Raw genomic sequence first — 72089 nt, 5'->3', positions numbered from 1 at the left:
TCCCCAACCCGTCCTGCCCCCCTCTAGTGAGGAGCTGTCCAGTAAGTCAACAGCCACGCTGATGTGTCTGGCCAACAAGGGCTTCCCCTCAGACTGGACCATGAGCTGGAAAGTGGACGGGACCAGCAAGAAGCAGGAGGTCAGTCCCGGGGTCCTGGAGAAGGACGGCCTGTGCAGCTGGAGCAGCACACTGACTCTCACTGCCCAGGAGTGGACCAAGGCAGGAGAGGTGACCTGTGAAGCCCAGCAGAAATCCCAGACTCCAGTCACCAAGACCCTGAGGAGGGCTGACTGTTCTGGGTAGGACCCCTCAGTCACACACCCCTGTGGAGAGAGGATGCTGGTTCCTCTGCTTTGACTAGCTTTGTTCTAAAATCAGTAATTCTCTGATTTAGAGATCACTCTGGTGTGGACTAACAGGGGGCTTGGCTTGAGTTCATGTGTCAATCCATTCTGTAGATTGAGATTTTGTTCGTTTTAGATTTGATGTGATCTGCTTTTATTCACTATCATGTTTGCTTTGATGCTTCGATTGTGTGATAATGGATTAAAATAAATATTTCTTTTTGAAATGCATATTTTTGTTGTTTCTATTAATAAACAGTATCATAGATACTGTATATTTGTAATATTCTGGAAAAATATGTATTCAGTAAGGCTGATTAATGGTGTCTTTAAAAACTGTCAAGCCTAAAACTCACTCTAACATCATAATGGACCAGTATTTAATACTATCACAATATATTATGATATAATAGAAGAGGTTCTGCCATGGTAGTAGTTCACTGTCTTCATTCATCAGGATACTGAGTCTGTGTCAGACCTGTTTGACTTGACAGACTTTACAGTAATAAAATAATAACTATCAAACAGTCAACCGATATCTTGGACTCTCACGTGTGTTATAGGCTGTGATTCGACGCTAAATATATATATTTTTAAATTACAAATATTACAAGTGGTACTACTTCAAGATGTAGCAGTGTTTCCCAAACTCGGTCCTCGGGACCCCAAGGGGTGCACATTTAGTTTTTTACCCTAACACTACACAGCTGATTCAAATTATCAAAGCTCGAATGATTAGCTTATAATTTTTATCAGCTGTGTAAACCTAGGGCAAAACCAAAACGTGCACCCCCTTGGGGTCCAGAGGACCGAGTTTTGGAAACGCTGCTATATAGTGTAGTGACAGTCTTCTCTACCTCCAACCCCCTGGGAACAGAGTGAACATCTGGTGACAGTGCTGCTCTATTCTGGGACAAGCAGAACCACCCAGCCCTGTCTATGCAAATCTCAGTTTCACTCCCACAGATACCAGTCTAGTAGTTGAACAGTTTCACTGCCTGTAATATCCTGGACTGGGCCAGATGTGAGGGAGTGGACTGGTCTTAACCTCTATGGTGGATTCAGGGAGGGACTCATAACAGATATGCCACCATGTAATTAATTACAGATAAAATGGATATTATACTTTACATAGATAGTGTATGTAGTGTACATGTGTCTCATGTTTGAATCCAGCATCATGTCTCATTCACAGATCTAACAGTCAGTAACCTGCTCATGAAAACAGTTAATATAACGGTAGAAGATCACAATTTAAATCAGACATTTGGTTGAGGTCCATTTTGGGACTTGTTTTGGGGGGCTGAAGTGATTGTAACTTTGAAGTAATGTTGAGGTCAGAATACCTTTTGTTTTACATCTGTAGATCTTGCTTTACATATTGACAGGTAATGTGTTTCAATACTTCAAATAAATGTTATACACACTTAAAGGCCATGACAAATATAACAAGTTAAAACCATGATGATGATGTTAATGATGATGATGATGGTCATGTGAACTGAACGATTGCTTTCTAACCATATTGTCACATGTCACAGTTGACCTCATCTAGTGTTCCATGTCACTGTCTCTTCCCCCTCAGCACCTGCAGTAGGTCCCAGCTGTAGCAGTACAGTCACTGTGGAGTCTGACTGAGGGAGGTTTTTGTACGACTCTGTATCACTGTGTGAACACCCAGACACTATTGGGATAGTGTAAACTCTGACAGTAGTAATCTCCTGCATCTTCAGCCTGGACTCCACTGATGGTCAGAGTGAAGTCACTCCCAGATCCACTGCCACTGAATCTAGATGGAGTCCCAGACTGAATGGTTTTAGCCAAGTATATTAGGAGTTTAGGAGCTCCTCCAGGTTTCTGTTGGTACCAGGCCAACGACTGTCCATTGCTGTCACTGAATACAGCACTGCTGGTCTTACAGCTCAGACTGACTGAGTGACCCACTGAAACAGTTTTCACTGCAGGAGTCTGAGTCACAGTGACCTGGCCTCTGGATTCTGAAACAGAGATTGCATGTAGAATTAGCATTCAATTGTTTATTAATTTGTCCATATAGCATATTCACTAAAACTGTAATGAGGTTATATATTTATTGCTATGATCCGGGTCATTTTCTGTCAAATATTTTACCTTGAATCCAGAGGGCAAATATCCAGATAAAGATGGTGATAAAAGTCATGGTTGTTGTGGGTTCTGTTTTCATGAAGGACAGCTCTCAGTCATGAAGTGTAAACTCACAGGGATATAAACACTCCCAGACCTCTGAAGCATGTGCTGTCTATGCAAAGTGTCCTCTCTATGCAAATGGGCCTCCTGGAGCAAGGCAGATAACGTATGCCTCATTTGGTAATGTATGGGATATACACTGAGTGTCCAAGATATTAGGAACGCATTCCAAATATTTAGTTCCACCCACTTTTGCCCTCAGAGCAGTCTCAATTTGTCGGGTCATGGACTCTATAAGGTGTCGAAAGTGTTCCTTCCACAGGGATGCTGGCCCATGTTGACTCCAATGCTTCCCACAGTTGTGTCAAGTTGGCTGGTGGTGGATCTCTACTCTGAATTGCTCGTTCCATCTCATCCCACAGATGCTCATTTTATTGAGATCTGGTGACTGGGCAGGCCACTGCGGTAAGCTGAATTCAATGTCATGTTCGTGGAACTATTCCTGGACAATCCTAGCCTTGTGGCATGGGGCATTATACTGATGAAAAAATCAATTTGCAGATAGATACACTTCTGCCATGAAGGGATGCACCTGATTGGCAATTTAAACGTTGCTCCACTTTTATCAAGGGGACCAATGTGTGCTATGAAAAACACACCCCACACCATCACACCACCAACGTTGACACACAGCTTTTTGGATGCATGTACTCATGTGGTTTTCTCCATACCCTAGACCTCCCATCAGCGTGAAACAGCAGGAACAGGGATTCATTAGATCAAGCAATATTTTTCAAATTCTCCAGTGTCCAGTATTTCCATTCCATAGCCCACTGCAAACTCAGTTTCTTGTTTTTTGCTGAAAGAAGTGTAACTTTGTAAGGATGTCGGCTGCCATACCCCATTCGTGTCAAGGTACGATGAGTTGTGCATTCTTTTATGGGTCTTTGGTCACAAATGTTGTACTAGTCTGTCAGTTGACTAACTGTAGCCCGTCTGTTGCTCTGCACAATTCATGTCAGCCTCCTTTGTCCTCTTTCATCAATACCCGTTTTCGACCACTGGCCTGCCGTTGGCTGAATGTCCTTTGGGTGGTGGACCATTCTTGATACACATGGGAAACTGTTGACTGTGAAAAACCCAGCAGCGTTGCAGTTCTTGACACACAAACCGGTGCGCCTGGCACCTACTACCATACCCCGTTAAAAGGCACTTCAATATTTTGTTTTGCCCATTCACTCTCTGAATGGCACACATACACAATCCATGTCTTAATTGTCTCAAGGCTTAAAAATCATTCTATAACCTGTCTCCTCCCCTTCATCTACACTGATTGAAGTGGATTTATCAAGTGACATCAATAAGCGATCACAGCTTTCACCTGGATTCACCTTGTCAGTATGTCATGGAATGTTCCTAATGTTTTGTGCACTCAGTGTATATCATCCATTGTGTGACTGTTTTCATTTTGAGGTGTTGGTCGGTCAAATAATAGAGGGAACCTATGATACTCTAGACTGTAGTCCTCAACACCAACACTGGTCTAGTCCTCAACACTATCACTGGTCTAGTCCTCAACACTATCACTGTTCTAGTCCCTAACACTATCACTGGTCTAGTCCTGAACACTATCACTGGTCTAGTCCTGAACACTATCACTGTTCTAGTCCCTAACACTATCACTGGTCTACTCCTGAACACTATCACTGTTCTTGTCCTGAACACTATCACTGTTCTAGTCCTTAACACTATCACTGGTCTAGTCCTGAACACTATCACTGGTCTAGTCCTGAACACTATCACTGTTCTAGTCCTGAACACTATCACTGGTCTAGTCCTCAACACTATCACTGGTCTAGTCCTCAGTACTATCACTGGTCTAATCCTGAACACTATCACTGGTCTAGTCCTCAACACTATCACTGGTCTAGTCCTCAACACTATCACTGGTCTAGTCCTCAGTACTATCACTGATCTAGTCCTCAACACTATCACTGGTCTAGTCCCTAACACTATCACTGGTCTAGTCCTCAGTACTATCACTGGTCTAGTCCTCAGTACTATCACTGATCTAGTCCTCAGTACTATCACTGGTCTAGTCCTCAACACTATCACTGGTCTAGTCCTCAACACTATCACTGGTCTAGTCCTCAACACTATCACTGATCTAGTCCTGAACACTATCACTGGTCTAGTCCTCAGTACTATCACTGGTCTAGTCCTCAACACTATCACTGGTCTAGTCCCTAACACTATCGCTGGTCTACTCCTCAACACTATCACTGGTCTATTCCTGAACACTATCACTGGTCTAGTCCCTAACACTATCACTTGTCTAGTCCTGAACACTATCACTGTACTAGTCCCTAACACTATCACTGGTCTACTCCTGAACACTATCACTGTTCTAGTCCTGAACACTATCACTGGTCTAGTCCCGAACACTATCACTGTTCTAGTCCTGAACACTATCACTGGTCTAGTCCTGAACAGTATCACTGGTCTAGTCCTCAACACTATCACTGGTCTAGTCCTCAGTACTATCACAGGTCTAGTCCTGAACACTATCACTGGTCTAGTCCTCAACACTATCACTGGTCTAGTCCTCAGTACTATCACTGATCTAGTCCTGAACACTATCACTGGTCTATCTAGTCCTCAGTACTATCACTGGTCTAGTCCTCAGTACTATCACTGGTCTAGTCCTCAGTACTATCACTGGTCTAGTCCTCAGTACTATCACTGGTCTAGTCCTCAACACTTTCACTGGTCTAGTCCTCAACACTATCACTGGTCTAGTCCTCAGTACTATCACTGGTCTAGTCCTCAGTACTATCACTGGTCTAGTCCTCAACACTATCACCGGTCTAGTCCTCCCCCTCAGCACCTGCATCTAAGACTGTCTGAGAGTGGTCTGAGTGGGGAGGGGAAAACGAAAAACTAGCTGTTATTGGCAGAGAGATTTGGAACTCTCTTTGTTATTGGTCTATTAACTAATTTCTATTAACATTTTAATGTCACCATGGAAAGCCGATCCTCCCTCAAATGCAAACCTGCTAATTAGAAGGTCCTATGTGCAGTACATCATATTTTCAACTAGGAACAATCATGAAATAACACTGATGTCATAGTTGAGTGTAGAAGTGGTGTGGAATCAAGCGCAGGACACACAGAGGCTTGGTACTGACGTCTTTAGTGAAGACAAAAAAAGAACAAGCCAAACACGGCTACATTCAACCTGGCAGGCAAGCGAACTTTACGCACACCGGTAAAGTACATACAAAGGCACAAAAGTGCAGAGCTCTCTACTAAACCGAACAGAGAGAAAAAAACGAACTAGCATCCCACAGTGACAACGAACAATTACACACAACACATGACAAAACTCAGGAGAACTTATAGGACGCATAATTAACACTAACAAGGAACAGGTGTAACAAAACAGACAAAACCAATCAAACATCGAAACATAGAACGGTGGCAGCTAGTACTCCGGAGACGACGACCGCCGAAGCCTGCCCGAACAAGGAGAAGGAGCAGCCTCGGCCGAAACCGTGACAGTACCCCCCCCCCCTTGACGCGCGGCTCCAGCCGTGCGCCGACCCCGGCCTCGAGGACGACCAGGAAGACGCGGAGCAGGGCGCGTGGGATGACCACGATGGAAATCGGTCAGAAGAGACGGGTCTAGGATGTCCCTCCTCGGCACCCAGCACCGCTCCTCCGGGCCGTACCCCTCCCACTCCACGAGATATTGGAGACCCCCCATCCGGCGTCTCGAATCTAGGATGGACCGAACAGTGTACGCTGGAGCCCCCTCGATGTCCAGCGGGGGCGGAGGAGTCTCTTCTATCTCATAGTCCTGGAGTGGACCAGCTACCACCGGCCTGAGGAGAGACACATGGAACGAGGGGTTAATATTCTTGTAATCAATTGGCAGTTGTAACCTGTAACACACCTCGTTCAATCTCCTCAGGACTTTAAAAGGCCCCACAAACCGCCAACCCAGCTTCCGGCAGGGCAGGCGGAGGGGCAGGTTTCTGGTCGAGAGCCAGACTCGATCTCCAGGTGCGTACACTGGCCCCTCACTGCGGTGGAGATCGGCGCTCGTCTTATGTCGACGGATGGCTCGCTGCAGATGGATATGTGCAGTGTTCCACGTCTCCTCCGAGCGCCGCACCCACTCATCCACCGCAGGGGCCTCGATCTGGCGCTGATGCCAAGGTGCCAGAGCCGGCTGGTACCCTAACACACACTGGAAAGGAGTTAGTTTAGTGGAGGAGTGGCGGAGAGAGTTCTGTGCCATCTCGGCCCAGGGAACATACCTCGCCCACTCCTCCGGCCGGCCCTGGCAATACGACCTCAGAAACCTACCCACATCCTGGTTGACACGTTCGACCTGCCCATTACTCTCCGGGTGGTAACCTGAGGTAAGGCTCGCCGAAACCCCCAAACGCTCCATAAACACTCTCCAGACTCTGGAGGTAAACTGGGGGCCTCGATCAGACACTATATCCTCGGGTACCCCGTAATGCCGGAAGACGTGGGTGAATAGAGCCTCAGCGGTCTGTAGGGCAGTAGGAAGACCCGGCATGGGAAGGAGACGACAGGCCTTCGAGAACCGATTCACAACGACCAGGATGGTGGTATTCCCCTGTGAGGGGGGAAGGTCTGTAACAAAATCCACCGAGAGGTGAGACCAGGGTCGTTGTGGAACGGGCAGGGGTTGTAACTTACCCCTGGGCAAGTGTCTGGGCGCCTTACACTGGGCACACACCGAGCAGGAGGAGACATAAATCCTCACATCCCTGGCTAACGTTGGCCACCAGTACTTTGTGCTAAGGCAGTGCACTGTCCGGCCAATACCTGGATGTCCAGAGGAGGGTGACGTGTGAGCCCAATAAATGAGTCGATCCCGGACCTCGAACGGGACGTACGTCCGACCCACCGGACACTGTGGAGGGCTAGGGTCAGTGCGTAACGCCCGCTCGATCTCCGTATCGACCTCCCACACCACCGGTGCCACCAGACAAGACTTAGGTAGTATGGGAGTGGGCTCAACGGACCTCTCCTCTGTGTCATACCGCCGAGACAGGGTGTCTGCCTTCCCGTTCTGGGACCCAGGGATGTAAGTGATCTTATACACGAACCGGGCTAGAAACATAGTCCACCGAGCCTGGCGAGGATTTAGTCTCCTAGCTGCCCAAATGTATTCCAGGTTACGGTGGTCAGTCAAAATGAGAAAAGGGTGTTGAGCCCCCTCAAGCCAATGCCTCCACACCTTTAGGGGCTGTACCACGGCTAACAGCTCCCTGTCCCCTACGTCATAATTTTGCTCCGCCGGACTGAGCTTTTTCGAGTAAAAAGCACAGGGGCGGAGTTTAGGTGGTGTGCCGGATCGTTGCGAGAGAACGGCCCCGATACCGGCTTCTGACGCGTCCACCTCCACTTGGAATGGTAAAGCGGGATCCAGATGCGCCAGCACCGGAGCCGAAAGTAAACAGGTACTTCAGTCTCCCAAAAGCCCTGTTCGCCTCAGCTGACCACCGCAAGCGCACCGGACCCCCCTTCAGAAGGGACGTTATGGGAGCTGCCACCTGTCCAAAACCCCGGATAAACCTCCGGTAGTAATTCGCAAAGCCCAAGAACTGCTGCACCTCTTTCACTGTGGTTGGGGTTTGCCAATTACGCACGGCTGACACACGGTCAACCTCCATCTTCACCCCTGACGCGGACAACTGATAACCCAAAAAGGAGACCGACTCCTGGAAGGACAGACATTTCTCTGCCTTGACATACAGGTCATGCTCCAACAGCCTCCTCAACACTCGGCGCACCAGGGCTACATGCTCGGCTCGGGTAGAACTGTACACTAGAATATCGTCTATGTACACGACCACTCCCTGCCCCTGCATGTCCCGGAAGATCTCATCCACAAAGGATTGTAAGACTGATGGAGCATTCATTAACCCGTATGGCATGACGAGATACTCGTAATGACCCGAGGTAGTACTAAATGCTGTCTTCCATTCATCGCCCTCTCTAATGCGCACCAAGTTGTATGCGCTCCTGAGGTCCAATTTTGTGAAGAACCGTGCCCTGTGTAATGACTCCGTCATAGTCGCAATCAGAGGGAGTGGATAACTATATTTCACAGTAATCTGATTGAGACCGCGGTAATCGATACACGGGCGCAAACCTCCATCTTTTTCTTCACAAAAAGAAGCTTGAGGACGCAGGGGAAGTGGAGGGCCGTATGTATCCCTGTCTCAGAGACTCGGCAATGTATGTCTCCATTGCCCTCTTCTCCTCTTGTGACAAAGGATACACATGGCTCCGTGGGAGCGCAGCTCCTGCCTGGAGGTCTATCGCACAATCCCCCCGTCTATGAGGTGGCAATCGCGCCGCCCTCGCCTTCCTAAACACGAGTGCTAAATCCTCATACTCGGGGGGAACATGCATTGCGGGCATTTGGTTTGGACTCTCCACCGAGGTCGCCCCTACGGAAGCACCCAGACATAGCCCCACACACTGGGCAGACCACCCCTTAAGAGCCTTCTCTCGCCACGAAATGGTAGGATCGTGAGTAATCAACCAGGGAAGCCCCAGCACCACCGGATACGCAGGAGATTCAATCAGGAATAGCTGGATCGTCTCCTCATGAACCCCCTGCGTCTCCATCCTAAGTGGCACTGTGACCTCCCTGATCAACCCGGATCCTAACGGACGGCTATCTAGGGCATGTACAGGGAAGGGATTATTAACCGGTAGGAGAGGGATCCCTAACTCTATACAAAATGTACGATCTACAAAATTCCCAGCTGCGCCTGAATCTACTAGCGCCTTATGCTGGGAACGAGGTGCAACCTGTGGAAAACAAACAGGTATGGTTATGTGCACGACAGAAAGCTCTGGGTAAGTGGGGCGCCTACTCACCTGGGAGGACTCCCCAATGTGTGGCCTGCTGTCTCGTCCTCCAGGAGACCCTCCCTAGCACCTAGCCGCGGTGTGCCCTCCACGGCCACAGTTGGTGCAGGGGAGGGCCCCCCTCGGGCTCCTTCTCCTCCGTTCTCTAGCGCCAGCACCCTCGAGCTCCATAGGACTCGGCTCGGAGGTGCTGGAGGGTGGAATGGGCGACCCCCACCCAGGACGTCCGCGGGTGGTGAGCAGGGTGTCTAGCCGAATGGCCATGTCAACCAATTGGTCAAACGAAAGAGTGGTGTCCCTGCACGCCAACTCTCTACGGATGTCCTCCCTGAGGCTGCAGCGGAAGTGATCTATGAGGGCCCGCTCATTCCACCCTGCATCTGCCGCTACCGTCCGGAACTCCAGTGCAAACTCTTGAGCGCTCCTCATCCCCTGCCGGAGGTAGAATAGACGCTCCCCCGCCGCCTTCCCCTCAGGTGGATGGTCGAACACTGCCCGGAAGCGGCGGGAGAACTCCGCATAGGTGATCGTTGCGGCGTCTATCCTCCTCCATTCGGCATTGGCCCACTCCAACGCCTTGCCGGTGAGACAGGAGATGAGGGCGGAAACGCTCTCGTGTCCCGAGGGCACCGGGTGTACGGTGGCGAGGTAGAGTTCGATTTGCCACAGGAAACCCTTACACCCGGCCGCGGTGCCGTCGTACGCCCTCGGGAGCGAGAGCCGAATCCCACTGGATTCCGGAAGTTGGACAGGTGGACTGACCGATGGTGATGGTGTGGTAGGTGGGGGCGTGGGTACCCCGCTGGCCTCCCATCGATGATGGAGGGTGTTCATCACCCTATCCAGAGCGTGCCCGATCTGGTTGATCCTGTCCTCCTGTCCACGAAGGCGCTCCTCAATAATCTCGGTAGGTGCGGCTGCTCCTGCTGATTCCATCATATTGGTGTGTAATTCTGTCACAGTTGAGTGTAGAAGTGGTGTGGAATCAAGCGCAGGACACACAGAGGCTTGGTACTGACGTCTTTAGTGAAGACAAAAAAGAACAAGCAAAACACGGCTAGATACAACCTGGCAGGCAAGCGAACTTTACGCACACCGGTAAAGTACATACAAAGGCACAAAAGTGCAGAGCTCTCTACTAAACCAAACAGAGAGAAAAAAACGAACTAGCATCCCACAGTGACAACGAACAATTACACACAACACATGACAAAACTCAGGAGAACTTATAGGACGCATAATAAACACTAACAAGGAACAGGTGTAACAAAACAGACAAAACCAATCAAACATCGAAACATAGAACGGTGGCAGCTAGTACTCCGGAGACGACGACCGCCGAAGCCTTCCCGAACAAGGAGAAGGAGCAGCCTCGGCCGAAACCGTGACAACTGATCCATTTTTTTCACACTTTTACAGTGTTAGTTTCATCAGCTGTTGTACAATATTATATAAAACACAAGAAATACTGAATTTTGACTGCACAGAGCCTTTAATGGATCACTGCTGGTTTTACAGCAGTGGAGAGTAACTGCAGTATGTGAAATGAAAGGACAGCTTTCACTGCAGGATCTGAGTCACAGTGATCTGCCCTCGGGATACTGAGAAATGAATAACACATTGTCAAGATCAGATTCCATTTAAGATCAGTTTTCTAGAACATAATATGCTTTAGAATTCAACAGCAACTTTAACTTGAAAGCAAATGACAAGCATCAAGATGAAGGGGTCTATTCAATCCGTATTGCTGAAGTTCAGCGTTACAGCGTGATTGGAATTTAAAGGCAATGTTCCTGTGTTAGCGGAGACTGCATTCACAGTAAACGCTGCATATGGGGTGGCAGGTAGCCTAGCGGTTAAGAGGTCGCTAGTTCGAATCCCTGAGCCGACTAGGTCAAAAATCTGTCGATGTGCCCTTTAGTAAGGCCCTTATTGCTCCTGTAAGTCCCTCTGGATAAGAGCATCTGCTAAGTGAAGTAAATGTAATATGTCAGCTCAATCAAAAATTATCTTGACATTTCTATCCGGCAATCTGTAACACTTCAACGATACACCTTTTATTTCAGATGAAGGGCTCTATTCAATCCGTATTGCTGAAGTTCAGCGCTAAAGCCCAATTGAAATTTAAAGGCTTCAGCGATACAGATTGAATACAGCCCTAACTGTCACTTCACTCATGCTTGGACTCTTATGAAAGCTTCTCAAATCAGTTACTGAACATTTCTCTAAAATGTTTGGGTTTGTTTTTTACCTTTCTATTTTATAATAAAACTATAATGTTTTTCATTTAATCAAAAAACTATTTCAAATGAAGAATATAACATTATATTTGGCCAGTATTCATATGTGCTCATGATTTATACCACAGTCTAAAACATTTTATTATTCAGCTTGCCCAATGGTCAGGAGGTTTTTGTACCAGCAGTTATAGGGGTTGTATCACTGTGGTACACTTTTGGTAGCGGCACCAGACTAGATGTTGGAAGTAAGTTTCTTGATGTTTGTCTGATTCCATTTTATTCTTAAACTCTTTAATATCTATTAAAACATTTAGATTTGAGATACTTTACTTTCCAAAAATATTGTTATATATTGATTTTGAAAGAGCCTTCTTTAACAGTTTATTTAATCAAAATGTTAAATTGCGGGCATTTTTTTGTACGTTTTATTTGTGTGATTGCAGACTATATAACTCTTATTCTGGTATGATAACTATAATATTTGTTATTGTAGTCATCAGTGCATTGTGTTCATGATAGCCAGAAAGGGTCTCTGTTATTTGTATCCAACCTCTTGGATTCTGCAAAATACTACAAATATGAGTATTCTGATGAGAAACGATCCTAATTTTTTTTTAAGTATGACAAAGTAATGCTAAAGTTACACACGTCATACTTGTATGCTTTCTGCTTGTATACTTTATACTTGTAATCTGCTTTCCTATCATACTAATGTTTGTGTTTTCTTCACGTCTTTTAGCAATCTAATCTAAGTTTTAGAAGTCATTTCCAAAGTACTTTGTTTTGATGTAGTTGATGTGTTGTGTTTCTTCCAGGTAACAGTTCCCAAACCCGTCCAGCCAGCCTCTAGTGAGGAGCTGTCCAGTAAGTCAATAGCCACGCTGATGTGTCTAGCCAACAAGGGCTTCCCCTCAGACTGGACCATGAGCTGGAAAGTGGACGGGACCAGCAAGAAGCAGGAGGCCAGTCCCGGGTTCCTGGAGAAGGACGGCCTGTACAGCTGGAGCAGCACCCTGACTCTCACTGCCCAGGAGTGGACGAAGGCAGGAGAGGTGACCTGTGAATTCCAGCAGAAATCCCAGACTCCAGTCACAAAGACCCTGAGGAGGGCTGACTGTTCTGGGTAGGACCCCTCAGTCACACACCCCTGTGGAGAGAGGATGCTGGTTCCTCTGCTTTGACTAGCTTTGTTCTAAAATCAGTAATTCTCTGATTTAGAGATCACCCTGGTGTAGACTAACAGGGGGCTTGGCTTGAATTCATGTGTCAATCCATTCTGTAGATTGAGATTGTGTTAGTTTTAGATTTGATGTGATCTGCTTTTATTCACTATCATGTTTGTTTTGATGCTTCGATTGTGTGATAATGGATTAAAATAAATATTTCTTTTTGAAATGCAGATTTTTGTTGTTTCTATTAATAAACAGTATCTTAGATACTGTATATTTGTAATATTCTGGAAAAATATGTATTCAGTAAGGCTGATTAATGCTGTCTTTAAAAACTGTCAAGTCTAAAACTCACTCTAACATCATAATGGACCAGTATTTAATACTATCACAATATATTATGATATAATAGAAGAGGTTCTGCCATGGTAGTAGTTGACTGTCTTCATTCATCAGGATACTGAGTCTGTGTCAGATGTGTTTGACTTGACAGACTTTATAGTAATAAAATAAGAACTATCAAACAGTCAACCGATATCTTGGACTCTCACGTGTGTTATAGGCTTTGATTTGAAGCTAAAAAAAAAAATTATTTTTACAAATATTACAAGTGGCACTACTTCAAGATATAGCAGCGTTTCCCATACTCAGTCCTCAAGGGGTGCACATTTAGTTTTTTGTCCTAACACTACACAGCTGATTCAAATTATCATAACTTGATGATTAGTTGATTATTTGAATCAGGTGTGTAGTGCTAGAGCAAAAACCAAAACGTGCAACATTTGGGGTCCCGAGGACCGAGTTTGGGAAACGCTGTTATATAGTGTAGTGACAGTCTTCTCTACCTCCAACCCCCTGGGGACAGAGTGAACATCTGGTGACAGTGCTGCTCTATTCTGGGACAAGCAGAACCACCCAGCCTTGTCTATGTAAATTTCAGTTTCACTCCCACAGATACCAGTCTAGCAGTTGAACAGTTTCACTGCCTGAAATACCCTGGACTGGGCCAGATGTGAGGGAGTGGACTGGTTTTACTTTAACCTCTATAGTGGATTCAGGGAGGGGGACTTTCTTACAATGAATAAACCACCATTTAATAGATGACATAAAATATGGGTATTACTAAATATAGGCATTGATAGTTACTGACATCACATTCTAATTCCTAATTCTATGGTTACGGATATGTGTGTAATGTCTGAGCTCAAAATCTTTTTCCTGAAAGCAGAGGGCAAGTGTCCAGATGAGGATGGTGATAAAAGTCATGGTTGTTGTGGGTTCTGTTGTCATGAAGGACAGCTCTCAGTCATGAAGTGTTCAACTCACAGGGATATAAACACTCCCAGACCTCTGAAACATGTGCTGGCAATGCAAAGTGTTCTCTCTAACCAAACAGACTTTCATGGTCCCACAGAGAAACTGTAGTTGAAGAGATCTTCTTCTTTGGTATAATAGTGTTCGCAACAATTATGTGTATTCCGCCACCTACTGTACATGTGGATAATAAGGATCCAAAAAGGAAAAAAATGTGGGGTAAAAAATAAATAAATACATATATTTTAAAAAATCCATACAAACTTTTAGTAACGAAATGTTAATTAAACTAAATTAATCAGGTCCCTACACAGGCTCAGAAGGATCCTGTGATGGCGGGACATTTCCTGGCGACAGTAGTCCTTGCAGTGCTTCTGCTGTTAAGTCTTCTCATTTACATTTACATTTACGTCATTTAGCAGACGCTCTTATCCAGAGCGACTTACAAATTGGTGCATTCACCTTATAGCCAGTGGGATAACCACATAGCCAGTGGGATAACCACTCGGCTGCAGATATAATGATGTCCAGCTTCTTAGACACTTGTGCAGTACAATTAATAACTGTGGCTATAAATGCTACAAAATACACCTTTTTCACAATAAGTGTTTCCAGATTACTTGATTGAAGTATAACATTTGCAACTGGTTGTGTTGCATCCACCACCATATCTTCTGAAGAACTTCAATGCTCTTCACCGCCTCCACATAGGAGATTTGCTGTACAGCCCTGATCCTTGACACCTCAACCTCTTTCACCCTAACAGAACACTCAGGGTATTCGGAATTATGATCCCCGCCACAGTTGAAACATTTTACATTCACAGACTCTTCAATAACATATTCCTTCCATCTGCAAACACTTGACACATGGCCAAACTTTTTACACTTTTTGCATTGCTTCGGGATTGGCACGAATGCTCTTACAGCGTATCTTATATCCCAACTTTACATAGGGTGGTAAATACTCATCAAACATCAATAATACAGATAAACTTTGCTCCTTTTTCCCATTCTCCATACGGGTCAAGTGACGTGCATTAACTACTCCTGGAATTTTTAGCCTAAGATATTGATTATCAATGTCCAACGGGACGCCAGAAATAACACCTTTTACTGGTTTCCTGCTCCGAAAACCAAAGCTGTTCACTTCATGCGTCGATATTTTCGCGAGCCACAATGCACATTCCTTTTGCTCTTTAGATACACACCATATCAACACCATACCACTCCTGGTTACTATGATATCAACACCATACCACTCCTGGTTACTATGATATCAACACCATACCACTCCTGGTTACTATGATATCAACACCATACCACTCCTGGTTACTTTGACTGCATCCACATTTCCCAATGCCTTCTTCACCATCCTCTGACTTCAAAAGGGTTTCCCAAATAAACATCTTTATCCAAAAAATGTACTCCAACAAGGAACTGTCACACCCTGACGTATGAAACTCTAGTATGTTGAGTCAGGGTGTGGAGTTCTATGTTGTATTTTCTATGTTCTCAGTCTAGGTGTTGTATTTCTATGTTTGGCCGGGTGTGATTCCCAATCAGAGACAGCTGTCGCTCGTTGTCTCTGATTGAGGATCATACTTAGGCAGCCTGTTTACAATCATTAGTTGTGGGATCTTGTTCTGTGTTAGAGGCTTGTATTGTGTTTAGCCTTAGGACTTCACGTTTCGTTGGTTTGTTCGTGTGTTTATCGGTGAAATAAACATATGCCTTTCACGCTGCGCCTTGGTCTGACCCGTCCTTAAACGAACGTGACAGGAACGATTCATCAGACTCATTTTCCACAACAATTTTAGCCCTTTCTGTTCCATTCTTGGACTTCACTATTGTCCACTCATCTTTCTCACTAACTGTACTCAACGCGCTTTCAGCTTCAAACGACACTACTTCTTCTTCCACCATCTCTCCCCTCGTTGAAGAGATGTGTGAGCAGCTGACCTTTAAAAAGGTTGAGAGCTGATTGTCCAGCCAATCATGGCCTTGATTGGTAAATGAGCCTCAGCTGGAATCAATTAAAGACTGTGAAGGTGCTGGAAGATAGCAGGGCGTGGCAGGAACGAGGTGTTGTACTAACGATCAGGCGTTTAAGAAATATATAATTGATTTAGAGATTAAACCTGATGTGGCTTAGAGCACATCTTGATTTTATTATTCCTGGTTATTGTTCAATCAGATCCGATAGATCAACTGCATACATGACATGCGTTCAGCCTTAATAGGCTGTGGATATACAACCCCAGGTCATGATCAGTTGTGCTTTGTAATGTTTAAGAAATGTAAATGTAAATGTAATGTAAATGTTTAAGCATATACCTGATGAGGTAATGTAGTGTATCTGTTTACTGCATGTCTTTGTAGACTTAGGGGCAGTTTGCCAGACACATTAAGCTTAGTCCTGGACTGAAAAGCAAACTCAATTGGATAATCTTCATTGAAAGAGCTTTTAGTCTAGGACAATGCTTCATCTGTGTCCAGGAAACCCCCTCCTAGTGTTTTGTTGCTCTTGGTGTGCTAAACTGTAGAGCATGAATGTAACATACATTTATCTGATGAATTGTTTTGTCTAGAAATGTTTTCAGAGTTTATTTTTGCCTTTATCTTTATAGATTAAGTGTTTTGTTGTTGTCGGTTGTTCTCAGTACTGTAGCTAGTTGTTTATCCTGTGTGTATTCTCTCCTCTCCTCTCCTCTCCTCTCCTCTCCTCTCCTCTCCTCTCCTCTCCTAATATATTCTGTTATACAATAGTAGTAGTAGCTGACTCTCCTCTATCATCTCTCCTCTTCTCCAGCTCTTCCCTCTGTCAGGCACACAGTGTCTCTGCTCCCTCCTGTCCTCTGAGTAACTCTCCGGGGGCTCGGCCAAACTGGCATGCCTGCTGAGAGTGTACTCCCCCCAGGGGGCGATGGTGAGCTGGGAGGTGGACGGGGCGGAGGTCAAGGATGGGGTCCTGACCACCACAGAAGAAGAGAAGGGCGGCCACTTCAGCCGCAGTAGCACCCTGACCCTGAGCAAGGCACGCTGGGAAGATGGAGAGGTGTACACCTGCACGACGACGACACCAGTGATTCAGCCGCCTTCAGGAAAAGTCAATATAGTGTCTAGAGACCGGAGAAGCAATTGTAGGGTTCTAGAGAATCCCCACATGATGCTAGTTCTGGAAACATTAGTGTTTTAGAGCTGAATGTTACAGTATAATAGTGAATAATATCAGTAGTGCTGTGTGCTAAATGAAGTATTTTGAGATTATGTTGTACATGTCTTCTTGCCTCTGAGTTCAAATAAAGCTTGCTTTGATTAGAAAATAATCCAATAATTGATTTAATCATCATTCCAGTGATCACTATCACATGAATAGGCAGAACACTTCATACTAATTTAGATCAATCAGCTTCTTTTATAATTTCAGCATTGTAGCATATAGCTACTCTCGTGTTTTCAAACAGAATTAAAGGGCATCTGATCCAACAAATACTCTGCAATCATTTCTACAACTGAATGATCCTGTTATACTGTAGCACCAATACCAGTTATAATAATTAGTGATATTTGATAATAAACCTAAGATCTGCTCTCAGAACTCACACTACTAAACAGTTACTTTCCATGACATGTATATTTATTATGTTTAATTCCTAATATGATTTTATTAAATTAGATATTTTTGCAATGGTTTTCAACAATGTGTGGTCTACACTTCTCCATTATATTTCCCCTGGTCTTCTCTACCTCCAACCCCCTGGGAACAGAGTGAATATCTGGTGACAGTGCTGCTCTATTCTGGGACAAGCAGAACCACCCAGCCCTGTCTATGCTGAATTAACATTACTTTTATTTTTACTTCAGTAGATCTTACTCTGCATATGGACAGGTAATGTGTTCCAAAACTTCTAATACATTTTTATATACACTTTCAGTTCATGACAATATAACAAGTTACAACCATGATGATGATGATGATGACACTTTCTAACCATTTTCAAAGTTGACTTCCTCTACTGATCAGTGTTCCATGTCACTGTCATCCCCCTCAGCACCTGCAGTAGGTCCGAGCTGTAGCAGTACAGTCTGACTGAGGGAGGTTTATGTACCTGTGAACACCCAGACACTGTTGGGATAGTGGAAACTCTGACAGTAGTAATCTCCTGCATCTTCAGCCTGGACTCCACTGATGGTCAGAGTGAAGTCACTATGAGTTCCACTACCACTGCATCTAGATGGAGTGTTTTAGTATGGTAAATAAGGAGTTCATGAGTTCCTCCAGGTTTCTGTTGATACCAGGCAAGACGGGCATCAGAGTAACCTGCTTGATACACATTACTGCACGTTTTACAGTTCAGAGAGACTGTCTGTTCTGGGAGAACAGTTTTCACTGCAGGAGTCTGAGTCACATTGATCTGTCCTCTGGATTCTGAAACATAGAATAAAACATTTATATGAAATGAATATCACATATATTAAGCAATTGTTCTGAATAAAATATTTACATTAATATACATTATACTTTTGTGTAGATTAAATCATTGTTCAACAACAAATTCTGAAGATGGTAACCTTGAAAGCAGAAAGCAAGTGTCCAGATGAAGATGGTGATAAAAGTCATGGTTGTTGTGGGTTCTGTTGTCATGAAGGACAGCTCTTAGTCATGAAGTGTTAAACTCACATGGCTATAAACACTCCCAGACCACTGAAGCATGCACTGCCAATGCAAAGTATCCTCTCTATGCAAATGGTCTTCCGAGGAACAACCAACACCATCAATGCTGAGAAAAGGATTTGATGCAACGGCTATCTCACCGTGTTATCTAAAAATAACGTATGACTAAACAAAAAGTAGGTGCCTGTGCTTCCAGAATTCTAGTGGCTACCTACAGTGGGGCTCTGCTCCAGACAATCTGTTGAGGATAAAAATAGGATTTGGTTTCATGCTCTCCCCAGTGGTTAGAGATGATAACAACAGAAACCTCAGTGTTTCGGTGAACCTAGATAGACAGTAACAGAGATGATTCAGTATTGACACTTAAGTACCCAAACAGTCAGGCAATCAAACTCCACTCAAATTAATTTTATCTAAATTAGTTCACTTGAAAATACACAGTGAGTTTGCTAAAACACAAATGTACATAAAATACACAGATATGTACATAATAGCAAGCCTTTTGTTTGGCAAATCATAATGCAAAATCAAGATGTTCAGAATGTCATGTGGTTTTTACCAATTCTTGTTAGAGGATTCACTCAAGCCAATTCATTGAATAGGTCCCTTTGTCACAACACATGTGCACTTACAGTGAAATACATGATTAAAAAATGTTCAGATAGTCCATTAGACTTAGATTTAAGCACCTATACAAAGGTTAAATAAATGTGTCTGATTTCCAACAGAAAGAGTGGGATGGATGTTGAGTCTCTTCAACAATATCCAACAAAGCAACAGCGCCTCTTTGATAGAATACAGAACCTCTCTGAAAACAACGCAGGAGACAGGAGAGACACAGGTCATTGCAACTGTTCATACACCTCTTTTCCAGAAGTCATTGTTGAGTCATTATAGCTGTCCTGTGGCGCTACAAAACTGTCTTCAGATGATCCCTAATGCTTCCTCATCGTCAGATTGGAATAATACTCAGGTTCAGTTGCATCGCCCTTGTCTGGCACTGCTCTGCTGTTTTCATGAAGCCCTGGTCAGCCATCATTTGGGAAATCTCTGTATAAATGTGTTCCAGTTCAGTGTTTCCCCTCAGGTCCTCTTGGATTCTGTCACTGACCCATATGTCGAGGAGGGCTTCAGTCTCCTCAATGCTCCAGGGGAGATCTAGTTCTCATGGTGATGGACAGCCAAAAAACAACAACACGTAAACAAAGGCCCAACGTTGATAGTATAATGTAAAAACAGCATTTACTGTACAGAGATTAGGAGATTGTTTCAGTTACCTGTTCCGTGGACTTGGCCACCTGGGACCTCTCCCATGTCTGTGGCGCCATTCGATTCCTCAGCCAGAGAGTCACAGGATAGATGCTTGTTCCCGAATATTTGCACAAACTGATCGTAGAATTCGCACTCCACATTTTCTCCTCCACTCCTGGGAAAATAGAACATTTCTTATTCCTCATATCTGGTTAGTTTATGAGCTTTGCTTTACTAACATGAGCATGGCAAACCTCTGACCATAAATACAAAACTGTTCCATCAGTATGGCATCTTCATAATCAATTTGCAATTATAAATAGTGGTTATCAATTTCATATCCATATCTTATCCCCCATGACTTACTGTTTGCTCTCGCAGAACTGGAGGAAGTTGGCCTTTAGCCGCTTCACTCTAGACTGGCACTGTTCGGCTATCCTCAGGAAGCCCTGGTTGGCCATGTCATCGATGTAGACCACCACACCAAGCATGTCCCGAAACACTGGAAGACTGATGGAGCATTCATCAAACCGTACGGCATCAGCAGGTATTCGTAATGCCCCGTGGTTGTGCTGAATGCTGTCTTCCACTCGTCCCCTTCTCGGACACGCACCAGGTTGTACGCACTCCGGAGATCTAATTTTGTGAAGAAGCGCGCCCGTGCATTGACCCGATTACAGATGGAATGAGGGGTAGAGGTAACTATAATGAATTGTCCCCTTGTTAAGTGCTCGGTAATCAATGCAAGGGCGCAGACCTCTGTCTTTCTTCTTCACAAAAAAGAAACTCGAGGAGGCGGGCAAAGTGGAGGGACGTATGAACCCCTGGCGCAGGGACTCGGAGAGGTATGTCTCCATTGCCTCCATTTCAGCCTGTGACAGGGGATATACATGACTCCTGGGAGGCACACCGTCTACCCAGAGGTTTATCCCGCAATCCCCCACCCGATGAGGTGGTAATTTGGTCGCCTGCGTTTTGGAAAACGCGTGTGCCAAATCGAGGTATTCGGGGGTAATGCCCACGGTGGAGGTAGTGTCTGGACTTTCCATCGTTGTTGCACCAATGGAAACAGCTAGACACCTACCCTGACACTCTCGCGACCACCCGTGAGAACCCTCTGCGGCCATGAAAAGGTGGGGTTGTGTAGTGCTAACCAGGGAAGACCCAACACAACAGGGAAATCGGGAGACTCAATAATAAAAAAAAGTGACTTGCTCTCTATGGGTCTCTTGCGTAACCATCGTGACTGGTGCTGTAACTTCCCTAGCGAACCCTGACCCTAATGGTCGACTGTCAAGTGCTTTGATGGGCAGTGGAATGGATAGGGGAACCAATGTAATACCTAGACTATGAGCTAACGACCTGTCCATAAAGTTCCCAGCTGCACCTGAATCGACCAGCGCCTTACGCTGGGGAACTACCGTGTAATCAGGGAAGTGGACGTGTATGGTAAAGTGTGCAGCAGAGGGCTCTGAACGAGTGTAGGTTTTCGCTACATGGGGTGACGCGAGAGTGCCCTGCCTGCCGCCTCCAGACCCAAAAGAACGCTGACGACAGCGTGCAGTCGAATGTCCTCTCGTGCCACAAGAGTGACACTGGAGCTGTCGTCCTCCGCTCTCCCGGATCGCTGCCCCACCCAGCTCCATCGGAACGTCATCCGGGTTGAAGTGGGGTGAAACGGGCAGGCCCCCTCCAGGACGTCCTCCTGAAGCCAGCAAGTTGTCCAACCGGATGGCCATGTCCACCAGCTGATTGAAAGTCAACGTGTCATCCCGGCAGGCTAGCTCCCTTCGGACGTCCTCTCGCAGGTTGCATCAAAAGCGGTCGATGAGGGACCGCTCGTTCCACCCGGACCCAGCCGCTAGAGTTCGAAACTCCAGGGCAAAGTCTTGCGCGGTCCTCGTCCCCTGCCTCAGTTGGACCAGCCACTCGCCCGCCTCTCCTCCTTCGGGCAGGTGATCGAAGACTGCCCGGGAAGAGGCGCGCGAACTCCCCGTAGTGGTCCATCGCGTCTCCTCCTTCATTCCAGACCACATTGGCCCAATCCAGGGCTTTCCCCGAGAGGCAGGAGATGAGGGCGGACACCTTCTCCTGCTCCGATGGAGCCGGGCTGATGGTAGAGAAGTAGAGGTCCAGATGCAGGAGGAATCCCTGGCAGCGGGCAGCTGTCCCGTCATACTCCCTCGGTCAGGATAGGTGAATCCCGGCATTGGACGACCTGGAGAACTCGATCCATCGCTTCTCCTAAGCTGGCACGCATAGTAGAATGCTCCCGGACCCGCGCCACGACTCCAGGCATGTTCCCTTCTCTTGCTGACTCCATGTTTGGGTTTGTGATTCTGTAGCGGTTGATTTAGGACGGGTCAGGCGCAGGAGAGTAAATCACGGAATATATGGTTTATTCGATAAACAGTGGTACGCAGCAATGCGTAATACAAACCAGTGCGGTAAAACGGCGCACTGGGGAAAACAAGGCACAAGGTTGAATATCCCGGCGATACACAATATAATCTAGCTCCACCAAGCTATAATATCCTCTACAATAAACAATCACACACAAAGACAAGGGGGCAGAGGGAACACTTATACAGGTACTGATGAGGGGACATGAACCAGGTGTGTGTAATAAACAAGACAAAATGAATGGAATGATGAGATGAGGAGCGGCAGTGGCTAGAAGGCCGATGACGACGAATGCCGAATCCTGCCCGAACAAGGAGAAGAGGCAGCTTCGGAGGAAGTCGTGACATGGACTCGGCCAGATGTGAGGGAGTGGACTGGTTTTAACCTCTATGGTGGATTCAGGGAGGGAGACATTAACAGATATGCCACCATGTAATTAATGACAGATAAAATGGATATTATACTTTACATGTATGTAGTGTACATGTCTCTCATGTTTGAACCCAGCATCATGTCTCATTCACAGATCTATCAGTCAGTAACCTGCTCATGAAAATAGTTAATATAATACTATAAGATCAAATCCATTTAAATCACACATTTGGTTGTGAGGTCCATTTGGGGACTTGGTCTGGGGGGCTGAAGTGATTGTAACGGGAAGTACAATTGAAGCTCGCATCCGCTACAAGACCATGGTGCTTGCCTTTGGAGCAGTGAGGGGAACGGCACCCCTGTACCTTCAGGCTCTGATCAGTCCCTACACCCAAACGAGGACATTGCGTTCATCCACCTCTGGCCTGCTGGCTCCCTTCCTCTGCGGAAGCACAGCTCCCGCTCAGCCCAGTCAAAACTGTTCGCTGCTCTGGCACCCCAATGGTGGAACAAGCTCCCCCACGACGCCAGGACAGCGGAGTCACTCACCACCTTCCGGAGACATTTGAAACCCCACCTCTTTAAGGAATACCTGGGATAGGCTAAAGTATTCCTTCTAACCCCCCAAATTGTAAAGTGGTTATCCCACTGGCTATAGGGTGAACGCACCAATTTGTGAGTCGCTCTGGCTAAGAGCGTCTGCTAAATGACGTTAATGTGCCCCTTGAGCAAGGCACTTAACCCTAATTGCTCCTGTAAGTCGCTCTGGTTAAGAGCGTCTGCTAAATGACTAAAATGTAAATGTAAATGTAAGTAATGTTGAGGTCATAACACCTTGTGTTTTACTTCTTACTTTGCATATGGACAGGTATTGTGTTTTCAAAACCCACAAATAACTTTTAGATGATCTTTAAGGTCATGACAAATATAACGAGTCACAACCATGATGATGATGATGATGATGATGGAGAACATGTGATATGAATTATGCTTTCTATCCTTATTCAAGATTTCCTTGCTGATCAGTGTTCCATGTCACTATCGCTTCCCCCTCAGCACCTGCAGTAGGTCCCAGCTGTAGCAGTACAGTCACTGTGTAGTCTGACTGAGGGAGGTTTTTGTAAAGCTCTGTATCACTGTGTGAACACTGGACCACTGTTGTCACTCTGACAGTAGTAATCTCCTGCATCTTCAACCTGGACTCCACTGATGGTCAGAGTGAAGTCACTCCTAGATCCACTGCCACTGAATCTAGATGGAGTCCCAGACTGAAGGGTTTTAACCCAGTATTTTAGGAGTTTAGGAGCTCCTCCAGGTTTCTGTTGGAACAAGGCCACACAGGTGAACCAGAATACAGAATAAGCATTTGATACAGTCACACTGGTTTTACAGTTTATAATAACTGTCTGTCCTGGGAGAACAGTTTTCATTGTAGGATTCTGAGTCACAGTGACCTGTCCTCTGGATTCTGAAACAGAGACATTTAAGACTTTTTTTAAACTCTGTTTGTTTTGTCTGAATTTTAACTAATCTCATTCTCTCAAGGAAGAGGCAATATTTCAATATAATATTTAGATAAAAAATAAAATTGAAGAGCTTGATATTAGAAAATCTTACCTTGAATTAAGAACATCAATATCCACACAAAGCTCATGACAAAATTAATTGTTGAAGTTCTGTTGTCATGAAGGACAACTCTCAGTCATGAAGTGTTAAACTCACAGGGATGTGAACACTCCCAGACCACCGAAGCATGTGCTGACAATGCAAAGTGTCCTATATGTAAATAGTCTTCCTGGACAGTCAGAGTTTATTAATAAATGTGATGTAGAAACATGATATCCATGTAATCACTGACATGGTTTCTGATATAGGTGCTGAAAGGGGACTAATATATTGATTATAGACATCTACAATTTTGTTTTTGTTTTGTTTGTTTTTTATATGTCACCTTTATTTAACCAGATAAGCCAGTTGAGAACAAGTTCTCATTTACAACTGCGACCTGACCAAGATAAAGCAAAGCAGTGCAATGAAAAACAACAACACAGAGTTACATATGGGGTAAAACTGTCCTCTGTAGCTCAGCTGGTAGAGCACGGCGCTTGTAACGCTAAGGTAGTGGTTTCCATCCCCGGGACCACCCATACACAAAAAAAATAAAAATTATGCACGCATGACTGTAAGTCGCTTTGGATAAAAGCGTCTGCTAAATGGCATATTATATTATTATATTATTATTATATTATATTATATATTATATTATATAAAACAAAACATAAAGTCAAAAATACAACAGAAAATATATATACACTGTGCAACTGTTGTAAGTTATGGAGGTAAGGCAATAAATAGGCCATAGTGCAAAATAAATACAATTAGTATTAACACTGGAATGATAGATGTGCAAGAGATGATGTGCAAATAGAGATACTGGGGTGCAAATGAGCAAAATAAATAACAATATGGGGATGAGGTAGTTGGGTGGGCTAATTTCAGATGGGCTTTGTACAGGTGCAGTGATCGGTAAGGTGCTCTGACAACTGATGCTTAAAGTTAGTGAGGGAGATAAGAGTCTCCAGCTTCAGAGATTTTTGCAATTCGTTCCAGTCATTGGCAGCAGAGAACTGGAAGGAATGGCGGCCAAAGGAGGTGTTGGCTTTGGGGATGACCAGTGAGATATACCTGCTGGAGCGCATACTACGGATGGGTGTTGCTATGGTGACCAATGAGCTAAGATAAGGCGGGGATTTGCCTAGCAGTGATTTATAGATGGCCTGGAGCCAGTGGGTTTGGCGACGAATATGTAGTGAGGACCAGCCAACAAGAGCGTACAGGTCACAGTGGTGGGTAGTATATGGGGCTTTGGTGACAAAATGGATGGCACTGTGATAGACTACATCCAATTTGCTGAGTAGAGTGTTGGAGGCTATTTTGTAAATGACATCGCCGAAGTCAAGGATCGGTAGGATAGTCCGTTTTGCGAGGGCATGTTTGGCAGCATGAGTGAAGGAGGCTTTGTTGCGAAATAGGAAGCCGATTCTAGATTTAACTTTGGAGATGCTTAATGTGAGTCTGGAAAGAGAGTTTACAGTCTAACCAGACACCTAGGTATTTGTAGTTGTCCACATACTCTAGGTCAGACCCGTCGAGAGTAGTGATTCTAGTCGGGTGGGCGGGTGCCAGCAGCGTTCGATTGAAGAGCATGCATTTAGTTTTACTAGTGTTTAAGAGCAGTTGGAGGCTACTGAAGGAGTGCATTGAAGCTCGTTTGGAGGTTTGTTAACACAGTGTCCAATGAAGGGCCAGATGTATACAAAATGGTGTCGTCTGCGTAGAGGTGGATCTGAGAGTCACCAGCAGCAAGAGCGACATCATTGATATACACAGAGAAAAGAGTCGGCCCAAGAATTGAACCCTGTGGCACCCCCATAGAGACTGCCATAGGTCCAGACAACAGGCCCTCAGATTTGACACATTGAACTCTATCTGAGAAGTAGTTGGTGAACCAGGCTATTTAGTCTGCCAATAAGAATGCGGTGATTGACAGAGTCGAAAGCCTTGGCCAGGTCGATGAAGACGGCTGCACAGTACTGTCTATTATCGATCGCGGTTATAATATCGTTTAGGACCTTGAGCATGGCTGAGGTGCACCCATGACCAGCTCAGAAACCGGATTGCATAGCGGAGAAGGTACGGTGGGATTCGAAATGGTCGGTGATCTGTTTGTTAACTTGGCTTTCAAAAACTTTCGAAAGGCAGGGCAGGATGGATATAGGTCTGTAACAGTTTGGATCTAGAGTGTCACCCCCTTTGAAGAGGGGGATGACCGCGGCAGCTTTCCAATCTCTGGGGATCTCAGACGTTTCGAAAGAGAGGTTGAACAGGCTAGTAATAGGGGTTGCGACAATTTCGGCGGCTAATTTGAGAAAGAAAGGGTCCAGATTGTCTAGCCCAGATGATTTGTAGGGGTCCAGATTTTGCAGCTCTTTCAGAACATCATCTGTCTGAATTTGTGTGAAGGGGGGGCAAGTTGCAGCGGACGGTGCAGAGCTGGAGGCCGGGGTAGTTGTAGCCAGGTGGAAAGCATGGCCAGTCGTAGCAAAATAATTGTTGAAATTCTCAATTATTGTAGATTTATCGGTGGTGATAGTGTTTCCTAGCCTCAGTGCAGTGGGCAGCTGGGAGGAGGTGCTCTTATTCTCCATGGACTTTATAGTGTCCCAAAACATTTTGGAGTTAGTGCTACAGGATGCAAATTTCTGTTTGAAAAAGCTAGCCTTTGCTTTCCTAACTGCTTGTGTATATTGGTTCCTAACTTCCCTGAAAAGTTGCATATCGCGGGGGCTATTCCATGCTAATGCAGTACGCCACAGGATGTTTTTGTGCTGGTCAAGGGCAGTCAAGTCTGAGGAGAACCACGGGCTATATCTGTTCCTAGTTCTGTATTTTTTGAAAGGGGCATGCTTATTTAAGATTGAGAGGAAATTACTTTTAAAGAACAACCAGGCATCCTCTACTGACGGAATGAGATCGATTTCCATCCAGGATACCTGGGCCAGGTCAATTAGGAAGGCCTGCTCGCTAAAGTGTTTTAGGGAGCGTTTGATAGTGATGAGGGGTGGTCGTTTGACCGCGGACCCATTACGGATGCAGGCAATAAGGTAGTGATCGCTGAGATCCTGGTTGAAGACAGCGGAGGTGTATTTAGAGGGTAAGTTAGTCAGGATGATATCTATGAGGGTGCTCATGTTTACGGATTTAGGGTTGTACCTGGTAGGTTCGTTGATAATTTGTGTGAGATTGAGGGCATCTAGTTTGGATTGTAGGATGGCCGGGGTGTTAAGCATATCCCAATTTAGGTCACCAAGCAGTACGAACTCTGAGGATAAATGGGGGGCAATCAATTCACATATGGTGTCCAGGGCACAGCTGGGGGCTGAGGGGGGTCTGTAGCAAGCGGCAACAGTGAGAGACTTATTTCTGGAAAGGTGGATTTTTAGAAGTAGAAGCTCAAACTGTTTGGGCACAGACCTGGATAGTATGATAGAGCTCTGCAGGCTACCTCTACAGTAGATTGCAACTCCACCCCCTTTGGCAGTTCTATCTAGACGGAAAATGTTGTAGTTGGGGATGGAAATGTCCGAATTTTTGGTGGCCTTCCTAAGCCAGGATTCAGACACTGCTAGAGGGTTGGCGGAGTGTGCTAACTCAGTGAATAACTCAAACTTAGGAAGGAGGCTTCTGATGTTAACATGCAGAAAACCAAGGCTTTTACGGTTACAGAAGTCAACAAATGATAGCTCCTGGGGAGTAGGAGTGATACTGGGGGCTGCAGGGCCTGGGTTAGCCTCTACATCACCAGAGGAACAGAGGAGGACTAGAATAAGGATACGGCTAAAGGCTATAAGAACTGGTCTTCTAGTGCGTTGGGTACAGAGAATAAAGGGGGCATATTTCCGGGCGTTTTAGAATAGATTCAGGGCATTATGTACAGACAAAGATATGGAAGGATATGAGTACAGTGGAGGTAAACCTAAGCGTTGGGTAACAATGAAAGAGATAGCATCACTGGAGGCACCGATTGAGTCGGTCTCCGCGTGTATGGGGGGGTGGGACAAAGGAGCTATCTAAGGCAGGTTTAGCTGGGCTGGGGGATCTACAGTGAAATAGTACAATAAGAAATAACCAAAACAGCAATAAGCAAGGCATATTGACATGGGAGAGAGGCAAAAGGCAATCACAGGTGTAATTCCAGAGAGCTAAGACAACAGCTGGTAATGGCAACACAGTTTGGGCTGAGGCTAAACATAAACAGGATGCGGTACCGTAAAAAGGAACAGTCCAGCAGACATCAGCTGTATAGCTGAGTTATCATAAGGTCCGGTGAACAGCAATAAGATAGTTCGGAGGTAGTTTGGGGGCTGCTATAGCATTAGCGAGCAAGAGGCCACGGCTAGCGTGTGCTAGCGGGCCGGGGCTAGCAGATGGATCTTCGTGGTCGACGTCATAACGGGAAGCCTGTTGTAACCACATCAGACGATTTCGTCGGCAGACCAGTCGTGTTGGATCGGCGGGGCTCCGTGTCAACACTAGGAGGTCCCGTCCGGTTGACAGAGAGGTAGTTAGCCGGGAGATGGGCCTGGCTCAAAGCTAGCTCAGGCTGATTAGCCAACCACAACGTCCATTTGGTTGCAGCTAGCTGGTAGCGATGAATCCGCTGTTCAAGGTCCAGTGATTCAGTGATTCCGGCAGAAAAAAACGATATGTTCTGGGATGATAACGCGCTGTGCAGACAGTGGAGACTGGCCGAATAATAGCCCAGTTCAATAGTTCAAATGGAGCAGATTGTTATTACTGTGTTATTAGACCAGATAGTTTCTGCTTTCTGTCTCCTTTCAGTGGTCAGGGTGAGAAACTGCAGTCTGTGTGTGAACTGTGTGATGCTGCTGACTGACTCTGCTCTAAAGGGGAGATCTCCAGAGCTCTGATGTCTCCAGTCTCCTGCTTCATCTGCTGCTCTCTGGAACTACCACAGTGGTGTGAGGGAGGATGTATGGGTAATGTTTGGGGGCTTCATTGTATGTGTTTGAATCATGATGATTCAATTCTAGCTATTCAAAACACAGGTCATCTCTAGGGGTTTGGATCATTCCATATCATCTATATTCTGATTGGTTGATGGTTTTCCTTGAGTTACTCAACAGAGTCAACATGTAGTTAATGGTCAGGAGAAACATTTACTGATCAGTTATGATCTAAGGTCTTCTAGACATAGCTCTAGTTTGACTCTATTGTTGTTCAGCTCTACTACACACTGTGTCATTGTACTGGATCATCTCCTCCCCTCAGCACCTGCAGTAGGTCCCAGCTGTAGCAGTACAGTCACTGTGCAGTCTGACTGAGGGAGGTTTTTGTACGGCTCTGTATCACTGTGTGAACACCCAGACACTGTTGGGGTAGTGTAAACTCTGACAGTAGTAATCTCCTGTATCTTCAGCCTGGACTCCACTGATGGTCAGAGTGAAGTCAGTAACAGATCCACTGCCACTGAATCTAGATGGAGTCCCAGACTGAAGGGTTTTAGCATAGTATATTAGGAGTTTAGGAGCTCCTCCAGGTTTCTGTTGATACCAGGCTAGAAAGTGTCCATTGCTGTTACTGTTACAGCACTGCTGGTCTTACAGCTGAGACTGACTGAATGACCCACTGAAACAGTTTTCACTGCAGGAGTCTGAGTCACAGTGACCTGGCCTCTGGACTCTGAAACAGAGATGGCATGTAGAATTAGCAATAAATTGTTCATTCATTTGTCCATTTAGCATATTCACTAAAACTGTAATGAGGTTATATATTTATTGCTATGATCCAGGTCCTTTTCTGTAAAATATATTACCTTGGAGACAGAGGGCAAATATCCAGATGAAGATGGTGATAAAAGTCATGGTTGTTGTGGGTTCTGTTGTCATGAAGGACAGCTCTCAGTCATGAAGTGTTAAACTCACAGGGCTATAAACACTCCCAGAGCACTGAAGCATGTGCTGCCTATGCAAAGTGTCCAATCTATGCAAACAGGGGCTTATTAATTTCTGCAGATTCTGTTGCAAAACGTTTCTTAAACGGAAGCAAACAGAACGAAACAGGGATGGACTTATCTGGATTTTTCCAATTTAAACTCGTTTTGCTCTGTTTTCTTCCGTTTCTTTCTTTTTTCCAACAGAAATACAGGACGTGACAACTACAATACCATGACAAGCAAGGCACAAACTGGGATATCAAGAATAGTTAAATGGACCATAATAAAATAATCTACAAATAATAACATAACACCAAACAACAATAACAGACAACAACATAAAGAAAAAGTTGAATAAAAAATTATAATATTATTCACAGTTACACCACATTAGAAATTGACTTCAGTTTCATCCATTATGACCTCTAAAGTCCATTAAACCAATCAATAAAATATCAGTTTGGTTCTTAAACGGTAAACTGTTTCCGTAATGAATACACCCCCACAGGGGTGTATTCACTAGGAACCTAACGGAACCAAACGGAATCAAACGGAACAAAACGGAGAGGGACCTAGCTGAATTTGTCCAATAGAAACTCGTATTCGTTTCAAATCTTTTTCCAATGCAAAACATTTTGCCACAGTGTACAACTAATGAATACACCTCAGACTTTCTTAGTCCCACAGAGACTGTGTAATTGAAGAGATCTGTGTGAGCAGGAGCATTTTTAAGCGGAGGGGCTAGTTGCCCAGACAATCATGGCCTTGATTGGTAAACAAGCCTCAGCTGGGCTCAATTAAAGGCTGGGAAAGTGCTGGAAGATTCTAGCAGGGCGTGGCAGGAGAGAGGTTTTGTGTTGACTACACTACAGGTCATTTCAGGGCAGTGTTTCCCAAATCTCTCTCCAAGTCCCCCCAGACAGTCCACTTACAGTATTTGATTTGTTCAAGAACTAGCACAGCTGATTCAAATGGTCACCTAATCAGCAAGCCCCTCATTAGGTAAATCAGCTGTACTAATTCTGGAATAAAATCAAATATGTGGACTTCCTCGGATACTTAAGGAGAGGTTTGAGAAACACTGTTTTAGGGATTAGAGGTTATAATCATGTTATACCATCTCAATAAATATAGCATATTTTTCGCTTGAAATTCACAACCTGACAGAGGGATCTCACAGAGACTGGAGGTTGTATTCTGAAATGTTGTGAGACATTATTATTTTACATAGATGGATTCCTTTCACCATATTGTGTGACATGTTGAAGCAATGTTTGCGTTTGAACTACTTCAGGTTGGCCAACACAAAATTGTTCTCCCGAGTGGCGCAGTGGTCTAAGGCACTGCATCGCAGTGCTAACTGTGCCACTAGAGATCCTGGTTCAAATCCAGGCTCTGTCGTAGCTGGCCGTGACCGGGAGACCCATGGGGCGGCGCACAATTGGCCCAGGTAGGGGAGGGAATGGCCAGCAGGGATGTAGCTCAGTTGGTAGAGCATGGCGTTTGCAACGCCAGGGTTGTGGGTTCGATTCCCACGGGGGGCCAGTATGAAAAAATAAAAATAAACATTAAAAAAAATATGTATGCACTCACTAACTGTAAGTCGCTCTGGATAAGAGCGTCTGCTAAATGACCAAAATGTAAAATGGGAGGAATATTTATGTCATCTGGACATATGGGTGTTATCACTTCAGGAATGCTTTGACATGAGGGGGAATACGTTGTCATTATTGTCAGCATCACTGGTATATTTAGCTTAGTGTATTTTAGTTCAGACAGTGTTCAATGTCACTGTCTCTTCCCCCTCAGCACCTGCAGTAGGTCCCAGCTGTAGCAGTACAGTCACTGTGCAGTCTGACTGAGAAAGTGTTTGTACGGCTCTGTATCACTGTGTGAACACTGGACCACTGTGTAAACTCTGACAGTAGTAATCTCCTGCATCTTCAGCCTGGACTCTACTGATGGTCAGAGTGAAGTCACTATGAGTTCCACTACCACTGAATCTAGATGGAGTCCCAGACTGAAGTGTTGTAGCATAGTAAATAAGGAGTTTAGGAGCTCCTCCAGGTCTCTGTTGGTACCAGGCTAGATGGTTATTGTTATAGACATCACTGCTGGTTTTACAGTTCAGAGAGACTGTCTGTCCTGGTAGAACAGCTTCCACTGTAGGAGTCTGAGTCACAGTGACTTGGCCTCTGGATTCTGAAACAGAGATGGCATGTAGAAATAGCAATCAATTGTTAATACATTTTTCCATGTAGCATATGAAATTAAACTGTAATGAGGTTATATAGCGTAATATTGCAATTGTCCGGGTAATTTTCTGTAAAATATATTACCTTGGAGACAGAGGGCAAATATCCAGATGAAGACGGTGATAAAAGTCATGGTTGTTGTGGGTTCTGTTGTCATGAAGGACAGCTCTCAGTCATGAAGTGTTAAACTCACAGGGCTATAAACACTCCCAGACCACTGAAGCATGTGCTGTCTATGCAGAGCATTATCACTATGCAAATAATCTTCTGGTCTTCTCCCCATCCACCATTCTTCAGTAAAGTGTCCTACATGTAAGTAGTCTTCCTGGACAGTCAGACTGATGTGATGTAGAAACATGATAGCTATGTAATCACTGAAATGGTTTCTGATATAAGTGCTGAATGGGGACTGATATAATGACTTTAGACATCTACAAGTGGAGCATATTGTTATTACTGTGTTATTAGAGCAGATAGTATCTGCTTTCTGTCTCCCTCCAGCGGTCAGGGTTAGTAACTGCAATCTATGTGTTGAATATGTGATGCTGCTGATTGGCTGTGCTCTAGAGGGGAGATCTCCACAGATCATACGTCTCCAGTATCCTGCTTCACCTGCTGCTCTCTGGAACTACCACAGTGGTGTGAGGGAGGATGTATGGGTAATGTTTAAGGGCTTCCTTGTATGTGTTTGAATCAAGTGGATTAAATTCTAGCTATTCAAAACACAGGTCATCTTTAGGGGATTTGATCATTGCACATCATCTCTATTCAGATTGGTTGATGGTTTTCCTTGAGTTACTCAACAGAGTCAACATGTAGTTAATGGTCAGGAGAAACATTTAGTGATCAGTTATGATCTAAGGTCTTCTAGACATAGCTCTAGTTTGACTCTATTGTTGTTCAGCTCTACTACACACTGGGTCATTGTACTGGATCATCTCCTCAACTCAGCACCTGCAGTAGGTCCCAGCTGTAGCAGTACAGTCACTGTGCAGTCTGACTGAGGGAGGTTTATGTATCTGTGAACACCCAGACACTGTTGGGGTAGTGGAAACTCTGACAGTAGTAATCTCCTGTATCTTCAGCCTGGACTCCACTGATGGTCAGAGTGAAGTCACTCCCAGATCCACTGCCACTGAATCTAGATGGAGTCCCAGACTGAATGGTTTTAGCCAAGTATAGTAGGAGTTTAGGATCTCCTCCAGGTTTCTGTTGGTTCCAGGCCAACCTCTGTCCATTGCTGTCACTGTATACAGCACTGCTGGTCTTACAGCTGAGACTGACTGAGTGACCCACTGAAACAGTTTTCACTGCAGGAGTCTGAGTCACAGTGACCTGGCCTCTGGACTCTGAAACAGAGATGGCATGTAGAATTAGCAATAAATTGTTAATTAAAATCTCCATAGAGCATATTCACTAAAACTGTAATGAGGTTATATATTTGTTGCTATGATCCGGGTCATTTTCTGTCAAATATTTTACCTTGAATCCAGAGGGCAAATATCCAGATAAAGATGGTGATAAAAGTCATGGTTGTTGTGGGTTCTGTTTTCATGAAGGACGGCTCTCAGTCATGAAGTGTTAAATTCAAAGGGATATAAACACTCCCAGACCTCTGAAGCATGTGCTGTCTATGCAAAGTGTCCTCTCTATGCAAATGGGTCTCCTGGAGCAAGGCAGATAACGTATGCCTCATTTGGTAATGTATGGGATATACACTGAGTGTCCAAGACATTAGGAACGCCTTCCAAATATTTAGTTCCACCCACTTTTGCCCTCAGAGCAGACTCAATTTGTCGGGTCATGGACTCTATAAGGTGTCGAAAGTGTTCCTTCCACAGGGATGCTGGCCCATGTTGACTCCAATGCTTCCCACAGTTGTGTCAAGTTGGCTGGTGGTGGAGCTCTACTCTGAATTGCTCGTTCCATCTCATCCCACAGATGCTAATTTTATTGAGATCTGGTGACTGGGCAGGCCACTGCGGTAAGCTGAATTCACTGTCATGTTCGTGGAACTATTCCTGGACAATCCTAGCCTTGTGGCATGGGGCATTATACTGATGAAAAAATCAATTTGCAGATAGATACACTTCTGCCATGAAGGGATGCACCTGATTGGCAATTTAAACGTTGCTCCACTTTTATCAAGGGGCCCAATGTGTGCTATGAAAACACAACCCACACCATCACACCACCAACGTTGACACACAGTATTTTGGATGCATGTACTCATGTGGTTTTGTCCATACCCTAGTCCTCCCATCAGCGTGAAACAGCAGGAACAGGGATTCATTAGATCAAGCAATATTTTTCCAATTCTCCAGTGTCCAGTATTTCCATTCCATAGCCCACTGCAAACTCAGTTTCTTGTTTTTTGCTGAAAGAAGTGTAACTTTGTAAGGATGTCGGCTGCCATACCACATTCATGTCAAGGTACGATGAGTTGTGCATTCTTTTATGGGTCTTTGGTCACAAATGTTGTACTAGTCTGTCAGTTGACTAACTGTAGCCCGTATGTTGCTCTGCACAATTCATGTCAGCCTCCTTTGTCCTCTTTCATCAATTACCCGTTTTCGACCACTGGCCTGCCGTTGGCTGAATGTCCTTTGGGTGGTGGACCATTCTTGATACACATGGGAAACTGTTGACTGTGAAAAACCCAGCAGCGTTGCAGTTCTTGACACACAAACCGGTGCGCCTGGCACCTACTACCATACCCCGTTAAAAGGCACTTCAATATTTTGTTTTGCCCATTCACTCTCTGAATGGCACACATACACAATCCATGTCTTAATTGTCTCAAGGCTTAAAAATCATTCTATAACCTGTCTCCTCCCCTTCATCTACACTGATTGAAGTGGATTTATCAAGTGACATAAATAAGCGATCACAGCTTTCACCTGGATTCACCTTGTCAGTCTGTCATGGAATGTTCCTAATGTTTTGTGCACTCTGTGTATATCATCCACTGTGTGACTGTTTTCATTTTTAGGTGTTGGTCGGTCAAATAATAGAGGGAACCTATGATACTCTAGACTGTAGTCCTCAACACCAACACTGGTCTAGCCCTCAACACTATTACTGGTCTAGTCCTCAACACTATCACTGTTCTTGTCCCTAACACTATCACTGGTCTAGTCCTGAACACTATCAATGGTCTAGTCCTGAACACTATCACTGTTCTAGTCCCTAACACTATCACTGGTCTAGTCCTGACACTATCACTGGTCTTGTCCTGAACACTATCACTGTTCTAGTCCCTAAGACTATCACTGGTCTAGTCCTGAACACTATCACTGGTCTAGTCCTGAACACTATCACTGTTCTAGTCCTGAACACTATCACTGGTCTAGTCCTCAAAACTATCACTGGTCTAGTCCTCAGTACTATCACTTGTCTAGTCCTGAACACTATCACTGGTCTAGTCCTCAACACTATCACTGGTCTAGTCCTCAGTACTATCACTGGTCTAATCCTGAACACTATCACTGGTCTAGTCCTCAACACTATCACTGGTCTAGTCCTCAACACTATCACTGGTCTATTCCTCAGTACTATCACTGATCTAGTCCTCAACACTATCACTGGTCTAGTCCCTAACACTATCACTGGTCTAGTCCTCATTACTATCACTGGTCTAGTCCTCAGTACTATCACTGATCTAGTCCTCAGTACTATCACTGGTCTAGTCCTCAACACTATCACTGGTCTAGTCCTCAACACTATCACTGGTCTAGTCCTCAACACTATCACTGGTCTAGTCCTGAACACTATCACTGGTCTAGTCCTCAGTACTATCACTGGTCTAGTCCTCAACACTATCACTGGTCTAGTCCCTAACACTATCGCTGGTCTACTCCTCAACACTATCACTGGTCTAGTCCTGAACAGTATCACTGGTCTAGTCCTGAACACTATCACTGGTCTAGTCCTGAACACTATCACTGTTCTAGTCCCTAACACTATCACTGGTCTAGTCCTGAACACTATCACTGGTCTTGTCCTGAACACTATCACTGTTCTAGTCCCTAAGACTATCACTGGTCTAGTCCTGAACACTATCACTGGTCTAGTCCTGAACACTATCACTGTTCTAGTCCTGAACACTATCACTGGTCTAGTCCTCAAAACTATCACTGGTCTAGTCCTCAGTACTATCACTTGTCTAGTCCTGAACACTATCACTGGTCTAGTCCTCAACACTATCACTGGTCTAGTCCTCAGTACTATCACTGGTCTAATCCTGAACACTATCACTGGTCTAGTCCTCAACACTATCACTGGTCTAGTCCTCAACACTATCACTGGTCTAGTCCTCAGTACTATCACTGATCTAGTCCTCAACACTATCACTGGTCTAGTCCCTAACACTATCACTGGTCTAGTCCTCAGTACTATCACTGGTCTAGTCCTCAGTACTATCACTGATCTAGTGCTCAGTACTATCACTGGTCTAGTCCTCACCACTATCACTGGTCTAGTCCTCAACACTATCACTGGTCTAGTCCTCAACACTATCACTGGTCTAGTCCTGAACACTATCACTGGTCTAGTCCTCAGTACTATCACTGGTCTAGTCCTCAACACTATCACTGGTCTAGTCCCTAACACTATCGCTGGTCTACTCCTCAACACTATCACTGGTCTAGTCCTGAACACTATCACTGTACTAGTCCCTAACACTATCACTGGTCTAGTCCTGAACACTATCACTGGTCTAGTCCTGAACACTATCACTGGTCTATTCCTCAAAACTATCACTGGTCTAGTCCTCAGTACTATCACTTGTCTAGTCCTGAACACTATCACTGGTCTAGTCCTCAACACTATCACTGGTCTAGTCCTCAGTACTTTCACTGGTCTAGTCCTGAACACTATCACTGGTCTAGTCCTCAACACTATCACTGGTCTAGTCCTCAACACTATCACTGGTTTAGTCCTCAGTACTATCACTGATCTAGTCTTCAACACTATCACTGGTCTAGTCCCTAACACTATCACTGGTCTAGTCCTCAGTACTATCACTGGTCTAGTCCTCAGTACTATCATTGGTCTAGTCCTCAGTACTATCACTGGTCTAGTCCTCAACACTATCACTGGTCTAGTCCTCAACACTATCACTGGTCTAGTCCTGAACACTATCACTGGTCTAGTCCTCAGTACTATCACTGGTCTAGTCCTCAGTACTAGCACTGGTCTAGTCCTCAACACTATCACTGGTCTAGTCCCTAACACTATTGCTGGTCTAGTCCTCAACACTATCACCGGTCTAGTCCTCCCCCTCAGCACCTGCATCTAAGACTGTCTGAGAGTGGTCTGAGTGGGGAGGGGAAAACGGAAAACTAGCTGTTATTGGCAGAGAGATTTGGAACTCTCTTTGTTATTGGTCTATTAACTAATTTGCTACATGGTAATGTCACCATGGAAAGCCGATCATCCCTCAAATGCAAACCTGCTAATTAGAAGGTCCTATGTGCAGTACATCATATTTTCAACTAGGAACAATCATGAAATAACATTGATCCATTTTTTTCACACTTTTACAGTGTTAGTTTCATCCGCTGTTGTACAATATTATATAAAACACAAGAAAAACTGAATTTTGACTGCACAGAGCCTTTAATGGATCACTGCTGGTTTTACAGCAGTGGAGAGTAACTGCAGTATGTGACCTGAAAGGACAGCTTTCACTGCAGGATCTGAGTCACAGTGATCTGCCCTCGGGATACTGAGAAATGAATAACACATTGTCAAGATCAGATTCCATTTAAGATCAGTTTTCTAGAACATAATATGCTTTAGAATTCAACAGCAACTTTAACTTGAAAGCAAATGACAAGCATCAAGATGAAGGGGTCTATTCAATCCGTATTGCTGAAGTTCAGCGTTACAGCGTGATTGGAATTTAAAGGCAATGTTCCTGTGTTAGCGGAGACTGCATTCACAGTAAAAGCTGCATATGGGGTGGCAGGTAGTCTAGCGGTTAAGAGGTCGCTAGTTCGAATCCCTGAGCCGACTAGGTCAAAAATCTGTCGATGTTCCCTTGAGTAAGGCCCTTATTGCTCCTGTAAGTCCCTCTGGATAAGAACATCTGCTAAGTGAAGTAAATGTAATATGTCCGCTCAATCAAAAATTATCTTGACATTTCTATCCGGCAATCTGTAACACTTCAACGATACAACTTTTATTTCAGATGAAGGGCTCTATTCAATCCGTATTGCTGAAGTTCAGCGCTAAAGCCCAATTGAAATTTAAAGGCTTCAGCGATACAGATTGAATACAGCCCTAACTGTCACTTCACTCATGCTTGGACTCTTATGAAAGTTTCTCAAATCAGTTACTGAACATTTCTCTAAAATGTTTGGGTTTGTTTTATACCTTTCTATTTTATAATAAAACTATAATGTTTTTCATTTAATCAAAAAACGATTTCAAATGAAGAATATAACATTATATTTGGCCAGTATTCATATGTGCTCATGATTTAAACCACAGTCTAAACATTTTTATTATTCAGCTTGCCCAATGGTCAGGAGGTTTTTGTACCAGCAGTTATAGGGGTTGTATCACTGTGGTACACTTTTGGCAGAGGCACCAGACTTGATGTTGGAAGTAAGTTTCTTGATGTTTGTCTGATTCCATTTTTTTCTTAAACTCTTTAATCTCTATTAAAACATTTAGATTTGAGATACTTTACTTTCCAAAAATATAGTTATATATTGATTTTGAAAGAGCCTTCTTTAACAGTTTATTTAATCAAAATGTTAAATTGCGGGCATTTTTTTGTATGTTTTATTTGTATGATTGCAGACTATATAACTCTTATTCTGGTATGATAACTATAATATTTGTTATTGTAGTCATCAGTGCATTGTGTTCATGATAGCCAGAAAGGGTCTCTGTTATTTGTATCCAACCTCTTGGATTCTGCAAAATACTACAAATATGAGTATTCTGATGAGAAACGATCCTAATTTTTTTTATGTATGACAAAGTAATGCTAAAGTTAAACACGTCATACTTGTATGCTTTCTGCTTGTATACTTTATACTTGTAATCTGCTTTCCTATCATACTAATGTTTGTGTTTTCTTCACGTCTTTTAGCAATCTAATCTAAGTTTTAGAAGTCATTTCCAAAGTACTTTGTTTTGATGTAGTTGATGTGTTGTGTTTCTTCCAGGTAACAGTTCCCAAACCCGTCCAGCCACCCTCTAGTGAGGAGCTGTCCAGTAAGTCAATAGCCACGCTGATGTGTCTGGCCAACAAGGGCTTCCCCTCAGACTGGACCATGAGCTGGAAAGTGGACGGGACCAGCAAGAAGCAGGAGGCCAGTCCCGGGGTCCTGGAGAAGGACGGCCTGTACAGCTGGAGCAACACACTGACGCTCACTGCCCAGGAGTGGACCAAGGCAGGAGAGGTGACCTGTGAAGCCCAGCAGAAATCCCAGACTCCAGTCACAAAGACCCTGAGGAGGGCTGACTGTTCTGGGTAGGACCCCTCAGTCACACACCCCTGTGGAGAGAGGATGCTGGTTCCTCTGCTTTGACTAGCTTTGTTCTAAAATCAGTAATTCTCTGATTTAGAGATCACCCTGGTGTGGACTAACAGGGGGCTTGGCTTGAATTCATGTGTCAATCCATTCTGTAGATTGAGATTGTGTTAGTTTTAGATTTGATGTGATCTGCTTTTATTCACTATCATGTTTGTTTTGATGCTTTGATTGTGTGATAATGGATTAAAATAAATATTTCTTTTTGAAATGCATATTTTTGTTGTTTCTATTAATAAACAGTATCATAGATACTGTATATTTGTAATATCCTGGAAAAATATGTATTCAGTAAGGCTGATTAATGGTGTCTTTAAAAACTGTCAAGTCTAAAACTCACTCTAACATCATAATGGACCAGTATTTAACACTATCACAATATATTATGATATAATAGAAGAGGTTCTGCCATGGTAGTAGTTGACTGTCTTCATTCATCAGGATACTGAGTCTGTGTCAGACCTGTTTGACTTGACAGACTTTACAGTAATAAAAGAAGAACTATCAAACAGTCAACCGATATCTTGGACTCTCACGTGTGTTATAGGCTTTGATTTGAAGCTAAAAAAAATAAAATAAAAATACAAATATTACAAGTGGCACTACTTCAAGATTTAGCAGCGTTTCCCATGCTCGGGCCTCAAGGGGTGCACATTTAGTTTTTTGTCCTAACACTACACAGCTGATTCAAATTATCATGTGGGGCATGTGTCCAGATGAGGATGGTGATAAAAGTCATGTTTTTGTGGGTTCTGTTGTCATGAAGGACAACTCTCAGTCATGAAGTGTTCAACTCACAGGGATATAAACACTCCCAGACCTCTGAAGCATGTGCTGGCAATGCAAAGTGTTCTCTCTACGCAAACAGACTTTCATGGTCCCACAGAGAAACTGTAGTTGAAGAGATCTTCTTCTTTGGTATAATGGTGTTCGCAACAATTATGTGTATTCCGCCACCTACTGTACAGATTGATAATAAGGATCCAAAAAGGAAAAAAATGTGGGGTAAAGAAAAAATAAATAAATATATTTTTTAAAATCCATACAAACTATCAGTAACAAAATGTTAATTCAACTAAATCAAAACGAAATGTGTTTTAATCAGGTCCCTACACAGGCTCAGAAGGATCCTGTGATGGCGGGACATTTCCTGGCGACAGTAGTCCTTGCAGTGCTTCTGCTGTTAAATCTTCTCGGCTGCAGATATAATGATGTCCAGCTTCTTAGACACTTGTGCAGTACAATTAACAACTGTGGCTATAAATGCTACAAAATACACCTTTTTCACAATAAGTGTATCCAGATTACTTGATTGAAGTATAACATTTGCAACTGGTTGTGGTGCATCCACCACCATATCTTCTTCAGAACTGTGGCCTCTTGCCCCTTCAATGCTCTTCACCGCCTCCACATAGGAGATTTGCTGTACAGCCCTGATCCTTGACACCTCAACCTCTTTCACCCTAACAGAACACTCAGAGTATTTGGAAATATGATCCCCGCCACAGTTGAAACATTTTACATTCACAGACTCTTCAATAACATATTCCTTCCATCTGCAAACACTTGACACATGGCCAAACTTTTTACACTTTTTGCATTGCTTCGGGTTTTGCACGAATGATCTTACAGCGTATCTTATATCCCAACTTTACATAGGGTGGTAAATACTCATCAAACATCAATAATACAGATAAACTTTGCTCCTTTTTCCCATTCTCCATACGGGTCAAGCGACGTGCATTAACTACTCCTGGTATTTTTAGCCTAAGATATTAATTATCAATGTCCAACGGAACGCCAGAAATAACACCTTTTACCAGTGCCCTGCTCTGAAAACCAAAGTTGTTCACTTCATGTGTCGATATTTACGCGAGCCACAATGCACATTCCTTTTGCTCTTTAGATACACACCATATCAACACCATACCACTCCTGGTTACTATGATAAACACCATACCACTCCTGGTTACTATGATATCAACACCATACCACTCCTGGTTACTATGATATCAACACCATACCACTCCTGGTTACTATGATATCAACACCATACCCCTCCTGGTTACTATGATATCAACACCATACCACTCCTGGTTACTATGATATCAACACCATACCACTCCTGGTTACTATGATATCAACACCATACCACTCCTGGTTACTATGATATCAACACCATACCACTCCTGGTTACTATGATATCAACACCATACCACTCCTGGTTACTATGATATCAACACCATACCACTCCTGGTTACTTTGACTGCATCCACATTTCCCAATGCCTTCTTCACCATCCTCTGACTTCAAAAGGGTTTCCCAAATAAATATCTTTATCCAAAAAACATACTCCAACAAGGAACGATTTATCAGACTCATTTTCCACAACAATTTGTCTTCTTGCCTCTAAGTTCAAATAAAGCTAGTTTTGATTAGAAAATAACCCAATCATTGATTTAGTCATGATTCCAGTGATCACTATCGCATTAATTTTGTTCCATTCTTGGACTTCACTGTTGTCCACTCATCTTTCTCACTAACTGTACTAGCCGCGCTTTCAGTTTCAAACGACACTTCTTCTTCCACCATCTCTCCCCTCGTTGAAGAGATGTGTGAGCAGCTGACCTTTAAAAAGGTGGAGAGCTGATTGTCCAGCCAATCATGGCCTTGATTGGTAAATGAGCCTCAGCTGGAATCAATTAAAGACTGGGAAGGTGCTGGAAGATAGCAGGGCGTGGCAGGAACGAGTTGTTGTACTAACGGTCAGGCGTTTAAGAAATATATTATTGTCACGAACAGAAGAGGACCCAAGAGCGCAAGTTCAAATTCAGAGTTCTTTATTCAAGGTTACAGGCGGGAAGAGGAGTCCCAGGGGTGTCAGGGGTCTTTCAGGGTCCTCCTGTGGGTACCTGTGCTCCGGGGGTCACCAAATGTCCGGGGGTGTCCAGTCCAAGTGCTTAGTGTGTGTGTTCCCCAGTGATGGAGCGGCGTATCGGGCTGAGGGTGGTGAAACGTCTGGGCACGCTCATCTGGTGGTCGGAGACCGGAGGGGCTGAAGATCGGAGAGTAGTCGAGGTCCAGAAGGCAGGTTGGGATAGACGGGGCAGTAGAACAAGGAGGCAGTCAAGAAAGGATCGGTATCACAAACAGGAGTCAGAGCGCAGACAGGCAGGTTACTGGTCCGGGTTTGAAGACGATCTGACAGGGCTTGGCTGAAAACCAGGGCTTGATATACTGGGAGGTAGTGGGGAAATGCAGTTCAGCTGGCAGAGTAATTAGAACAGAGTGAGGCAAGGTGAGGATGGTGAGTGGGAAATGCAGTGCAGCTGGCCAGGTAACAAGAGCAGAGCAGGGCAGGTGGAGCTAGTTAGGCTGAGTAGAGAGAGGGAGGTGAGCAGAGTGGAAGATAATTGAATGCAATTAATGTTGCTACCAGGAGAGAGAGTGCTCATGACAGGACCCCCCACTCAAGGGACGGCCCCAGAAGTCCCAAGAACAACATCATGCCGGGAGGGTGGAGGGGAGCAGGCGGCGGGTCAGAACTCCTCCGAGCGGTCCGAGTGAATCTCCTCATCCTCAGAAGGAGCTGGAGGGTCACGGTCGGGAGACAGGACAGGCACTGAGACAGGAGCAGGGGCGGGCCGGACGGCTAGGAACCCCTCTTGGGCGGCCCCTACGGATTGCAGGCTGATCAGGATGTAGTCGGTGGAAGTCAGTGATAAGGGTCCGGTCCACTATCCTCCTGGCCGGGATCCAGGTCCTCTCCTCTGGACCATATCCCTCCCAATCAACGAGGTACTGGAGACCCCTACCCCTTCGCCTGAGCGGAGCAGCCGCCGGACGGTGAAGACAGGACCGCCATCTACGAGGCGCGGAGGAGGTGGCGCCGGAGCTGCAGGGACCAGGGGACTTTCATGGACCGGCTTGACCTTGGAGACGTGGAAGGTGGGGTGGACCCGCATGGAAGCGGGCAACTGAAGTCGGACCCCGTTGGACTGATGACTTTCTGCACAGGAAAAGGACCAATGAAGCGAGGGCCAGCTTTCGTGATACAACCCGCAGCGGCAGATCCGGGCAGACAGCCAGACCTTCTGACCAACCCGGTAAGTAGGTGCTGGGGTCCTCCGTCGGTTGGCACCGACGGCGTAGCTGGTTCCAGACTTCAGGAGCACAGTGCGAGCCTGGGCCCAATGCGGCGGCAGCGCGGGCATACGCAAGAGCAGACGGACAGGTGGCATCCGCCTCCTGGCTGGCAAACAGTGGAGGTTGATACCCGTAGACACACTGAAAGGGGGGAGAGCCCGGTGGAGGAACTGGTGAGTGAATTATGGGCATATTCCACCCAGAGCAGGTGTTGAGCCCAGGCCCGGGGATTTTGGGAAGCCACACACCTCAGTGCCTTCTCCAGCTCCTGGTTCATGCGTTCAGTCTGGCCGTTTGACTGCGGGTGGAATCCAGACGATAGGCTGGCGGTGGCCCCAAGGAGATGACAGAACTCCTTCCAAAAGGTTGCTGAGAATTGCGGGCCCCGGTCTGACACTATATCCTGGGGTAGGCCATGGATACGAAACACATGTTCCAGGACCACCTGGGAGGTCTCTTTAGCAGAGGGTAGTTTGGGAAGGGGCACGAAGTGGGTCATCTTACTAAAGCGGTCAACAATGGTAAGGATGACTGTGTGTCCGTCAGAGGGCGGAAGGCCCGTAACAAAGTCCAGTGAAACGTGGGACCAGGGCCTCTTGGGTATGAGTAGGGGTTGCAGCAACCCAGCAGGAGGCTGGTTGGGAGTCTTGTTTCGGTTACAAGTGGGACAAGCTCGGATGAATTCTCGGACATCCCGTCTCATCCCCCGCCACCAGAACCGCTGGCGGACCAGATGAAGGGTGCGAGTGATGCCGGGATGACAGGCCAGACGGGATTCGTGCCCCCACTGAATCACAGGTGACCTGAGATTTGCTGGAACAAACAGACGGTTGGGGGCGCTGGTGCTTGGACCTGGCTGGTCCCGAAGAGCCTCCATGACCTGCTTCTCGATCTCCCAGGTGAGGGCCGCTACGACCAAGTGGCTGGGAAGAATGGGAGCTGTCATGGCGGTGGTCTCGTCCTTCTGAAACATCCGGGAAAGAGCATCAGGTTTGATGTTGCGAGATCCCGGGCGGTAGGAGAGCGTGAAATTGAAGCGCGTAAAGAACAGAGACCACCGCTGTTGACGGGAGTTCAGCCTCCTGGCTGTTTGGATATACTCCAGGTTCTTGTGGTCTGTCCACACTACGAATGGTTCCTTTGACCCCTCTAACCAGTGCCGCCATTCTTCAAGGGCGAGCTTGACAGCCAACAGCTCGCGGTTCCCAATGTCGTAGTTGCATTCGGCAGGGGTTAGCCGACGGGAGTAGAAGGCACAGGGGTGCATCTTGCCATCCTCAGCTGCTCTTTGAGAAAGCACTGCACCCACTCCCACGTCCGAAGCATCTACCTCCACCACAAACTGCCTTGCTGCATCTGGCATCTGGAGGATGGGAGCAGAAGTGAAACATGTCTTGAGGATATTGAAGGCCTTATCAGCAGCTGATGTCCATTGGTACGGTTGTTTAGTGCTGGTTAGCGCCGTGAGGGTGCAGCCACTGTGCTATAGTTTCTGATGAATCTCCTATAAAAGTTGGCAAAGCCCAGGAACTGTTGCAACTTCTTCCGAGACTCAGGAACTGGCCAGGAAGTGACAGCCGACACCTTCGTGAGATCCATCTGAATGCTGCCCTCGGTCACCACATACCCCAGGAATGAAACGGTCTTGGCATGGAACTCGCACTTCTCTGCCTTCACGAAAAGAGAGTTCTCCAGCAGGCGGCGCAGGACCAACCGGACGTGGTGCGTGTGTTCTGACAGAGTCTTTGAGAATATTAAAATATCGTCAAGGTACACAAATACGAACGTATTTAGCATGTCCCTGAGGATATCATTCACTAGGGCTTGAAAAACTGCTGGGGCATTGGTGAGGCCGAAGGGCATGACGAGATATTCATAGTGGCCGGGTAGGTGTGTTGAACGCTGTCTTCCATTCGTCTCCCTCCCTCATCCGCACCAGATGGTAGGCATTGCGAAGGTCCAGCTTAGTGAATACAGTGGCTCCCTGCAGCAGTTCGAAGGCAGACGAAAGTAAGGGCAGTGGGTAGCGATTCTTAACCGTGATGTCGTTCAGACCCCGGTAATCTATGCATGGACGAAGAGAACCGTCCTTCTTGCCGACAAAGAAGAATCCCGCTCCTGCGGGGGAAGACGACGGTCTAATTATCCCGGAGGCAAGAGAGTCATTAATGTAGTCCTCCATGGCCTTTCTTTCCGGGGCTGACAGTGAATACAGACGACCCTTGGGAGGTGCTGTGCCAGGCAGGAGATCAATCGCGCAGTCATAGGGTCTGTGTGGGGGTAGAGATGTCGCCTTGGATTTGTTGAACACCTCTTTCAGGCTGTGGTAACAGGCCGGAACATTGGATATGTCGGAGGTAGCGCTAGATCCTTCCCGGTGAACGGGCAGGGTGGCCCCCCTTAAACAGGTCTGGTGACAACTCCTTCCCCACTCACGGACTGTTCCTGTCTCCCAGTCGATGTGGGGGTTGTGCTGACGGAGCCACGGGTATCCAAGAATGAGTGGTTGGCCAGGTGAGTGTAGGAGGTGAAACTGGATGGACTCCTGGTGGTTTCCTGACAGCAGGATTGTCACAGGGGCGGAGATATGAGTGACAGTGCCAAGATGATGCCCATCCAGGGCTCGTGCAGGAATGGGTTGTGTCAGTTGATGATGGTTCACGCCCAGTTGCTGTGCAAGCTCAGGGTCCATGATGTTTGCTTCGGCTCCGGAATCCACAAGGGCGGCCAATGTATGAGTCTTGTCAGAAAGCTGAAGGCGGAGATGAAGCAGGGTCTTTCGGATGGAGGGAGACTGAAGGCTTGTTGAGCTCACCCGGATCTCCCCCTACACCTGGTGAGCTGCGGCTTTTGCCGGACAAGTAGCGACACGGTGATTCTCGCCACCACAGTAGAGGCAAAGGTTGGAGCTTAGACGGCGCCGACGCTCCTCGGGAGTCAGAGAGGCACGGCCAATCTCCATGGGCTCAGGCTGATTGAGTTGGCTATGGGACTTGACAGGCAGGGGCTGGACAGAAGCGGTATCGACCCGAGTACGGATGGCAGGTTGACTGAGACGGCCCTTCTCCCTCCTCCCGGGTCTGTATACGGCGGTCAATGCGAGCGGCAAGGTCAATGGCGGCATCAAGCGTTGAGGGGCGGGTCATGGGAAACAAGCTCGTCCTTGATATAGTCCGCCAGGCTATGGAGGAAGGCTTGCACCAGTGCCTCTGGGTTAAACGAGCTTTGACTGGCCAGGGTACGAAAGTCAATGGAGAAGTCTGCCACTGTCCGATTGCCCTGACGGATGGTGAGCAGAGCTTGTGACGCTTCGGCTGTTGGCGAGCCTAGGTCAAAGACCTTTAACATCTCCTCCTCAAAGGCACTGAAGGAGGCACAGGCTGGGGTTTGCCGGTCGAATTCCGCCGTTCCCCACAACCGAGCTCGACCGGTGAGATGTGTGATGACATACCCCACCTTGGCTCCCTCTGTTGAGAAAGTCCTGGGCTGTAGTGCAAACTGGATTCGGCAGCTGCTCAAGAATGGTCTTACTTGCTTCTGGTTGCCATCAAAAGCGTTCCGGGTTCCCAATCCTTGGTTCAGGAGCGTGGGGATCTGGTGGCAGCACTGCCGGGCCTGCAGCATTGGGACCTCCAGCGGAGGGATGAAGGAGTATCGGTGGTACAGGAACAAAAGGACCAGGGGGGTGCAGGTGGAGTAGCCGGGCTTGAGAGTAGTTGCAGGGCTTGGGCTAGCTGTTGTTGCTGCAGTTGGAACTGTTGTTGCTGCTGGTTGAATAGCTGGAGAAGGGAAGCGATGTCGCCAGCCATCCGATTTATGTCTCCCCTCAGAGCGTTCCAGTCGCTGTAGGGCAGTCCTCTCTGGCTCTTCCTCCATCGTGGTCAGGGAGTGCGCTGGGTCCATGATGGTCAGATCGTTCTGTCACGAACAGAAGAGGACCCAAGAGCGCAAGTTCAAATTCAGAGTTCTTTATTCAAGGTTACAGGCGGGAAGAGGAGTCCCAGGGGTGTCAGGGGTCTTTCAGGGTCCTCCTGTGGGTACCTGTGCTCCGGGGGTCACCAAATGTCCGGGGGTGTCCAGTCCAAGTGCTTAGTGTGTGTGTTCCCCAGTGATGGAGCGGCGTATCGGGCTGAGGGTGGTGAAACGTCTGGGCACGCTCATCTGGTGGTCGGAGACCGGAGGGGCTGAAGATCGGAGAGTAGTCGAGGTCCAGAAGGCAGGTTGGGATAGACGGGGCAGTAGAACAAGGAGGCAGTCAAGAAAGGATCGGTATCACAAACAGGAGTCAGAGCGCAGACAGGCAGGTTACTGGTCCGGGTTTGAAGACGATCTGACAGGGCTTGGCTGAAAACCAGGGCTTGATATACTGGGAGAGGTAGTGGGAAATGCAGTTCAGCTGGCAGAGTAATTAGAACAGAGTGAGGCAAGGTGAGGATGGTGAGTGGGAAATGCAGTGCAGCTGGCCAGGTAACAAGAGCAGAGCAGGGCAGGTGGAGCTAGTTAGGCTGAGTAGAGAGAGGGAGGTGAGCAGAGTGGAAGATAATTGAATGCAATTAATGTTGCTACCAGGGAGAGAGAGTGCTCATGACAATTATTGATTTAGAGATTAAACCTGATGTGGCTTAGACCACATCTTGATTTTATTGTTCCTGGTTATTGTTCAATCAGATCCGATAGATCAACTGGACAGGGTGGTATTTGTACTATGTTCATAAGAGTAGGTCTTGTATATCGCAATATACCTGTCCCATCTGAATATGAATGTGTGATGGTGGAAATATACATTGCAGGTAGTAATATTAAGTTGCACAATTTTTACAACTGTCTGTAGCGTTGTTTGATGAAATATCAGGAGAAATGGGCTCTAGAGAGATATGGTGCTGCAACTTTAATGCACATAATAGTTTATGGGGAAGCACACATACAGATGCTGATGGTACTATTGTGGAAGATATGATGGAAACAAGAGCATATGTCTTAACGATGGATGTGGTACAAGAGTTTATGTTGTTAGAGGGGTTACATCCTGCCTGGACCTCGCTGGCTTATAACTCTATTGCATCTATGTGTGAATGGAATGGATGATTCTACTGTTGGAAGTGGTAATTTCCCAATTTCGTGTACCATGAACTTTGATGTTACCACTCCAGATAGGGTATAGTTCAGATGATGGTGCTTTCATAATGCAGACTGGGACAATTTGGTGATCATTGCTTAAATGTTGGACAGTTGTCTTTAGAGAGGCTGGTTGATGTATGTGCTTTCTCTGTGACATCACTGATTTTGAGTGCTACAAATGTGTATGTACCAGAGAGTGAAGTGGCTGAGAAAAGGAAGGTGTTTCCATGGTGGACTGAAGAGTGCACTGTGGCTATTAGAGAAAGAAATAGGGCTTACAGAGTGTTGCGTAGGTTCTATGACTCCTGAGAATCTAATTGATTTCCAAAGGAAGAGAGCGTTAGTACGTAGGGTCATTAAGTCTGTCAAGAGAAATGCATGGAGGCAGTTCTGCTCTACAATAGGCAGGGGTACTGAGCTGGGGGATGTATGGTCTATGTTGAAGAAGATGACCGGAAGAAGCAAGTCCACTCGAATTCCAGTTTTGGTTGTGGGTCAAAAAATTATAAAGAAAAAGCTGACTTGTTGGGGAAGACATTTGCTAGTGTACATAGTGGGGTTACTTTGGATGAAGTATAAAAGCAATGTAGGTGTGAGATTTCAAATGCTCATGTTAATGTGTATAAGAAAGGGATACTGTTGACTCTTCTTTGGATGCTGATTTTACCATACATGACATGCGTTCAGCCTTAATAGGCTGTGGATATACAACCCCAGGTCATGATCAGTTGTGCTTTGTAATGTTTAAGCATATACCTGATGAGGTAAAGTAGTGTATCTGTTTACTGCATGTCTTTGTAGACTTAGGGGCAGTTTGCCAGACACATTAAGCTTAGTCCTGGACTGAAAAGCAAACTCAATTGGATAATCTTCATTGAAAGAGCTTTTAGTCTAGGACAATGCTTCATCTGTGTCCAGGAAACCCCCTCCTAGTGTTTTGTTGCTTTTGGTGTGCTAAACTGTAGAGCATGAATGTAACATACATTTATCTGATGAATTGTTTTGTCTAGAAATGTTTTCAGAGTTTATTTTTGCCTTTATCTTTATAGATTAAGTGTTTTGTTGTTGTCGGTTGTTCTCAGTACTGTAGCTAGTTGTTTATCCTGTGTGTATCCTCTCCTCTCCTCTCCTCTCCTCTCCTCTCCTCTCCTCTCCTCTCCTCTCCTCTCCTAATATATTCCATTATACAATAGTAGTAGTAGCTGACTCTCCTCTATCATCTCTCCTCTTCTCCAGCTCTTCCCTCTGTCAGGCACACAGTGTCTCTGCTCCCTCCTGTCCTCTGAGTAACTCTCCGGGGGCTCGGCCAAACAGGCCTGCCTGCTGAGAGTGAACTCCCCCCAGGGGGCGATGGTGAGCTGGGAGGTGGATGGGGCGGAGGTCAAGGATGGGGTCCTGACCACCACAGAAGAAGAGAAGGGTGGCCACTTCAGCCGCAGTAGCACCCGGACCCTGAGCAAGGCACGCTGGGAAGATGGACAGGTGTACACCTGCACGACGACGACACCAGTGATTCAGCCGCCTTCAGGAAAAGTCAATATAGTGTCTAGAGACCGGAGAAGCAATTGTAGGGTTCTAGAGAATCCCCACATGATGCTAGTTCTGGAAACATCAGTGTTTTAGAGCTGAATGTTACAGTATAATAGTGAATAATATCAGTAGTGCTGTGTGCTAAATGAAGTATTTTGAGATTATGTTGTACATGTCTTCTTGCCTCTGAGTTCAAATAAAGCTTGCTTTGATTAGAAAATAATCCAATAATTGATTTAATCATCATTCCAGTGATCACTATCACATGAATAGGCAGAACACTTCATACTAATTTAGATCAATCAGCTTCTTTTATAATTTCAGCATTGTAGCATATAGCTACTCTCATGTTTTCAAACATAATTAAAAGGGCATCTGATCCAACAAATACTCTGCAATCATTTCTAGAACTGAATGATCCTGTTATACTGTAGCACCAATACCAGTTATAATAATTAGTGATATTTGATAATAAACCTCTAAGATCTGCTCTCAGAACTCACACTACTAAACAGTTACTTTCCATAACATATATATTTATGATGTTTAATTCCTAACATGATTTTATTAAATTATATATTTTTGCAATGGTTTTCAACAATGTGTGGTCTACACCTCTCCATTATATTTCCCCTGGTCTTCTCTACCTCCATCCCCCTGGGAACAGAGTGAATATCTGGTGACAGTGCTGCTCTATTCTGGGACAAGCAGAACCACCCAGCCCTGTCTATGCTGAATTAACATTACTTTTCTTTTTACTTCAGTAGATCTTACTCTGCATATGGACTGGTAATGTGTTCCAAAACTTCTAATACATTTTATATACACTTTCAGTTCATGACAATATAACAAGTTACAACCATGATGATGATGTTGATGACACTTTCTAACCATTTTCAAAGTTGACCTCTACTGATCAGTGTTCCATGTCAGTGTCATCCCCCTCAGCACCTGCAGTAGGTCCCAGCTGTAGCAGTACAGTCACTGTGCAGTGTGACTGAGGGAGGTTTTTGTATCTGTGAACACCCAGACACTGTTGGGGTAGTGGAAACTCTGACAGTAGTAATCTCCTGCATCTTCAGCCTGGACTCCACTGATGGTCAGAGTGAAGACACTATGAGTTCCACTGCCACTGCATCTAGATGGAGTGTTTTAGTATGGTAAATAAGGAGTTCATGAGTTCCTCCAGGTTTCTGTTGATACCAGGCAAGACGGGCATCAGAGTAACCTGCTTGATACACATTACTGCATGTTTTACAGTTCAGAGAGACTGTCTGTCATAGGAGAAAAGTTTTCACTGCAGGAGTCTGAGTCACAGTGATCTGTCCTCTGGATTCTGAAAAATATCACATATATTAAGCAATTGTTCTGAATAAAATATTTACATGAATATACATTATATTTGTGTAGATTAAATAATTGTTCAACAACAAATTCTGAAAATGGTAACCTTGAAAGCAGAAAGCAAGTGTCCAGATGAAGATGGTGATAAAAGTAATGGTTGTTGTGGGTTCTGTTGTCATGAAGGACAGCTCTCAGATATGAAGTGTTAAACTCACAGGGATATAAACACTCCGAGACCACTAAAGCATGTGCTGCCAATGCAAAGTGTCTTATATGTAAATATTATTCTAGGACAGTCAGACTTTATTAGTAAATGTTGTGTGATGTGATGTAGAAACATGATACCTATGTAATCACTGATATCATTTCTGATATAAGTGCTGAATGGGGACTGATATATTGCTTCCTCAAGCTCTTCCAAAAGTTCTGTGCGATCCTCCATTGCATATTTACTCTAAACATATTCCATGTCCCTCCTTTTTTTCTAGTCCATCATCTTCTCCTTCACCAGATCTTCCAGAAGACGAGTATAATCCCTCACTATATATTTATTCAGAATATGTTTCCCTTTCTTCCTTTTCCCATCCAACAGAATGTCGACCCCTCGTCCTCCTCCGCACTCGTTCAAAACAACTGGCCGTTGAAGGGATCTGTGTGAACAGAAGCATTTTAAAGGTTGAGGCTGATTGTCCAGCCAATCATGGCCTTGATTGGTTAACAAGCCTCATCTGGGCTCAATCAAATGCTGGGCAGGTTCTGGAAGGTTCCAGACAGGCGTGGCAGGAGAGAGGTTAAGCTTTGACAGAACCTTAGTTTGTTTAAGTGGCTTACAATCATGTTTTATCATCTCAAAGCAAAGTGTTTTATATGTCATTATAAACTTGGTGGTTCGAGCCTTTAATGCTAATTGGTTGACAGACGTGGTATTTGAGACCGTGTACCACAGGTATGACAAAACATTTATTTTTATTGCTCTATATACGTTGGTAACCAGTTTATAATAGCAATAAAGCTCCTCAGGGGTTTGTGATATATGGCCAATATACCACAGTTAAGGGCTATGCCTAGTTACTCCGCGTTGCGTCGTGCATAAGTAGAGCCCTTAGCCGTGGTATATTGGCCATATACCACACCCAATCAGGCCTTTTGCTTGAATAGTCTTCCTGAAAATCAGACTTATTAATAAATCTTGTGTGATGTGATGTAGAAACATGATAGCTATGTAATCACTGATATAAGTGATGAATGGGGACTGATATAATGATTATAGGCATCTACAAATGGAGCACATCGTTATTTATGTGTTATTAGACCAGACACTCTGTTTTCTGTCTCCCTCCAGTGGTCAGGGTCAGTAACTGCAGTCTGTGTGTGGCCCGTGTGATGCCACTGAATGACAGCTCTAAAGGGGAGATCTCCAGAGCTCTGACGTCTCCAGTCTCCTGCTTCACCTGCTGCTCTCTGGAACTACCACAGCAGTGTAAAGGAGGATGTATGGGTAATGTTTGTGGGCTTTATTGTATGTGTTTGAATCATGTTAATTAAATTCTAGCTATTCAAAACACAGGTCATCTTTAGGGGTTTTGATCATTGCACATCATCTCTTTTCAGATTGGATGATGGTTTTCCTTGAGTTACTCAACAGAGTCAACATGTAGTTAATGGTCAGGAGAAACATTTAGTGATCAGTTATGATCTAAGGTCTTCTAGACATAGCTCTAGTTTGACTCTATTGTTGTTCAGCTCTACTACACACTGTGTCATTGTACTGGATCATCTCCTCCCCTCAGCACCTGCAGTAGGTCCCAGCTGTAGCAGTACAGTCTCTGTGCAGTCTGACTGAGGGAGGTTTATGTATGGCTCTGTATCACTGTGTGAACACATATTTACTATTGATGTAGTGTAAACTCTGACAGTAGTAATCTCCTGCATCTTCAGCCTGGACTCCACTGATGGTCAGAGTGAAGTCACTATGAGTTCCACTACCACTGAATCTAGATGGAGTCCCAGACTGAAGTGTTGTAGCTTGGTAAATAAGGAGTTTAGGAGCTCCTCCAGGTTTCTGTTGATACCAGGCTAGGTAGTTATTACCAACCACATCGCTGCTGGTTTTACAGTCAATAATGACTGTCTGTTCTGGGAGAACAGCGTGCACTGCAGGAGTCTGAGTCACAGTGATCTGTCCTCTGGATTCTGAAAAATAGAATTAAAAAAATTATATGAATAAAATATTACATATAGTAATCAATAGTTCTGAATAGAAATATTAACATTGATATACATTTCAATGGTGTAGATTTAATATATTTTCAACAGTAAATTCTGAAAAGTGTAACCTTGAAAGCAGAAAGCAAGTGTCCAGATGAAGATGGTGATAAAAGTCATGGTTGTTGTGGGTTCTGTTGTCATGAAGGACAGCTCTCAGTCATGAAGTGTTAAACTCACAGGCTATAAACACTATTAGAGCAGTGGGGCAGATGCATTATGCAAATGAGAGTTTCAAATCTATTTCAGTTCCAAGTAGGCTCCCATCGTTAGAATATATTTTGTCCTGCATGAGCTTGCTTTTCTAATAATAGTAATTAGGTGGGTGCATATATTTGTCCTATTACACACATGTGTATTATACGGGAATTGGACAAGTTTTTTGGGGGGGATATCTCAACTCCCCCTGAGACATCCTCGGAGAGTGGGGTCACGGCCAGCATCTGCCATTATAAACGCGACCCTGGAGCAATTAGGGTTAAGTGTCTTGCTAAAGGGCACATCGACAGATGTTTCACAGTGTCGGCCTGTGGATCTGAACTAGCAACCTTTTGGTTACTACGCCAACACTCTAACCGCTAGCTACCTGCCTTCCCTTTAATAACACCAAACAGCACATTTTTACTCAAATAACTAATGTATGGCAACTTTTATGTCACACCACCATTTATTTTTATTCTGATGATGATCAGATATAATGAACTGTCTGTTCACTCATGCTTGGTCTCTTATGTAAATTCCTCTAATCAGTTAGTGAACACTTCTCTAAGCTAAAGCTGGTAGGATTCCTCTGGTAGTGTTGTCTGTCCTCTGTGACTTTACCACCACTGTTAAATCTGAGATCAACATCTTTAATAAAGGAATATACAACATGGATCACTATCAATACTGCTGCTGCTGTTGTCTTTCATATGGACAATATGGAGGAATACTAGCAACACTGGATCTAATGCTGGACTGTACCTACAGACTAGGAGAACACCTGATACACAGAAGAAGGAAGAAATACTAATATCTGGATTGAAGATACAATACATATTTGTATTATCTAGAAACAGCTTATATAAAGTGTTTGTTTTACCTGGAAGATGTTAAAGTGTATTTGTGTTGATTATGATTCTTTATGAGTGATCTTCACTGTAACAGCTGCAGCATCACAACACAGAGAGGTTTTTGTACCAGCAGTAACAGGGATTGTATCACTGTGGTTGACTTTTGGTAGCGGCACCAGACTTGATGTTGGAAGTAAGTAAACAACAAAATTAATTGTTTTATTCAGCTTTTGATGTTGTGTTTCAATATCTCTATAAATCTAGCCTCGATATTGAGAATTTTTTAACGTACTTTTTTTTACATGATTTTGGGGGGAATAATGCAAAGCCTACACATAATATGGCCAATTTTAATTAGTATGTCATTACATCTAATTAAATTTGACCTGCCTTTAAACGATGAGAGTGATTAGCCTACATTTGATTAGGTGTATGAATAAACATACTGTACCTTGTAGGAAATGTTCAATAAACAGGTTTTGCTATTTTGGGGGCAAAAAAAACAAAAAATACTTTATTTCAAATGAACAAGATAAAATCATCTTTGGCAAGTATTCATACCATATTAGAGTCAATTATTTAAACCACAGTCCAAAGAAATTCAGCTTGGCCAATGTTCAGGAGGTTTTTGTACGATCAGTAATAGGGATTGTATCACTGTGGTACACTTTTGGTAGCGGCACCAGACTAGATGTTGGAAGTAAGTAACAAGCTCTCTTGATATTTCTTTCTGATTACACTTATTAAGTATGTTATTCTTACACTCTGTCTCTATGAAAATATTGTGATTTTAGATTTTCAAAATGTTTTAATTGCTTATTACTGAGCCTTCTTTCAAATAACATTTTATTTAATCAAAATGTTAAATTGCAGGTTTATTTGTATGTCTGATTTGTATGATTGCAGACTATAACTCTTAATTCTGGTATGATGACTATTTAATAGTATTGGATATAGTATTCATTATTGTTGCATTGAGTTCATGGTAGCCTTCACTGTTAGTGTGAAGAGAAAGGGTCTCAGTTATGTTTGTAACCAACTTCATGAACTAACATGGTTGATATGTGATTAAAACCAATCTATGCTCAAATTCTGCAAATACTATGAATATGGCAAGGGTATTCTGATCAGATCCATTCCTAAATAATATCTGTATGACATGTATAACTGATGCTGTATGACTTGTAACTCTACTTATTTAATACTTGTTCGGTTCATTAATCTGCTTTATCATATTACAGTTTGTGTTTATCCACATCTTTTACCAATCTAACTTTTACATTCATATTTAGAAGGCATTTCCAATTCACTTTATTTTGATGTGTCCTTTGCTGAAGATAATCTCTTACTGTAACTGTACTTGATGTAGTTACTTAGTTGATGTGTTCTGTTTGTTCCAGGTAACAGAGTCCCCACCCTCACCATCCTGCCCCCCTCTAGTGAGGAGCTGTCCAGTACAACAACAGCCACACTGACGTGTCTGGCCAACAAGGGCTTCCCCTCAGACTGGACCATGAGCTGGAAAGTGGACGGGACCAGCAAGAAGCAGGAGGCCAGTCCCGGGGTCCTGGAGAAGGACGGCCTGTACAGCTGGAGCAGCACACTGACTCTCACTGCCCAGGAGTGGACCAAGGCAGGAGAGGTGACCTGTGAAGCCCAGCAGAAATCACAGACTCCAGTCACCAAGACCCTGAGGAGGGCTGACTGTTCTGGGTAGGACCCCTCAGTCACACACCCCTGTGGAGAGAGGATGCTGGTTCCTCTGCTTTGACTTACTTTGTTCTAAAATCAGTCGTTCTCTGATTTAGAGATCACTCTGGTGTGGACTAACAGGGGGCTAGGCTTGAGTTCATGTGTCAATCCATTCTGTAGATTGAGATTTTGTTCGTTTTAGATTTGATGTAATCTGCTTTTATTCACTATCATGTTTGCTTTGATGCTTCGATTGTGTGATAATGGATTAAAATAAAGATTTCTTTTTGGAATGCATATTTCTGTTGTTTTTATTAATAAACTGGATCATAGATAGTGTATATTTGCAATATTCTGGAAAAATATGTATTCAGTAAGGCTGATATAATGGTGTCTTTAAAAATTGTCAAGACTAAAACTCACTCTAACATCATAATTGACCAGTATTTAATACTATCACAATATACTATGATATAATAGAAGAGGTTCTGCCATGGTAGTAGTTGGCTGTCTTCATTCATCAGGATACTGAGTCTGTGTCAGACATGTTTGACTTGACAGACTTTACAGTAATAAAATAAGAACTATCAAACAGTCAACCGATATCTTGGACTCTCACGTGTGTTATAGGCTGTGATTCGAAGCTAAATATATTTTAAAAAATTACAAATATTACAAGTGCCACTACTTCAAGATATAGCATTGTTTCCCAAGCTCGGTTCTCGGGACCCCAAGGGATGCACGTTTAGTTTTTTGCCCTAACACTATACAGCTGATTCAAATGATCAAAGCTCGATGATTAGTTGTTTCTTTTTTTATCAGCTGTGTAAACCTAGGGCAAAAACCAAAACTTGCACCCCTTGGGGTCCAGAGGACCGAGTTTGAGAAACGCTGCTATATAGTGTAGTGACAGTCTTCTCTACCTCCAACCCCCTGGGGACAGAATGAACATCTGTTGACAGTGATGCTCTATTCTGGGACAAGCAGAACCACCCAGCCCTGTCTATGTAAATCTCAGTTTCACTCCCACAGATACCAGTCTAGTAGTTGAACAGTTTCACTGCCTGTAATACCCTGGACTGGGCCAGATGTGAGGGAGTGGACTGGTTTTAACCTCTATGGTGGATTCAGGGAGGGACTCATAACAGATATGCCACCATGTAATTAATGACAGATAAAATTGATATTATACTTTACATAGATAGTGTATGTAGTGTACATGTGTCTCATGTTTGAATCCAACATCATGTCTCATTCACAGATCTAACAGTCAGTAACCTGCTCATGAAAACAGTTAATATAATGGTAGAAGATCACAATTTAAATCAGACATTTGGTTGAGGTCCATTTTGGGACTTGTTTTGGGGGGCTGAAGTGATTGTAACTTTGAAGTAATGTTGAGGCTAGAACACCTTTTGTTTTACATCTGTAGATCTTGCTTTACATATTGACAGGTAATGTGTTTCAAAACTTCAAATAAATGTTATACACACTTAAAGGCCATGACAAATATAACAAGTTAAAACCATGATGATGATGTTAATGATGATGATGATGGTCATGTGAACTGAATGATTGCTTTCTAACCATATTGTCACATGTCACAGTTGACCTCATCTAGTGTTCCATGTCACTGTCTCTTCCCCCTCAGCACCTGCAGTAGGTCCCAGCTGTAGCAGTACAGTCACTGTGCAGTCTGACTGAGGGAGGTTTTTGTACGGCTCTGTATCACTGTGTGAACACCCAGACACTGTTGGGATAGTGCCAACTCTGACAGTAGTAATCTCCTGCATCTTCAGCCTGGACTCCACTGATGGTCAGAGTGAAGTCACTATGAGTTCCACTACCACTGAATCTAGATGGAGTCCCAGACTGAAGTGTTGTAGCATAGTAAATAAGGAGTTTAGGAGCTCCTCCAGGTTTCTGTTGATACCAGGCTAGAAGGTTATTGCTATAGACATCACTGCTGGTTTTACAGTTCAAAGAGACTGTCTGTCCTGGTAGAACAGCTTTCACTGCAGGAGTCTGAGTCACAGTGAACTGACCTCTGGATTCTGAAACAGAGATGTCATGTAGAAAGAGCATTCAATTGTTAATACATTTTTCCATGTAGCATATGAAATTAAACTGTAATGAGGTTATATAGCGCAATTGTCCGGGTAATTTTCTGTAAAATATATTACCTTGGAGACAGAGGGCAAATATCCAGATAAAGATGGTGATAAAAGTCATGGTTGTTGTGGAGTCTGTTGTCATGAAGGACAGCTCTCAGTCATGAAGTGTTAAAATCACAGGGATATAAACACTCCCAGACCACTGAAGCATGTGCTGCCAATGCAAAGTGTCCTCTCTATGCAAATGGGACTCCTGGAGCAAGGCAGATAATGTATGCCTCATTTGGTAATATACAGTGGGGGAAAAATGTATTTAGTCAGCCACCAATTGTGCAAGTTCTCCCACTTAAAAAGATGAGAGAGGCCTGTAATTTTCATAATAGGTACACGTCAACTATGACAGACAAATTGAGAAAAAAAAATCTAGAAAATCACATTGTAGGATTTTTTATGAATTTATTTGCAAATTATGGTGGAAAATAAGTATTTGGTCACCTACAAACAAGCAAGATTTCTGGCTCTCACAGACCTGTAACTTCTTCTTTAAGAGGCTCCTCTGTCCTCCACTCATTACCTGTATTAATGGCACCTGTTTGAACTTGTTATCAGTATAAAAGACACCTGTCCACAAACTCAAACAGTCACACTCCAAACTCCACTATGGCCAAGACCAAAGAGCTGTCAAAGGATACCAGAAACAAAATTGTAGACCTGCACCAGGCTGGGAAGACTGAATCTGCAATAGGTAAGCAGCTTGGTTTGAAGAAACAACTGTGGGAGCAATTATTAGGAAATGGAAGACATACAAGACCACTGATAATCTCCCTCGATCTGGGGCTCCACGCAAGTTCTCACCCCGTCGGGTCAAAATGATCACAAGAACGGTGAGCAAAAATCCCAAAACCACACGGGGGGACATAGTGAATGACCTGCAGAGAGATGGGACCAAAGTAACAAAGCCTACCATCAGTAACACACTACGCCGCCAGGGACTCAAATCCTGCAGTGCGAGACCTGTCCCCCTGCTTAAGCCAGTACATGTCCAGGCCCGTCTGAAGTTTGCTAGAGTGCATTTGGATGATCCAGAAGAGGATTGGGAGAATGTCATATGGTCAGATGAAACCAAAATAGAACTTTTTGGTAAAAACTCAACTCGTCGTGTTTGGAGGACAAAGAATGCTGAGTTGCATCCAAAGAACACCATACCTACTGTGAAGCATGGGGGTGGAAACATCATGCTTTGGGGCTGTTTTTCTGCAAAGGGACCAGGACGACTGATCCGTGTAAAGGAAAGAATGAATGGGGCCATGTATCGTGAGATTTTGAGTGAAAACCTCCTTCCATCAGCAAGGGCATTGAAGATGAAACGTGGCTGGGTCTTTCAGCATGACAATGATCCCAAACACACCGCCCGGGCAACGAAGGAGTGGCTTCGTAAGAAGCATTTCAAGGTCCTGGAGTGGCCTAGCCAGTCTCCAGATCTCAACCCCATAGAAAATCTTTGGAGGGAGTTGAAAGTCCGTGTTGCCCAGCGACAGCCCCAAAACATCACTGCTCTAGAGGAGATCTGCATGGAGGAATGGGCCAAAATACCAGCAACAGTGTGTGACAACCTTGTGAAGACTTACAGAAAACGTTTGACCTGTGTCATTGCCAACAAAGGGTATATAACAAAGTATTGAGAAACTTTTGTTATTGACCAAATACTTATTTTCCACCATAATTTGCAAATAAATTCATTAAAAATCCTACAATGTGATTTTCTGGATTTTCTTTCTCATTTTGTCTGTCATAGTTGACGTGTACCTATGATGAAAATTACAGGCCTCTCTCATCTTTTTAAGTGGGAGAACTTGCACAATTGGTGGCTGACTAAATACGCCTTCCTAATATTGAGTTCCACCCCCTTTTGCCCTCAGAGCAGACTCAATTTGTCAGGTCATGGACTCTATAAGGTGTCGAAAGTGTTCCTTCCACAGGGATGCTGGCCCATGTTGACTCCAATGCTTCCCACAGCCATGAAGGGATGCACCTGATTGGCAATTTAAACGTTGCTCCACTTTTATCAAGGGCCCAATGTGTGCCATGAAAACACACCCCACACCATCACACCACCAACGTTGATACACAGCTTTTTGGATGCATGTACTCATGTGGTTTTGTCCATACCCTAGTCCTCCCATCAGCGTGAAACAGCAGGAACAGGGATTCATCAGATCAAGCAATATTTTTCCAATTCTCCAGTATCCAGTATTTCCGTTCCATAGCCCACTGCAAACTCAGTTTCTTGTTTTTTTGCTGAAAGAAGTGTAACTTTGTAAGGATGTCGGCTGCCATACCCCATTCGTGTCAAGGTACGATGTGTTGTGCATTATTTTATGGGTCTTTGGTCACCAATGTTGTACTAGTCTGTCAGTTGACTAACTGTAGCCCGTCTGTTTCTCTGCACAATTCATGTCAGCCTCCTTTGTCCTCTTTCATCAATTACCCGTTTTCGACCACTGGCCTGCCGTTGGCTGAATGTCCTTTGGGTGGTGGACCATTCTTGATACACATGGGAAACTGTTGACTGTGAAAAACCCAGCAGCGTTGCAGTTCTTGACACACAAACCGGTGCGCCTGGCACCTACTACCATACCCCGTTAAAAGGCACTTCAATATTTTGTCTTGCCCATTCACTCTCTGAATGGCACACATACACAATCCATGTCTTAATTGTCTCAAGGCTTAGAAATCATTCTATAACCTGTCTCCTCCCCTTCATCTACACTGATTGAAGTGGATTTATCAAGTGACATAAATAAGCGATCACAGCTTTCACCTGGATTCACCTTGTCAGTCTGTCATGGAATGTTCCTAATGTTTTGTGCACTCTGTGTATATCATCCACTGTGTGACTGTTTTCATTTTTAGGTGTTGGTCGGTCAAATAATAGAGGGAACCTATGATACTCTAGACTGTAGTCCTCAACACCAATACTGGTCTAGTCCTCAACACTATCATTGGTCTAGTCCCGAACACTATCACTGGTCTAGTCCTCAACACTATCACTGGTCTAGTCCCTAACACTATCACTGGTCTAGTCCTGAACACTATCACTGGTCTAGTCCTCAACACTATCACTGGTTAGTCCTCAACACTATCACTGGTCTAGTCCTGAACACTATCACTGTTCTAGTCCCTAACACTATCACTGGTCTAGTCCTGAACACTATCACTGGTCTAGTCCTCAACACTATCACTGTTCTAGTCCCTAACACTATCACTGGTCTAGTCCTGAACACTATCACTGGTCTAGTCCTCAGTACTATCACTGGTCTAGTCCTCAACACTATCACTGGTCTAGTCCTGAACAATATCACTGGTCTAGTCCTGAACACTATCACTGGTCTAGTCCTGAACACTATCACTAGTCTAGTCCTCAACACTATCAATGGTCTAGTCCTCAGTACTATCACGTGTCTAGTCCTGAACACTATCACTGGTCTAGTCCTCAACACTATCACTGGTCTAGTCCTCGGTACTATCACTGGTCTAGTCCTGAACACTATCACTGGTCTAGTCCTCAGTACTATCACTGGTATAGTCCTCAGTACTATCACTGGTCTAGTCCTCAGTACTATCACTGATCTAGTCCTCAACACTATCACTGGTCTAGTCCTCAACACTATCACTGGTCTAGTCCTCAACACTATCACTGGTCTAGTCCTGAACACAATCACTGGTCTAGTCCTCAGTACTATCACTGGTCTAGTCCTGAACACTATCACTGGTCTAGTCCTCAGTACTATCACTGGTCTAGTCCTCAACACTATCACTGGTCTAGTCCCTAACACTATCGCTGGTCTAGTCCTCCTCCACAGCCCCTGCAGCTAAGACTGTCTGAGAGTGGTCTGAGTGGGGGAGAGGAAAACGGAAAACTAGCTGTTATTGGCAGAGAGATTTGGAACTCTCTTTGTTATTGGTCTATTAACTAATTTGCTACATGGTAATGTCACCATGGAAAGCCGAACCTCCCTCAAATGCAAACGTGCTAATTAGAAGGTCCTATGTACAGTACATCATATTTTCAACTAGGAACAATCATGAAATAACACTGATCCATTTTTTTCATACTTTTACAGTGTTAGTTTCATCAGCTGTTGTACAATATTATATAATACACAAGAAAAACTGAATTTTGACTGCACAGAGCCTTTAATGGATCACTGCTGGTTTTACAGCAGTGGAGAGTAACTGCAGTATGTGACCTGAAAGGAGAGCTTTCACTGCAGGAGTCTGAGTCACAGTGATCTGCCCTCGGGATACTGAGAAAAGAAAAACACATTGTCAAGATCAGATTCCATTTAAGATCAGTTTTCTTTAACATAATATGCTTTAGAATTCAACAGCAACTTCAACTTGAAAGCAAATGACAAGCATCAAGATGAAGGGGTCTATTCAATCCGTATTGCTGAAGTTCAGCGTTACAGCGTGATTGGAATTTAAAGGCAATGTTCCTGTGTTAGCGGAGACTGCATTCACAGTAAACGCTGCATATGGGGTGGCAGGTAGCCTAGCGGTTAAGAGGTCGCTAGTTCGAATCCCTGAGCCGACTAGGTGAAAAATCTGTCGATGTGCCCTTGAGTAAGGCCCTTATTGCTCCTGTAAGTCCCTCTGGATAAGAGCATCTGCTAAGTGAAGTAAATGTAATATGTCAGCTCAATCAAAAATTATCTTGACGTTTCTATCCGGCAATCTGTAACACTTCAACGATACAACTTTTATTTCAGATGAAGGGCTCTATTCAATCCGTATTGCTGAAGTTCAGCGCTAAAGCCCAATTGAAATTTAAAGGCTTCAGCGATACAGATTGAATACAGCTCTAACTGTCACTTCACTCATGCTTGGACTCTTATGTATGTTCCTCAAATCAGTTAGTGAACATTTCTCTAAAATGTTTGGGTTTGTTTTATACCTTTCTATTTTATAATAAAACTATAATGTTTTTCATTCAATCAAAAAACTATTTCAAATGAAGAATATAACATTATATTTGGCCAGTATTCATATGTGCTCATGATTTATACCACAGTCTAAAAAAAAATATTATTCAGCTTGCCCAATGGTCAGGAGGTTTTTGTACAAGCAGTTATAGGGGTTATATCACTGTGGTACACTTTTGGTAGCGGCACCAGACTAGATGTTGGAAGTAAGTTTCTTGATGTTTGTCTGATTCCATTTTTTTTCTTAAACTCTTTAATCTCTATTAAAACATTTAGATTTGAGATAATTTACTTTCCAAAAATATTGTTATATATTGATTTTGAAAGAGCCTTCTTTCAACAGTTTATTTAATCAAAATGTTAAATTGCGGGCATTTTTTTGTATGTTTTATTTGTATGATTGCAGACTATATAACTCTTATTCTGGTATGATAACTATAATAGTTGTTATTGTAGTCATCAGTGCATTGTGTTCATGATAGCCAGAAAGGGTCTCTGTTATTTGTATCCAACCTCTTGGATTCTGCAAAATACTACAAATATGAGTATTCTGATGAGAAACGATCCTAAAAAAATATATTTATGCCAAAATAATGCTAAAGTTAAACACGTCATACTTGTATGCTTTCTGCTTGTATACTTTATACTTGTAATCTGCTTTCCTATCATACTAATGTTTGGGTTTCTTCACGTCTTTTAGCAATCTAATCTAAGTTTTAGAAGTCATTTCCAAAGTACTTTGTTTTGATGTAGTTGATGTGTTATGTTTCTTCCAGGTAACAGTTCCCAAACCCGTCCTTCCCCCCTCTAGTGAGGAGCTGTCCAGTACAACAACAGCCACACTGACGTGTCTGGCCAACAAGGGCTTCCCCTCAGACTGGACCATGAGCTGGAAAGTGGATGGGACCAGCAAGAAGCAGGAGGCCAGTCCCGGGGTCCAGGAGAAGGACGGCCTGTACAGCTGGAGCAGCACACTGACTCTCACTGCCCAGGAGTGGACCAAGGCAGGAGAGGTGACCTGTGAAGCCCAGCAGAAATCCCAGACTCCAGTCACCAAGACCCTGAGGAGGGCTGACTGTTCTGGGTAGGACCCCTCAGTCACACAGCCCTGTGGAGAGAGGGGGCTGGTTCCTCTGCTTTGACTAGCTTTGTTCTAAAATCAGTAATTCTCTGATTTAGAGATCACCCTGGTGTAGACTAACAGGGGGCTTGGCTTGAATTCATGTGTCAATCGATTCTGTAGATTGAGATTGTGTTAGTTTTAGATTTGATGTGATCTGCTTTTATTCACTATCATGTTTGCTTTGATGCTTTGATTGTGTGATAATGGATTAAAATAAATATTTCTTTTTGAAATGCATATTTTTGTTGTTTCTATTAATAAACAGTATCATAGATACTGTATATTTCTAATATTCTGGAAAAATATGTATTCAGTAAGGCTGATTAATGGTGTTTTTAAAAACTGTCAAGTCTAAAACTCACTCTAACATCATAATGGACCAGTATTTAATACTATCACAATATAATATGATATAATAGAAGAGGTTCTGCCATGGTAGTAGTTGACTGTCTTCATTCATCAGGATACTGAGTCTGTGTCAGACCTGTTTGACTTGACAGACTTTACAGTAATAAAAGAAGAACTATCAAACAGTCAACCGATATCTTGGACTCTCACGTGTGTTATAGGCTTTGATTTGAAGCTAAAAAAAATAAAATACAAATACAAATATTACAAGTGGCACTACTTCAAGATTTAGCAGCGTTTCCCATACTCGGTCCTCAAGGGGTGCACATTTAGTTTTTTGTCCTAACACTACACAGCTGATTCAAATTATCATAACTTGATGATTAGTTGATTATTTGAATCAGGTGTGTAGTGCTAGAGCAAAAACCAAAACGTGCACCCCTTGGGGTCCCGAGGACCGAGTTAGGAAAACGCTGTTATATAGTGTAGTGACAGTCTTCTCTACCTCCAACACCCTGGGGACAGAGTGAACATCTGGTGACAGTGCTGCTCTATTCTGGGACAAGCAGAACCACCCAGCCCTGTCTATGGAAATCTCAGTTTCACTCCCACAGATACCAGTCTAGTAGTTGAACAGATTCACTGCCTGTAATACCCTGGACTGGGTCAGATGTAAGGGAGTGGACTGGTTTTACTGTAACCTCTATAGTGGATTCAGGGTGGGGGACTTTCTTACAATGAATAAACCACCATTTAATAGATGACATAAAATATGGGTATTACTAAATATAGGCATTGACAGTTACTGACATCACATTCTAATTTCTAATTCTATGGTTACGGATATGTGTGTAATGTCTGAGCTCAAAATCTTTTTCCTGAAAGCAGAGGGCAAGTGTCCAGATGAGGATGGTGATAAAAGTCATGTTTATGTGGGTTCTGTTGTCATGAAGGACAGCTCTCAGTCATGAAGTGTTCAACTCACAGGGATATAAACACTCCCAGACCTCTGAAGCATGTGCTGGCAATGCAAAGTGTTCTCTCTACGCAAACAGACTTTCATGGTCCCACAGAGAAACTGTAGTTGAAGAGATCTTCTTCTTTGGTATTATTGTGTTCGCAACAATTATGTGTATTCTGCCACCTACTGTACATATGGATAATAAGGAATCAAAAAGGAAAAAAATGTGGGGTAAAAAATAAATAAATTAATAGATTTTTTTAAATCCATAGAAATTATCAGTAACGAAATGTTAATTCAACTAAATCAAAACGAAATGTGTTTTAATCAGGTCCCTACACAGGCTCAGAAGGATCCTGTGATGGCGGGACATTTCCTGGCGACAGTAGTCCTTGCAGTGCTTCTGCTGTTAAGTCTTCTCGGCTGCAGATATAATGATGTCCAGCTTCTTAGACACTTGTGCAGTACAATTAATAACTGTGGCTATAAATACTACAAAATACACCTTTTTCACAATAAGTGTATCCAGATTACTTGATTGAAGTATAACATTTGCAACTGGTTGTGGTGCATCCACCACCATATCTTCTTCAGAACTTCAACGCTCTTCACCGCCTCCACATAGGAGATTTGCTGTACAGCCCTGATCCTTGACAACTCAACCTCTTTCACCCTAACAGTACACTCAGGGTATTTGGAAATATGATCCCCGCAACAGTTGAAACATTTTACATTCACAGACTCTTCAATAACATATTCCTTCCATCTGCAAACACTTGACACATGGCCAAACGTTTTACACTTTTTGCATTGCTTCGGGTTTTGCACGAATGCTCTTACAGCGTATCTTATATCCCAACTTTACATAGGGTGGTAAATACTCATCAAACATCAATAATACAGATAAACGTTGCTCCTTTTTCCCCATTCTCCATACGGGTCAAGTGACATGTATTAACTACTCCTGGAATTCTTTGCCTAAGATATTGATTATCAATGTCCAACGGGACGCCAGAAATAACACCTTTTACCGGTTTCCTGCTCCGAAAACCAAAGCTATTCACTTCATGCGTCAATATTTTCGCGAGCCACAATGCACATTCCTTTTGCTCTTTAGATACACACCATATCAACACCTTACCACTCCTGGTTACTATGATATCAACACCATACCACTCCTGGTTACTATAATATCAACACTATACCACTCCTGGTTACTATGATATCAACACCATACCACTCCTGGTTACTTTGACTGCATCCACGTTTCCCAACGCCTACTTCACCATCCTTGTGACTTCAAAAGGGTTTCCCAAATAAACATCTTTATCCAAAAAACGTACTCCAACAAGGAACGATTCATCAGACTCATTTTCCACAACAATTGTAGCCCTTTCTGTTCCATTCTTGGACTTCACTATTGTCCACTAATTTTTCTCACTAACTGTACTCAACGCGTTTTCAGCTTCAAACGAAACTTCTTCTTCCACCATCTCGATGTATGAGCAGCTGACCTTTAAAACGTTTGAGAGCTGATTGTCCAGCCAATCATGGCCTTGATTGGTAAATGAGCCTCAGCTGGAATCAATTAAAGACTGGGAAGGTGCTGGAAGATAGCAGGGCGTGCCAGGAACGAGGTGTTGTACTAACGGTCAGGCGTTTAAGAAATATATAATTGATTTAGAGATTAAACCTGATGTGGCTTAGACCACATCTTGATTTGATTATTCCTGGTTATTGTTCAATCAGATCCGATAGATCAACTGGACAGGGTGGTATTTGTACTATGTTCATAAGAGAAGGTCTTGTATATCGTAATATACCTGTCCCATCTGAATATGAATGTGTGATGGTGGAAATATACATTGCAGGTAGTAATATTAAGTTGCACAATCTTTACAACTGTCTGTAGCGATGTTTTATGAAATATCAGGAGAAATGGGCTCTAGAGAGATATGGTGCTGCAACTTTAATGCACATAATAGTTTATGGGGAAGCACACATACTGATGCTGATGGTACTATTGTGGAAGATATGATGGAAACGAGCATATATCTTAACGATGGATGTGGTACAAGAGTTTATGTTGTTAGAGGGGTTACATCCTGCCTGGACCTCGCTGGCTTCTAACTCTATTGCATCTATGTGTGAATGGAATGGATGATTCTACTGTTGGAAGTGGTAATTTCCCAATTTCGTGTTCCATGAACTTTGATGTTACTACTCCAGATAGGGTACCGTTCAGATGATGGTGCTTTCATAATGCAGACTGGAAAAATTTGGTGATCATTACTTAAATGTTGGACATTTGTCTTTAGAGAGGCTGGTTGATGTATGCACTATCTCTGTGACATCACTGATTTTGAGTGCTACAAATGTGTATGTACCAGAGAGTGAAGTGGGTGAGAAAAGGAAGGTGTTTCCATGGTGGACTGAAGAGTGCACTGCGGCTATTAGAGAAAGAAATAGGGCTTACAGAGTGTTTCGTAGGTTCTATGACTCCTGAGAATCTAATTGATTTCCGAAGGAAGAGAGCTTTAGTACGTAGGGTCATTAAGTCTGTCAAGAGAAATGCATGGAGGCAGTTCTGCTCTACAATAGGCAGGGGTACTGAGCTGGGGGATGTATGGTCTATGTTGAAGAAGATGACCGGAAGAAGCAAGTCCACTTGAATTCCAGTTTTGGTTGTGGGTCAAAAAATGATAAAAAAAAGCTGACTTGTTGGGGAAGACATTTGCTAGTGTACATAGTGGGGTCACTTTGGATGAAGTATGAAAGCAATGTAGGTGTGAGATTTCAAATGCTCATGTTAATGTGTATAAGAAAGGGATACTGTTGACTCTTCTTTGGATGCTGATTTTACCTTGCATGACATGCGTTCAGCCTTAATAGGCTGTGGATATACAACCCCAGGTCATGATCAGTTGTGCTTTGTAATGTTTAAGCACATACCTGATGAGGTAATGCAGTGTATCTGTTTACTGCATGTCTTTGTAGACTTAGGGGCAGTTTGCCAGACACATTAAGCTTAGTCCTGGACTGAAAAGCAAACTTAATTGGATAATCTTCATTGAAAGAGCTTTTAGTCTAGGACAATGCTTCATCTGTGTCCAGGAAACCCCCTCCTAGTGTTTTGTTGCTCTTGGTGTGCTAAACTGTAGAGCATGAATGTAACATACATTTTTCTGATGGATTTTTTTGTCTAGAAATATTTTCAGAGTTTATTTTTGCCTTTATCTTTATAGATGAAGTGTTTTGTTGTTGTCGGTTGTTCTCAGTACGGTAGCTAGTTGTTTATCCTGTGTGTATTACCTCTCCTCTCCTCTCCTCTCCTCTCCTCTCCTCTCCTCTCCTCTCCTCTCCTCTCCTCTCCTCTCCTCTCCTCTCCTCTCCTAATATATTTCATTATACAATAGTAGTAGTAGCTGACCCTCCTCTATCATCTCTCCTCTTCTCCAGCTCTTCCCTCTGTCAGGCACACAGTTTCTCTGCTCCCTCCTGTCCTCTGAGTAACTCTCTGGGTACTCGGCCAAACTGGCCTGCCTGCTGAGTGTCTACTCCCCCCAGGGAGAGATGGTGAGCTGGGAGGTGGACGGGGCGGAGGTCAAGGATAGGGTCCTGACCACCACAGAAGAAGAGAAGGGCGGCCACTTCAGCCGCAGAAGCACCCTGACCCTGAGCAAGGCACGCTGGGAAGATGGAGAGGTGTACACCTGCACGACGACGACACCAGTGATTCAGCCGTCAATATAGTGTCTAGAGACCGGAGAAGCCATTGTAAGGTTCTAGAGAATCCCCACATGGTGCTAGTGAAGGAAACATTTGTGTTTTAGAGCTGAATGTTACAGTATAATAGTGAATAATATCAGTAGTGCTGTGTGCTAAATGAACTATTTTGAGATTATGTTGTACATGTCTTCTTGCCTCTGAGTTCAAATAAAGCTTGTTTTGATTAGAAAATAACCCAATAACTGATTTAATCATGATTCCAGTGATCACTATCGCATGAATAGGCAGCACACTTCATACTAATTTAGATCAATCAACTTCTTTTATAATTTCAGCGTTGTAGCATATAGCTACTCTCATGTTATCAAACAGAATTAAAGGGCATCTGATACAACAAATACTCTGCAATAATTTCTACAACTGAATGATCCTGTTATACTGTAGCACCAATACCAGTGATAATAATTAGTGATATTTGATAATAAACCTCTAAGATCTGCTCTCAGAACTCACAGTGCTAAACAGTTACTTTCCATAACATATATATATATATATGATGTTTAATTCCTAATATGATTTTATTAAATTAGATATTTTAGCAATGGTTTCAACAATTTGTGGTCTACACTTCTACATTATATTTCCCCTGGTCTTCTCTACCTCCAACCACCTGGGGACAGAGTGAATATCTGGTGACAGTGCTGCTCTATTCTGGGACAAGCAGAACCACCCAGCCCTGTCTGTGCTGAATTAACATTACTTTTATTTTTACTTCAGTAGATCTTACTCTGCATATGGACTGGTAATGTGTTCCAAAACTTCTAATACATTTTTATATACATTTTCAGTTCATGACAATATAACAAGTTACAACCATGATGATGATGATGATGATGAGGACGTTGGAGAACATGTGATCTGAATGACACTTTCTAACCATTTTCAAAGTTGACCTCCTCTACTGATCAGTGTTCCATGTCACAGTGTCCCCCTCAGCTCCTGCAGTAGGTCCCAGCTGTAGCAGTACAGTCTGACTGAGGGAGGTTTATGTATCTGTGAACACCCAGACACTGTTGGGGTAGTGGAAACTCTGACAGTAGTAATCTCCCGCATCTTCAGCCTGGATTCCACTGATGGTCAGAGTGAAGACACTATGTGTTCCACTGCCACTGCATCTAGATGGAGTGTTTTAGTATGGTAAATAAGGAGTTCATGAGTTCCTCTAGGTTTCTGTTGATACCAGGCAAGACGGGCATCAGAGTAACCTGCTTGATACACATTACTGCACGTTTTACAGTTCAGAGAGACTGTCTGTCCTGGGAGAACATATTTCACTGCAGGAGTCTGAGTCACAGTGAACTGTCCTCTGGAATCATGAAAAATAGAATAAAACATTTATATGAAATGAATATCACATATATTAAGCAATTGTTCTGAATAAAATATTTACATTAATATACATTATACTTTTGTGTAGATTAAATAATTGTTCAACAACAA

General features: G+C 44.0%; 6 gene segments (V, D, J or C); 5 read left to right on the top strand and 1 right to left on the bottom strand.

The window, feature by feature from the left end:
• Positions 1–26: 26 nt before the first annotated feature.
• Positions 27–572, top strand: LOC121579030. The segment is given in 1 exon segment: positions 27–572. A coding segment is annotated over 1 exon segment (243 nt).
• A 1199-nt stretch (positions 573–1771) lies between these two features.
• Positions 1772–18816, bottom strand: LOC121579035. The segment is given in 4 exon segments: positions 1772–2233; positions 16029–16031; positions 18493–18589; positions 18733–18816. Coding segments are annotated over 4 exon segments (399 nt in total).
• On the top strand, positions 12539–13040 carry LOC121579032. The segment is given in 1 exon segment: positions 12539–13040. A coding segment is annotated over 1 exon segment (243 nt).
• Positions 18817–39876: 21060 nt separating the features above from the next.
• LOC123484341 lies at positions 39877–40225 on the top strand. The segment is given in 1 exon segment: positions 39877–40225. A coding segment is annotated over 1 exon segment (243 nt).
• Positions 40226–55534: 15309 nt separating this feature from the next.
• LOC121579044 lies at positions 55535–57626 on the top strand. The segment is given in 3 exon segments: positions 55535–55544; positions 55732–55830; positions 57038–57626. Coding segments are annotated over 3 exon segments (426 nt in total).
• A 6999-nt stretch (positions 57627–64625) lies between these two features.
• On the top strand, positions 64626–65551 carry LOC121580034. The segment is given in 2 exon segments: positions 64626–64634; positions 65205–65551. Coding segments are annotated over 2 exon segments (321 nt in total).
• The last annotated feature ends 6538 nt before the right edge of the window (positions 65552–72089 follow it).

Source organism: Coregonus clupeaformis, unplaced genomic scaffold (genome assembly GCF_020615455.1).
Source record: "Coregonus clupeaformis isolate EN_2021a unplaced genomic scaffold, ASM2061545v1 scaf0279, whole genome shotgun sequence".
Classification (NCBI taxonomy): domain Eukaryota; kingdom Metazoa; phylum Chordata; class Actinopteri; order Salmoniformes; family Salmonidae; genus Coregonus; species Coregonus clupeaformis.
Note: the sequence above shows the minus strand (reverse complement) of the source record. Positions and strands in the feature narration are given on the sequence as shown.